This window comes from Papaver somniferum, chromosome 2 (assembly GCF_003573695.1).
Source record: "Papaver somniferum cultivar HN1 chromosome 2, ASM357369v1, whole genome shotgun sequence".
In the NCBI taxonomy this organism is placed as follows: Eukaryota; Viridiplantae; Streptophyta; class Magnoliopsida; order Ranunculales; family Papaveraceae; genus Papaver; species Papaver somniferum.
Genome location: NC_039359.1, coordinates 1,103,819 through 1,175,907, shown reverse-complemented (window position 1 = coordinate 1,175,907; position 72,089 = coordinate 1,103,819). Strand labels below are relative to the sequence as shown.

The 72,089-nt window shown below is 36.5% G+C and overlaps 4 protein-coding genes across 7 annotated transcripts; 1 reads left to right on the top strand and 3 right to left on the bottom strand.

The window, feature by feature from the left end:
• The first annotated feature begins 33,959 nt into the window (after positions 1–33,959).
• LOC113346641 (DEAD-box ATP-dependent RNA helicase 9, mitochondrial-like) lies at positions 33,960–38,424 on the top strand. 3 transcript variants are annotated; one of them, XM_026590118.1, is made up of 8 exons: positions 33,960–34,392; positions 34,718–34,845; positions 35,126–35,537; positions 35,675–35,773; positions 36,308–36,532; positions 36,649–36,810; positions 37,040–37,755; positions 37,917–38,424. In XM_026590118.1, exons 1-7 carry the CDS (start codon positions 34,006–34,008, stop codon positions 37,724–37,726), a joined length of 2,100 nt encoding a protein of 699 aa, XP_026445903.1. In that variant the 5' UTR covers positions 33,960–34,005; the 3' UTR covers positions 37,727–37,755; positions 37,917–38,424. The 3 variants fall into 3 exon arrangements, with proteins under 3 accessions (XP_026445903.1, XP_026445902.1, XP_026445901.1); XM_026590117.1 differs by having other exon boundaries at positions 33,961–34,392; positions 37,992–38,424; XM_026590116.1 differs by having other exon boundaries at positions 33,961–34,392; positions 37,989–38,424.
• Positions 38,425–39,471: 1,047 nt separating this feature from the next.
• Positions 39,472–41,092, bottom strand: LOC113346642 (BRI1 kinase inhibitor 1-like). Its single transcript, XM_026590119.1, has one exon. The coding sequence runs from the start codon at positions 40,672–40,674 to the stop codon at positions 39,667–39,669; it is 1,008 nt and encodes a 335-aa protein (XP_026445904.1). The 5' UTR covers positions 40,675–41,092; the 3' UTR covers positions 39,472–39,666.
• A 2,649-nt stretch (positions 41,093–43,741) lies between these two features.
• On the bottom strand, positions 43,742–53,594 carry LOC113346640 (autophagy-related protein 2-like). Of its 2 annotated transcripts, none has more exons than XM_026590115.1 (15): positions 53,180–53,594; positions 51,161–52,266; positions 50,616–50,764; positions 50,217–50,392; positions 46,912–50,088; positions 46,701–46,813; positions 46,426–46,627; positions 46,131–46,244; positions 45,773–45,880; positions 45,539–45,671; positions 44,922–45,124; positions 44,423–44,619; positions 44,239–44,313; positions 44,055–44,132; positions 43,742–43,959 (listed from the first exon to the last, which is right to left on the bottom strand). In XM_026590115.1, the coding sequence occupies exons 1-13, from the start codon at positions 53,381–53,383 to the stop codon at positions 44,241–44,243; spliced, it is 5,955 nt and encodes a 1,984-aa protein (XP_026445900.1). In that variant the 5' UTR covers positions 53,384–53,594; the 3' UTR covers positions 43,742–43,959; positions 44,055–44,132; positions 44,239–44,240. The 2 variants fall into 2 exon arrangements, with proteins under 2 accessions (XP_026445900.1, XP_026445899.1); XM_026590114.1 differs by having other exon boundaries at positions 44,055–44,123.
• A 9,489-nt stretch (positions 53,595–63,083) lies between these two features.
• LOC113346639 (probable protein phosphatase 2C 12) lies at positions 63,084–68,482 on the bottom strand. The gene is made up of 9 exons (XM_026590112.1): positions 67,872–68,482; positions 66,424–66,595; positions 66,147–66,300; positions 65,990–66,053; positions 65,134–65,241; positions 64,879–65,004; positions 64,562–64,791; positions 63,856–64,058; positions 63,084–63,614 (listed from the first exon to the last, which is right to left on the bottom strand). Exons 1-9 carry the CDS (start codon positions 68,076–68,078, stop codon positions 63,583–63,585), a joined length of 1,296 nt encoding a protein of 431 aa, XP_026445897.1. The 5' UTR covers positions 68,079–68,482; the 3' UTR covers positions 63,084–63,582.
• Positions 68,483–72,089: the final 3,607 nt, after the last annotated feature.

Here is a 72,089-nt window from a genome sequence, read left to right as displayed (position 1 = left end):
GATGATGGAATTAAGAGTTGAATTTGTAACTGAGAGATTAATCTCCCACTGTTGTCGCCAATTGTTTGTGGGTGAAAACTGTTTCTGCTGATTTTGGTAATTTTGGGTGTGTGGATGAGAAACGAATCTAAACCCTAAACAATGCACTTCACGGGAGTACTTTTGATTCGAGAGATCAATCTGTACAATCCTGTCCTAAACCAATAAATGGTCGTTCCTGTCTTGCTTCGGTCACAAAGTGAAGGATAAGGGTTGGTCTTAGGGAGGGAAGCGAAGAGAGTATTGAGACCAGAATAGTTGATTCTGAAGGTATGGTTGTTTATGACTTGTATCTGAAAGTAGAACTGGCTAGCAGAATGGAAAGCTACCAGGTGATTTCTAGATACTGTGTTTTTGCCGACCCAAACTTGTTGTTTGGTGAAAACAGGTGAAGCCTATTTATACAAGTCATATTGAAACGTACCCTGGTCTCAAAGGAAGTGAAACGATTGAGTGGTGGAAGAAAAGAGTAACGTGTAACTGTAAGACGTTATGCTTCCATGATGAAGGAAGTGAATTCGTGTAACCGTCAGACATTATTCTTCTATGATGAAGGAAATGAATTCATTTATACCGTTACATTTTACCACCACTAATTGTCCCACTTCATGACACTTTCTTGTAACGGGCGCATTGCACGCCGCGCGTTGTAAACCGCCATACCAATACCCTGATGAGCATCCCCTAGTTTGTGACGTGTTTGATATCTCGAGTGTTTTCGTGGAAAACATGTAACACTTCGCTACATGCGTCAAGTCAAAGTCAAGGGACTTACCGCAGGAAAATAGCATGTAATGCTATTAGGCTCGTTTTGGCTGGTCGCCTAAAACTTGACACATGTTTGTCAGTTCGGTGGCGAACTTCGATGGATGAGATCGCATCTCATGAAGGAGGGTAGCCGTTGATTATGGCTATCTTGTGTTGGTGCCTGATGATGGCGTGGTGGAGTTTTGGTATACGCCAGTGGTAATGTGGTATGGCTGGCATGACTCGTGCATGCCAGTGGCATGGTGCTGCAAGTGGCGCCTGACATAGCTATGGCCACTAGATTTAGGCAGCTGGTCTCCTGAAACTTGTCACAAGTCTGTCAGTTCGGTGGCGAACTTGGATGGACGAGATTGCATCTCCTGAGGAAGGTTGGCCATTGATTATGGTCGCATCTTGTTGTATAGCGGATTGGAACCATCAGCATAGTGGCATGTCAGAGGCGTAGCCGTGGCATGGCGGCATGCTCGTATCCGTGGCATAGCGGCATGCCGGTGGCGTAGGGCGCTATTTATGGCAGATTTCCACGAAGTGGCATGTTGGCATGCCGATCAATATGTTGTTGTGGCAGGGTGCGTTTGGCTTGCCAGTTAGTATGGTGGCGCGGCGAACTGCAGTAAAACAACGACACTCCGTTGCTGCTGTTGACGCTGCGAAAAATAAGACTGCTCTGTGCAGTCTGTTCTTCGTGTTCTTCAAGGTCCTCTAATGGCAGCAGCAGCAGCAGGTGGGAATTGCTGTTAATCCTTTTTCTTCGCTCCTCTGCGTCCCAAACCTTCCCCAAACTCTTGATTCACCTTCTCTAACTTCTCTCCACCTCTTATATACTTCACAACTCAAAGAAATCCCGATAGAATCTCTTTTTTTCTTTCTTCCAAAGTCTCGGAAAATATTTCTCCTTTTCTGTTCTTCACGCGGCTTCTGGGTTTATCAAAACTGCTCCAAACTTCTCCTCTGACTTGAACAAGACTAGGTACATCTTTATCCAGCGTAAAACTCTCCCAAAATTCTTCACAAAATCTTTGAAAATAAACAGAAAGAATACGTATCCCTGTTGAACTTTGATTCACTTCTCCCGGCCATTCTAGCCCAATATGTTCGACCCAAACGCACACACAAACCCTGTTTTGCTATAGTAAGTCCAGCCCAATTGAATTCCATAATTGAATCTCTTTAAAACAGCCCAAAGATTCTCACACAAAAATTGCTCCTCGCTGCTGCCAAGTTTCCCGCCAAAACGAATGTTTGAAAACTGAAGAAATGTGACCTTCCCCTATCCAGTCCCGGTCTCCCTTTAGCAGATGCCTGGAAATGGGTCACCCCTTAGTAATTAGGTTACCCCTTATCCAAAGTGAGAGTCCGTATAGTAATTTTCTCCCACGAGTGCAAAAACCAATTTTTTAGCCAATTTCGCCGCAAAAGCTTATTTCTCCAGAAATACCTACAGGGACATAAAAAGCCATAATAAATATAAAATCTAGCACTAACAATATATACAATTGAGATTATATAAGACTCACTGTCGCAGGTATCGTCTGCATTTAGCGTATGCAATAAGCCTTTAAACCCCTAGGTGTCCCTAGTGGCCGAGTTATAGTCTCGGGAGGGCTTACAAGAGATATACCCACAAAACCTTAATACTCCAGACCCTAGCTATCTACAATGAACCTTGTAAGGCACTAAAGAATCTCCTTGGTTGGCATACTTATTGACTACAAGAGGAAGTACCCTGATGCGAAATTCCAATTGATGTACACGAGTTTGCACTCAAGCATACTAAAATTCATATAAAGTGACAGAGCTCTACTCAAATAGTTGCACTATGGACATCATATTCGGAGTCAAACTAATCACATGGAAAGATTAAGATATGGATATAGAAAAACATAGATGATTTTGATGTTTACTAAGTGAACGGCGTTTCCCATATCTGTCTGAAGGCCTCCGCCAAAATGAACCTATCCTAATGGATTGAGATACTAGTCTGACTAATATCAACACACTGGCATATACAAGGGTACCAGTGGTCGATAACCTAACTCTAGGTCAACACAACTGGCATATACAAGGGTACCAGTGGTCGACTTTATTGAATTTTCCTTTTGGTCGAATGGTCTGGTCTCAAATTTTTTTATTTTTATTTTTTTTTCAATTGTTTTTTTTCAACTTTTTTTTTTTGGTAACTCAATCACTCTAATTCATCATAGCATTGGTAACAACTTGAATCGTGGGCCCCATCTATCACTTAGAGAAACATGGTTTAAAAGCAAAATAAAATAAAATAAAAATAGAAGTGAAAAGGACTCAACGAGATATGGTGAAACTATCATGTTATTTCTAACACCTGAGCTCTGTGCTTTTATGAATGGACTCTTTAGATGTTTCCATCTATTCAGATTGGTTCCTCAACTCCTACAACCAAAATGCTTCCATCCACTTAGATTGGTTAGTGCCATCTTAAATACGCATAAATTTCTAGGCTCTGGAGTTTATTTATTCATACTGCAACTAAAAAGTTTTTCCCATACCCCCAAACTTAAATCTAACATTGTCCTCAATGTTCTAAAGATGAAATTAAAAGCATGAACAAGGAGAAACTGTTACCATTTGAAGCAAAAGAGATAAGGAAAGATATTTTTACCGTGTTGCATGAGATTGGGTTACCTCCCAAGAAGTGATAAGTTTAATGTCTTCATCCAGACTTAGGAAAGATTAGTCACCTCGAATCATATAGTAACAGTCGAAATAACTGTGGGTCTTCAAAACCAAATAGAGATGACCAAAGGAAACTGCAATAAACCAAGAAAATGAACAAGACTAGCAACCCCTTACCTAGTTTCCTGATTAAGATATCTATATCTAATTGTGGTTCAGGTTCTATAAAAGGGTCTAAATATATTTCTTTAGGCTGCAACTCCTCAAAATTGAGATCCGAATTATTAGGTCCTAGAGTCTGTAAATACTCAAATAAGAACTTAGAAGAACATAATAATAACCTAAATAATTGAGGATCCTCTAAGTCAATCAGGTTTGACTTACATAATTGACCACAATGAGAGTAGTGGTCATTCTTAAGAAAATGTGTCAATTCTAATATCCTAAAGCATTTAGGTTTAGTCTAACTACTTAATATTCGACACATTTGGAATATAAACGTTCCCACAGTTGGAAGAAAACTATTTGGTTGGAAAACAAAGTCAATCTGGGGATTATAGCCTGGGCAAACCACATCAACCAGAGGATGGGTTTCTAACGACTGAACTTCTTCCTGGACATCATTAGGTTCGGGAAAACGAGTATGAAGGTAATCTTGTAAAATTGTCGAGGCAGAGATATCAAGTCTTAAGTGAAGGGACTTTCTGAGAGTTAAAGGTAAGGCACTAGGAAGGTGATAATCACCCCCAAACTTAGAGTTTTCAGTGTCTCTAGATAGACTAGTTACAATCTTCCTAATTTCTAGATCATTAGATTCTTGAAAATGGTCAATTGATTCTTCTAATTTATTATCAGGTAGTGCATCTTTACTCATCTCTACGGTTATATCTTCTTCATCTAATACTATTGTTTCTAAGTCGCTAGACTCTAAAACAGCATTTTCGGAATAAACCCGTTCCTCTAAACCACTATCGGCTTCGTAATCAAAAGGAAAAACTACATCGTCTAAAACGGTGGTATCCCTAATCAAATCCTCGTCCTTTTGAATAGGTGAATAATCATAAAAATTATTTGGATTTGAACTAGAAATAATATAATCATTATAAAGCTCAATTTCCTGATCACTATGCCTACATATTTCAGATTCTTCATTACTACTATCCTCATCATCATAATAGTACGAAGATGATTGAACCTTATATAAATAAGTAGTGTTACCAATTATAACCTCGTTATCTTGATTATGTGAAAAACTATCTTCATTCTCAAGGGTATTATTGGATACACTATATTGGCAATTCAAGTTATTTTGAGCAATACTTTCGTTCGTCTCTAACTCAAGTCTACGTGTCGACTCAGCTATCCTCTCAAGGGTCTCTTCCAAAGAAAGTTCCCTTAGTGTAGGATCTAAGTTTTGAGTTAATCTATTGAGGATATCTTCTACAGATTCAGTTGTTGTTACAGTTCTTTCGTCCATAACTACGTTATTCACCTCATCTAATTTATACGTTGATTCAGCTAACTGACGTGATGACTCAGCTAAATTCCTGAGAGTCTCTTCTAGAGAAGGAATAGGAACTGAAGGATCATAATAAGGACTACTTTTCAATAGTTTGATTGTATCCTCTGGAGACGAAGAACTAGTACTATAATCTTCTTGCTCGTATGACTGATGCACGTGTGGATAGTAATTTGGCTCACCATGGTATGACCCATAACCTTCAAAAGGTTGGCGTTCCCAACCACTATTCACACTATGGTCATAATAATGTCCATATTGTTCAGTTGGATAATTATATTCATTCTGATAGCTATTATAATACCAGTTTGACATTTTAACTGCAAGGGAATTCTAAACAAGCACAAAGAAGGCTGACTCGACCACGACAAGCCTATTTTATCTAGCAAACAAAAAGCATGATGGCTCCCTTAGATTGTTTCTAGACTAGCTTCTATCTCTCGAAGGGGAATTCGTTACAGTTTGAGAAACCCCTCTAGATCAATCCGAGCTAATGTGAGATGAAACTGAGGCGAGGGAAGCTCAATGGAACTTTGATACCCAAGGCCTCACCGGCGTTACAAGGCGGCTTGTTTCAACTCCCAGAAGTCATCATGAACTTTGAAATTGCTTAAAAGGTAACCAATATCCTTCGAAAAAGTTTCCTAACAAGCTCGATACCCTATAGGTCTCTTTCTAATCAGATTTTAAAGCTTGGGTTCGCGTTAGGTTTTGTTTTCCTAAAATGGGCAAGAAGGGAACGGTGATGAAATTCGAACCCTTATCTTGTTTAGGCCAGGCCTTGCCCTTTGCTAGGAAAATAAAGACAGTCCGGTTCGTCCTCAAACAATTAGCACCTTAAGGAGTACAATAACTCGCTTGCAGGGGATTCGCGAGTGTTTCGATTGGACTTACCTCCCGTACCAGACGGGGGATGAACCGTTGTCGTCGACTCGGGCCACGGCTCCTATTCTGTATGCGAACCCGAGGGGCCGAGGTGATATTGTAATCACCGTCCTTCTCTGCACACAATTTAATAATATATTTTTTTTTATTAATAATAAGACCCTTCCGTAGGGTTAAAAAAATAAAAATAAAAAAAATTGCCAAAAGTCCAGAATAAAGTCCAAATAAAAAGTCCAAAAATTACAAAAATTATGAAAAATAAAGCCTATTTACAAATTCTAAAAAAAATAAAGAAAATCTATATACAAAAAATAATAATAATAATAATAATAAATTAAATCCTAAAAAAAAAATTATGTCTTTTTTTTTCTTCTCTTTTAGCTTTTAACTTTAAGCTTTTTGTTCCCAAGTCCTTAGTATTCCACTTCGAACCTGTAAATCAAAGACACAAAAAGAAACGTAAAAAGGAACAAATAATAATAAATAAAAATAAAATAAAATTAAACCTAAAAACAAATCTATATACAAGTCCCCGGCAGCGGCGCCATTTTGTTGTAGTATTTCGATTGCGGTAAATAAGGATTCGTTGCTCGGACTTGTAAAGATTTAGAAAAATAAAATTATATACAAAATTTGTCGCAGGATCAAGAGATACTAGGACTCAGGATTGCACCAATTCTTATACTCATGCGAATCAACTATTAATTCTAGACAATTATAGCTTATAATGATAACAAATATCGACTCTTTTTGAAAAATAGATTTTGTAGAGTATTAGATGTAAATCATAAGCATGATGCATCAAGAATCTCATGGATTAAGCATACATCATCAGACAAAATCATAAATAATCAATAAAAATCATCATTCCATTCATAATAGTGCAAATAATCATAAAAGAATTAAATAAAAATTACTTATGCATAAAGAATGGTTTCTTCCATCATCCCAGTATTGGGGTTTAGCTATTCATATTAATCATACACTCAAAATATTAATTCAAAGATCAAAGTGTGATCAAAAGAGTCAAAAGTTATAAAACAGTGGTTCTGTGACCCACAAAATACGTCCAGAAAGAAACGATACCAGGGAACTGCAGTAAAACAACGACACTCCGCTGCTGCTGTTGACGCTGCGGAAAATAAGACTGCTCTGTGCAGTCTGTTCTTCGTTTTCTTCAAGGTCCTCTAATGGAAGCAGCAGCAGCATGTGGAAATTGTTGTTAATCCTTCTACTTCGCTCCTCTGCGTCCCAAACCTTCCCCAAACTCTTGATTCACCTTCTCTAACTTCTCTCCACCTCTTATATACTTCACAGCTCAAAGAAATCCCGATAGAAACTCTTTTTTTCTTTCTTCCAAAGTCTCGGAAAATATTTCTCCTTTTCTGTTCTTCACGCGGCTTCTGGGTTTATCAAAACTGCTCCAAACTTCTCCTCTGACTTGAACAAGACTAGGTACATCTTTATCCAGCGTAAAACTCTCCCAAAATTATTCACAAAATCTTTGAAAATAAACAGAAAGAATACGTATCCCTGTTGAACTTTGATTCACTTCTCTCGGCCATTCTAGCCCAATATGTTCGACCCAAACGCACACACAAACCCTGTTTTGCTCTAGTAAGTCCAGCCCAATTGAATTCCACAATTGAATCTCTTTAAAACTGCCCAAAGATTCTCACACAAAAATTGCTCCTCGCTGCTGCCAGTTTCCCGCCAAAACGAATGTTTGAAAACGTGAAGAAATGTGACCTTCCCCTATCCAGTCCCGGTCTCCCTTTAGCAGATGCCTGGAAATGGGTCACCCCTTAGTAATTAGGTTACCCCTTATCCAAAGTGAGAGTCCGTATAGTAATTTTCTCCCACGAGCGGAAAAACCACTTTTTTAGCCAATTTCGCCGCAAATGCTTAGTTCTCCAAAAAAACCTACAGGGACATAAAAAGCCATGATAAACATAAAATCGAGCACTAACAATATATACAATCGAGATTATATAAGACTCAAAAATATGCCTATCATAAGGCGCGGCTACACCTCTTGTGAGAGTGTGGCGGCTTTAGAGCGACCTCATTGGTCGATGGGAAGTGGGGCCGGCAAGTATGGGCCCAGCCATAATTTATTTGCGCGTAGCGAGTTTAAAGCGACCTGATTGGTCGAAAAAATATGGCCGGTTTAGGATGGGGCGTGGCTAATGGAAAGTGGCGCCAGCTGGCCTAAGGCATGGCCACGCCTCCCTTTGCTGCTGCGACTCCCTGTTTTTCTGATTCTGGGAATGGTTTTGCACCTACTAATCCATGGCGGATTAATTTTCTAGTTTGCCTAGGCTTACTTTCATCAAGCAAGGTCTGTTATACTGCGTGAGACGCGAAACCCTAACTTCTGCAAGTTAGTCAGGGCAATTGATTGAATTCTATGTGTTGACACATAGTTCTTTTACTTTCATTGCCAGAGAGCAGCATGCTTTTCTGATTGAATACCTTATGCAAAGACCTTATCCTTGATATTTGGAAATTCGTGCTACTCTGCTGCGAGTGAACACAAATCGTCATGCCATATCAACATTAAGGGTTCATCCGGGGAACATAGCATAGATGCATTCAAAGGAACTTATATTAAGTGAATATAAGCAAGGCGCCGAAATTTACAGAACATCTGGGATGGTTGCTACATTCGCCAGTCTGGATAAATTTCATGTAGATATATTGAACAACTGAATAAATATGCCAGCAGAGAGGTTAGCACTCACGGATTTGTTTCCTTACAGAGTGACGTCACATCAGATGCAAGGTTTTACGATTTTAACCCTAAGCTAAAAACCACCATCAACAAATGTGAACTATAATGATGAACTACTATTGTGACTTCATTCTTAATAATGAAGTACTTTTATGAGTTCATTCTACAAAAAAAATTGCTAGCATATACGAGTCCATTCTGTGAAATGAACTGCTAGAAGTAGAATGAACTACCATGTACTAAAATAGTGTTCATTCTTGGATATGAACTACTATTATACCAAAAAAAAAAAAAAATTTCGAAACATTGTATAATGGGTACTCGTTGTGTAGATCTCGACGAGACTTTTCCGAATATATTAAATTTAATTACTATTAATTTTCGACTTATATTTTGAGAGATATCTCATTTTAAAGTTTTTTTATTTATTAATGTTAAGAAGAGAGAGAAAATAGAAAGAGAGAAAACAAAACAAAAGAAGCACGTGAGGAAGAGAGAAAATAAGAGAGAGATAAAGGGGATTTTAGATACTCCAAAAAGTACGCTACAGAGATAAAGAGTCAGAATGAACGCCATTTCATTCCGGTCAATGCTCAGGAGTTCAAAGAACATTTTAATTGCGGTTCAGCAGTCCAGGCACCAAATAACGTAAAGTCAAGGACGGATCAACAACACAGCTACACTCTCCAAGATTATCCCTGACATGATCATTGCCGAACATATATTTCATCTATCCATCCCAGGAGTGCAATGGAGTTTGGTAAATTTTGAAATCCACTGGAGAGGTTAGATACTCATTCTTATGGAGTCATAACCTTATTACACATTCTGGAGGAGATCGATGGTATTGTTGTGTGGCTACGTGCGCAAAAGAGCACCTACCTTGAGTTCCCCTGGCTCGCCTTACTGCTGATTATAACTATTGGAGATTGCTTTGTTGCCATTAATGCTTTTCTCTACCTCTGCTAACAAAGAACGTCATTTACACTAAGCTAAATGTCAAAGTTTGATCAACTACTCATGGATATTACACTCACGGCTAAAATACGAAGACAAGATGAACTCACCTTGCCGCTGACGATTAGCACGCTTGTGATGGAGCTGATGACAGTGACGAAAAGGAGTCGGCTGATATAGACGGAAGCACGGCGCCGGACGAGTAACAAAAAACATAAGAGGGTCGATACCCCTTTTTATATGAGCGGAGTTTCTAGGGTTCGAACAGAAGAAGGATTCCTTCTTGCTCCATGAACGGGAATAGATGGCTGGGCGCACCACACTCATCCCCCTGAGCTAGCAACACGCTACTACGAAGGCCATTGACCGCGCGATCCTGCTGCTAAAGGCCGATTTGGATTTCCATGGTAATATCTGCCTGCTTCGTCTTTTCAATTTTATTTTTCGTCTATCACCATCCAGTGCTTACCCCGCAACAATGTCACTGTTATGTGTTAAGCAGGGGACTTAATGTTGATGGTGGTTTTTGTCTTAGAGCGAAAACTGTAAAAGAATCTCTACCTGACCCGGCATCAGAAGTAGTAGACCTTGATATGTCTATATTCCGTATGGAATTTGAAGGATATATCAAAATCTGATGAGTGCCTATGTCGCTCTTCATATTTGTTAAAGCATTTCTCGGTCGAACTCGCATGCGTTGCTATCTCAAGCATGTTTGTCAATGTTAGTGATCAAAATAATAAGTCTTGATTTCTAGTCTACTTATAGCTAAGTCTCGGACTAGGATAGAAAGTGTAGTTGAGCTCAAGAACTCCATGGCGAACATCATACAAGATGAAGAACTACTCAAGGAACTGGTGGAACTTCATAGACTAAAAGGTATGTGGAGACTTGAATTTATCTATCACTCAAAAGTCTATCTACTCTATATCCTATCTTGAGACAAAAGTCGTTTTTCCATATAGACTTTGATTATACACATTTGCAATTTCGAGCGGAGTTTATCTCGTTTATTTATTTCTCGAAATATGTGTTGGTAAGCTTTCTCTTTGGCCAAGTTCATCTTTACTAGTGACGAAAGACATGTTAAGTTTCAATCACTTGAAAATGGCTTCGACGAAAAATGGTTTGTGAATAAAAACTATATAATGTCCTCTAAGAATGTTTCAATGATTGAAATGAGAGTTTAGATTATATAACCATTGTTGGATATAAGCATTGTGTGATAACTCATACATGTATAAGTCCTTATTCCTTGAACCAAAGTATGCGTACTTTGTTGATCAGGAAAACTGGAACCCAGTCCGCGAACCCAGTCCGCGTACTGTCGGAGGTTCTCTTACCGAGAAAATCTGCTGGAGTTTGTGAACTGTTTACAAACTCATTCCGGGTACTTAAGTCCGTGTACCAGTACGCGTACTTTAGTTGGTTATTTTCTAAAAACGATCATTCGTGAACTTAAACTTATATAAACTAAGGAATGCAAGTTTGCAAACCGTGGCTATAAAATTCATGAATCGATTCGAGTGAATCAAATCGTTTTTGTTTCAATTATGTCTATTATAAAGATATAAGCAATTGAACAACTCTCTAACTAGTTCATTTGAGTCATTTGGACTAGTTGTGGTAAAAAAGAATATGGTTGATATGAAAGTGCTCATATGGCTAACCATTTGGTTAACTACTGTTGAACCAACTAGATGTACATGTTTGGGTACGGTTACACAAACCTAAAAACATGCATTTCATTTGTGTGTAACAAGTTAAGTTTCAGTCTTACGGTTGAAAGATATTAGCTTGAATTTAATCAGGTTTTCATCTAACGCTGAATATTGAATGCTTTGTTACTAAGCTAACATTGATTGCAAACCCTGATTTGAAAGACTATATAAGGGAGAACTCTACCAACTGGGAAACCTAATCCCCACACCTCTTGTGTGATAATAGTTTTATTAGCTAGAGTCGATTATCCTTTAACCTTAGGTTTCAACCGAGACCCTGTAGGTTAACGACTTGAAGACTTCATTGGGATTGTGAAGACAGACCTATACTACTTTCTCGCAGCTGTGTGATTTGATCTTGTTGTTTCTATTGTACTAAGTACAATCGTAAGGATTGACTTGAGATTGATTTCTCCGATAGGCAAGATATAAAAGTAATCACAAACATCTTCGTCTCATCGTTTGTGATTCCACAATATCTAGTTTCACCGTCATACAATTTATATTATTGCGAGGTGATTGATAATACTGAGCTGTTCTTTGAGAATATAAGTCTGGTTTATCAATTGGTTCCTGTTCACCTTGATTTATCAAAAGTCGGAACAAAAACTCGTAGGTATTTCTGTGGGAGACAGATTTATCTATTACTGTAGAGTTTTCTGTGTGATACAGATTTGTTTATTAAAGTCTTCGACTTTAGGTCGTAGCAACTCTTAGTTGTGGGTGAGATCAACTAAGGGAATCAAGTGCATAGTATCCTGCTGGGATCCGAGACGTAGGAGCGCAACTGTACCTTGGATCACTGTGAAATTGATTGGGGTTCAACTACAGTCCAGACCGAAGTTAGTTTGTAGTAGGCTAGTGTTTGTAGCGGCTTAATACAGTGTGTGTTCAATCTGGACTAGGTCCCGGGTTTTTTTTTGCATTTGCGGTTTCCTCGTTAACAAAACTTCTCGTGTCTATGTTATTTCTTTTCCGCATAATATTTTGTTATATAATTGAAATACCAAAGGTTGTGCGTTTGAATCAATCAATTGGGAAATCCAATCTTTGGTTGTTGATTGAAATTGATTGATACTTGAACATTGGTCTTTGGTACGTTCAACTGATTTATGTTGTATTCAATTAGACTCGCAGATTTCTATTTGCTTGAGTAAGTATTGAATCAAGAAAGAGAAATATAAATCTTTGATATACTTTCATTAAGATTGAGTCTGACTATCTAGTTGATTCTCTTAAAAGTATGTTGGAGTTTGTGCATACAGATTTCTAATTGAAATATTGGGTGTGGTTGTTAGACCCTCGCTTTTTCAATATTGTATTGAAACTCAAGCTCCTAGATGAATTGTTCACTAGTATAGAGCCTAATGAGTATTTAATCTCCCGCCTACTTTATTCATTAATGTATGGATTATTGAGTATTTTTCCTATGCTGTGTTCCCCGGTTGAACCCTTAATATCGGTATGACATGACAATTAGTGTTCACTCGCAGCTGAGTAACATGAATTTCCCGAAATATCAAGATTAAGGTCTGCATGAAAGTACTCAGATAGAAGATGCACTAACTGCTCTCTGAGAATAAAATTAAATAATTTTGTGTCAACACACAAGATTTATCAAATTTGATCAATTTTGTGATAACTCACAAGATTCAAATTTTGACCTAATTAATTTGCAAAAATTAGGCTTTTTGCACCTTGTGCAATATCTCGAACCCTATTGATCGATACCAAACCTAGGTAAGCTAGGAAATTAATCCGCCATAAACTTGTTGGAGAAAAATCCTACCATAGGTAGAAAACAAGAACTAAGAGAGGATATGCGGCAAATAGAAGCAGCAGCAAAAGGAGGCTCGGCCACGCCACTTGTCCGTTCGATCCGCTCCAACAGGCACCGCCTGTGGCCGACTGGCCACGCTACATGTTGCTGCTTGACGGCCCCATTTCCCATCAACCAATCAGATCGCTTTAAACCCGCCACACGCACTTTTAAATAAAGTTGGAAGTTGGTTGGTCGATGCGCCTAATTCCTTAAGGAATCTAATCTAGGCTGCCTATGTCAGTCTCAAAAACAATCACAGACGCACATTTTGGCCGTCTGGTTTACCAAGCTTGGATGCCTTCTGACCGGACAAGCACCACCGTGCACACCGGCGGGCCCACTAATGCCTTGTCTAATCAGAATCCTTCCAACTCGCAAGCGGAGCCACCAAACGTCTACCCAAAGTAGGTTGGACGCGCGAGCCGCAAAACGATCTTGGCCACCCAACTTCGCCAGCGAATTGACCTGTATAAATTCAATATCAATCAATGGGCAAGGTGCGGACACGCTCACCAGCAGCCCAACTATTGTGATGGCCAGACGAACGACTCCAAACATGGCGCCAATACCAAAAAACGTTGGCCCAAAATAGGTTGGCCACACGGCTTCTTAAAACCTAAATTAAATAAACGGAAGCCATTAACTGCCGCAAATCATCTCGGCCTCCCAACTTCGCTAGATGAATTGTCCAGCCTAACTCTCATTTTAGGTAGCCAACAAGATATGGCCATGACCAAGACCACTCCCCTTCCATAAGACGTGATCGGCCAAGCCACGGCTTCCCCATATGGCTCCCAAACGATCGTCCAAAAGGGGCTGGTCGAGCCGCTTACATGAATTTTAAGGAAGCCATTAACTGCCGCAAATCATCTCGGTCGTCCAACTTCGCCATCCGAATTGACCGACATAGATTAAATCTTAGACGACCAATAAGATGTCACCATAGTCGCTAGCCATCACTCTCATATAGAGACCGACCGACCTGCCTTTGGCGCGCGTGAATGGCTCCTGGCAACTTCCTGAAAATGGCGGGTCACGCTACTTTTAAGACATTAAGCTCCGCGACTGATTTAAGAGAGCTTTATACAACGATGCTTTACATGCATCGATTATTTTGAGCTACTTGCTTAAAAGCGATGCTTTACATGCATCGAATATATACGATATTTTAGGAGTATCGGCTTCACAAATAACTTAGTTATTTAACCTAATAGTGTCACATGCTATTCCTTGCGGCAAGTCTCATGACTTGGCTCGTCACACATGACTACCCGCCACCTAGCTTGCGCTTGATTGGTCAGAATAATTAGGCAAGACTCAGCAACTTGCTACATATTTTCTATAAAATACTCGAGACATCAAACATGTCACAAACTGGGGGATGCTCATCAGGGTATTGGTCTGGCGGTTTACAGCGTGCGGCGTGCAACACGCCCATTATGAAACTGTGTCAAAGGCGGACAGTTAGTGGCAGCAGAGAAGTAGTGGGTGTAAACTGAATCGTCTTCCCTCATAGTAAAACGTGGTTTTCTACATTTTTCACACGACCCCACTTCTCCATCACTCAACTACTTCCACTTCCTATGAGATCAGGGTGCGTGCAACTATGACTGATATAAATAGGTCTCGACCTATTTTGACCAAGAGAACACAGTTTTTGTTATCAACACGGTATCCAGAAAAAAAAAGAACTGATAACTTACATTCTCCAAGTCAGTTCCATATTCTGATACAAGTCATAAAATAACCACACCTTTAGAGTTAACCATTCTGATTTCTGATCCCAACACCTTCTTCACTTCCCTCCCTTAGATCAACCATTCTCCTTCACTTTGTGACTGAAACAAGACTGGAACGGCCATTTCTTGGTTTAGGACAGAATTGTACAGATTGATCTCTCGAATCTAAAGTACTCCTGTGCAGTGCATTTGTTTAGGGTTTAGATTCGTTTCTCGGCGGCACACCCAAATTTATCATTTTCAGGAGAATCAGTTTTATCCCAAAACAATAATTTTTGATTTTAATTTATTATCTTCCGAAACGTGCGATTAATTTCAAAACTGATCTCGAATTACACCAAAATACATTTTAGAAATTAATTGTGTTTATATAATTAGGCTGGTGGAAGCCGGATTCCCTATTTATCAACTACCATGTTTCATAATTTTAGCTTATCTAATTTTTATTATTTCATTCTCAAATCTGAAAATCCAAAATTATCTTCTTTGGTCAATGAGTTAGAAATGTTAGTTATGGTATTTTCCATCCATCCATGTGGTTTCGACATGTACTTTCTGTTGTCTAATAGTTAAACATTGTGCAATTTCAAAGCATTTATTGTAGGTTTCCAAGTATATGCGCCAAATTTTTGTTTAATATGAGAAAAGAAACCTGTGGTGTAACATATATCTATTAAAGAAATAAAGATGAGAAAGATACATATCACACACTTTTAACATATCTTCAATATGCTAATACAATTACAAAGATAAAATATTATTATGTGATAAGTAAAAGTAATGACAGCAAGAACACTGAAACCAACAGAAAAAACCCTGAGATATAATCCAAAACTGAGGTTAGTAAATAAATACTTAACTTGTTCCATTTCTATCTTTATTTTTTCAAGTCAATATACATTGAAAACATAATATACAGAGTGAAGTTTGTTAACAATGACTTTAGTATTGGTGACTTGGTCATTATACTATGATTAATATATCATTAAGGAATGATATACTTTTTGGTTCTACAACTTGAATATATGTAGTTACAAAGTATAGTTTATCTATGGACTTCATGTTATCGACATTGCGCTAATTGGTAATTTGAAATTATTTAGTGTATTAAACTTCTGAATGATAAAACCATACCTTAGAATTATGTAGTTTAAGGAAGTAGACTTGCGAATTTGTGTCGTAGTTGAAAAGGTGATTCAGGATCAAATCCAAGACTGATCCTAAATAAGGATTTATTCTAGAACCGATCCTAAGTAAGGATCTGAAGTGACGAGAGTAGAACACACCTTGTATAATCTTACAGTAACTGCCTAAAGATTATTTCAATAAGGTGTACTTGGTAGATAGTTAGAGTTTGAAACCGAAGTAACTATGGGATCTTTACCAAGTGGATTAACGAAAAAGTCTCTTTACTTAAATTATAAATATAAATAACATAATAGAAAAGTAAAGTAAATCAGAGAACACATAAAATTTTGTTAACTAGGAAAACTGTATGGCAGAAAAACCTCAGGACTTAGTCCAGTGTTAAATACTCTCAGAATTAAGTTGTTATACAAATTGACTACCGCAACTTCGTATAGTTGATACCAAGTAAACACTCTTTCGTTACTCAGTTCCTTCAGTATGCGCACATGAATCCCAAGAAAGAGTTCACTATCTTTCGTTGCTTCATCGGCGTGAAGGCTTCCGCTCTCAACTCCTTTTGATCGTTTCCCGAAACAACAAATGACTAAATATGTTTCAGTAACCAACTCCCTTATCATTCTACCAAATCAATCTTCAGATCAGAGATAAAGTAAAGTAAGAGATATTTCGTTTATTTAATATGAATTCCTTTGGCCAAAGATCAAACCAAGATAAAGATTATCGAAATAATAAATCTTAGTGAACAACCTCTATCCAAGAAACTTAACAAGAAGAATCGACTAGAAAGTTTGTTCGATCTTTGCACAAGCCTTATGTTTATCAAGATAAACTGTTTATTTGGATCCCAGAAAATCAAGTGTGCAAGATGAATCACAGAGATCAGAAACCAAATAGAAAAGTCTTCAATCTTAAATCTTAAGCTTAAAATATAAACTTAGCAACAACTAACCATACTCTCCTTTGGTAAGGCTGGTACTTTCAACTGAACGTTACTTACCATACTCTGTTGAGTTAGGGTTTCAAATAAACTAAATAAGATTAGCAAATAGACATAAAAAACTTATACAAGACTAACTAAATTGGAGAATTTCATGAATTTAAAGTAAACATAGCATGAAAAGAAACAATAACTCACCATGATGTTTTTATTTCTTTCTTTCTTTAGTCGCTCTTGTTGTGTACGGTTTAAGCTTCAAAAGATTTTCATTAAGATGACCTTTTCAATTTCAATACTCGCACTTTCCACTGCTAATAATTGTTCACATGTTAATTTCTTGATATCACTCCAATTATCATTATCCTTGGATACTACGTCCACATGTTATGCAACGCAATAACATAATTTCTTGTAACGTGTCTCTTTAGGAGTCGAATGCCAACTATCAAAATTTATTGGCACCTTTATTTGTAATAGACTTTCATATTTTCTCCATGTTGTTGATATGTAATTGTCTGGGATTAGATATATTTCATTATGGAGTAAAACACAGATCACATGCGTGCAAAGTATGCCTCGAAATTCAAATCTATGACAACTACAATCAATTTTGCATTCATCTTTTTGAAACCAGACCTTAAAGATGGATTTTTCATTACGGTATCAAAATCTGGTTCGAGTTCGATTCTGGTTCAGACTCAGATTTTTCAGTTGGTATAGTATTTTCACGATTCAGTAAAGTACCGTCTTCATCATAATCACAATCAACATCATCATTTTCTGCTGGTTTTGCATAGTAAACTTGTTTTTATATGTCATATATTTGAACCAAGGTTTAATTCCTTATTTCACCTTGCACACCGATTATCTCCCAATATATCTTCCTCGACAACTGATTACGAAACTCTTTAAACTTCACATGGGTGTAAAGTTTTTGAATTTGTTTATCCATTTTATATGAAGTTGATGTTGGAATGGTTTTAGAAAATTATCTAGCTTCTGCTTTAAGCTATTTTTTTGTTTTTATATATGAATGCAGTGTCATATTTTTCAACAATGTACTTCAGAGATATTCTTGAATGAGCATAATGCATTCATACTCCCATATCATTGTTTAGTATACATCCCAACCCAAAATGTGATCTTCACAAAACAAGGCACCAATCACTCTTTCTCCTTGTATAGTTTACTAAACCATTAATTTTTTGAATCAAATTTTCATACTTTTCCAACATGTCACTCCAATGTTCTTTAAATTCATGGGGCACTGTGTATCATAAACGATCTTAGTTTTGGACCTTACATAATTTTTAAACATCCTTGACTTTTCTAGTATTTTCTGTATTATATGCCACAAGCACCACCGGTGTTTGGTATCCTTGAAAAATATCTCAATTGCATTTCTCATTGTTCCGTCTTGGTCTGTAACTATACCACCTAGAGTAATTTCGTTCATGTAGTTGCGTCATAATCTGAATAACCAAACAAAAGTTTCAGCCTTCTCATTAGAAATCAATCCACAACTAAGTAAAATTGATTTTATGTGATGGTTAACCCCAACAAATGGATCAAAAGGCATGTCATAACTGTTTTCCAATATGTTGTGTCCAAGGTGAAACTTCACCAAATTATGTGTAGGATTCTCTACATTTATGATCAGCTCAAAACACATTCTTCAAATGGTCCTTTTCGTCCTTGTCCAACCTGTGGAGGAAATTTGTATCCTTGTTTTCATGTTTATAAAATGATCTTGAAGTGTTGTAGCATTTTCTTCGTTAAGTTCTAAAAAATAATTCTTTAGCAACCATGTTTCGCAAAGTTTTTCATCATAAGGGAGGTTTTCGTGCCAACCAGCTTCAACTGCTAATGCATTATCGGTCTTGTACATCCTGAATCCTATTTTGTCATATAGTAAGACTTCTTTCTTTGTAGACGTGGTGATTCTTTTGTGGCCTCTCAATTATCAGGCTTTCTAAGGACTATTCAAATGTTTACTTCGAAGAACAACAACACCAATCATCCATTTATCATCTGCACACAGTCTCGCAGAAATCTTGGCTTTGCAATCTGTTTTTTGCGTTGGAGGGAGATTTAACGGAATTTTTGAAGCTGTAATGTTAATCTCCTCTTTAAAACAAACATAACTTACATGTACTAGTATTCCATTTTCCTTTTTATACGTTCGTTGCTTAATATAAAATTATGTCTTGTGTGCATAACGATTATAGAACTCATATAATTCATCAGCATTGTCAAATTTCATACCAAGTTTCGGCTCTACTATATCATCACCAAGTTCCTCATTGTCCAATTGATTTTCATCCATGATTGCATATACAATATACACATATATAATTAAGTTAGATTCAAAAATTAAAGTTGTATACTTACTTAATAACAAGTTATTGATTGATTGGGTGAACCTTTTTAGGCTATGGTTATTCTGAAGCTAAAACGTTAACCCTAAATCATATATATATTTTTTTATTAAATTTATATATAAAGTCAATTTAAGATTAACAACCCCTATTTTTTTAATATATTTGATAAAAAAAAAGTAAATCATGTTTAATCTTTAATAAGAACATCACGGTTAGTTCTTCTTTTTCTTTGTTGGTTTTAAGTTCTTCTCTATGAGTTCTTCAAGCGCGACTTTTTTTATTTCTGTTTTTCCCGATTTTTAAAGACTAAAAAACACATTACGGAAGAAAGAGAAAAACGAAAATTGAAAAAAGTTAAGCCACGTCATCAATGGGATTGACCGTAGGATTTACGGTAAGCTAAACCTAATTAATTGTATCCTTTATTTGATGGCAAAAGTGGGAAAAAAGTCTGAACCTAAAAGGTGTTTGACATCAGGAGCGGGTATCCACCAAGGTCTTGATCGTGCATTACCATTGGAAGTCAAAGATAGGCTTCTTTCATCATCACATTGGGTAAGCAATCTTTTACTCTAGATTTTGGGAACTATCTACAACTAGAGAATACTGCTTTTAATGTTATCTTTTATAATACATGATTTCTAATTTCCTCATGTTTTGTGGAACATCGAACATATTCCAGCTGAGTTTATCAAGGTAAGAGTGACAATGAGAAACCTAACCTGTGCTTCCTCAATACTTTCTGGTTTCTGTTTCACTTGTAAAATAATGCTCTCAAATTTTGATAATACATATTGATGAGAATATTTTAGTTGTTTGGAAAACTCAACTAACTCGATTGCCTAAAAAGTGACACTAATAGTATTAATAAAAAAAAGAGATAACACAAACACGTAGCCAAGTTATGCTATGAGGGAAAAAATGCATTCACAAAGACAATATAAGTAATGGTAGTACTAGCATATACTAGTTTTTTTTTCAAAAAAAAAGGAAGCAATGTTATACTCCGAACCTAGGCTAAAAATAGTTAAACTAAGTTGCTTGTTTTACAAAAATAAGGGTGAACCGACTACAGAACCGCGTCATCGTCCCCTTGAAGTACCAGCATCAGCGAAAGAGGAGAATAAAAAACAGAACCATATAATGAAACTTCCATTCAACATCTCCAGCAGCGGCTTTCCTTGAAGAAGCAGTCGCTTCCCTCATCCTCCTCATTTTTGTTGCTTTGCGTTCAACAAACTGATAACTAGGACCAAATATAATGAAACTTCCGCTGAGTACAAATTAACGAGTCTCCCTAACTACCATGTTATCTTCCACAACTCTTGAAACAAAGTCAACAGGAGTATTGATTTCCCTAGGTACAACTTTAAAAGAACACCGGTGAACCCACCCAGATCTAAATGTATTCATGATATTAGTTGCTAATTCGTTGCATATTTTTTCATGTTCTTTAGTATTTTCTTCTTCAATAATCTGACTTTTCCTCAGCTTCCCCTGTGTTTCCCACGGGATGGGGCTATCATCAGCCTTATTTAGGTCTACCTTTACCAATGGCTTTGCTTCTGGGTCATCAGCATAATACCATTTGGAAAAGCATGAATTCAGACATCCAATATCTTTTACACTATCTAAAGTAATAAAATGTGCTTGCTTGATCCCAGCTTTTCTTCCAACAAAAGAGCTTCTTCTACACCTTCTAATTCATGTAACTTGATTAAACCCAGATCCTTGGACCTTTTTGCCGAGACAACAACAATAACACCATCGTTATCTATATCAACGACTCCTAATCCTGCTCTATTAAGATTGAAGGCACCATCACAAAATAAATGCACTTCGTTTTTGGAGGGGAGTAACAACCTAAATAGCTTTGTATCAGGAATATCAACCAATCGAAGACCAGGTTTTACTACCAATATGTGTTTCTCCAAAACATTACCATATAGAACATAACACTTGGGTAACGAATGATAATCACCTGGTAATTCGAAGTATTTGACAAGCTCTTCGTCTACGATGGGTTTATCGGCCTCTGCCTTGCCAATCTTTTCAGATTTCCTCGAAAAAACTTTAAGAAACGCCATAAACTCTAGTATTTGACAAGCATATACTAGTTAAAAATATCATTTTTATCATCACTATTAAAAGAAAAGATAAAAATAAAATTTGATAACACAACTAACTCTAACTTGTGATGTTTAAAGTCTAAAGCTCACTATAAACTATAAAACAAATATAGATAATATTTTTGACTTGTGATGGTTAAATTTTAAAGCTCACAATAAACAAACTGTAAATGAAATAAAGATGTACAATACGAGTAAGGATGTCGGTGGAGGTAAAGAAAGGTACATGTAACAAAAGATATAATCTTGACCATGAACAATATCCAACCCCGATATCCCATCACAAGGACAAGAAAAATAAATAAAAAAGATGATAAATATATATATATATATATATATATATTTATTTTACTTTAGAGTAGTTTCAATGTTCTAACGTGAGGAAGGTGTCTTCTGGTAATTCGCAAAGACGGGAGTCCATTGAACCTAGATGACCAGTTAAAACCTCGACTAAATCATCCCAATGTACTAATTCCAACATACTGCAATATCACGCCTTATGTTTCATTCTTTATTTCTCTTATTTTATTTGATTTCTCTACAACCTCAAGAGAGAACTCGGAGAAGAAAAGGAACAAAATTACAGAGAGACAATGTTTTCCTTGAGTGTTTTTCCTTTGAGAATGCCAATAATGGGAAGATTTCTACTAGTTCATAATAATTTTATGGTTTCATATCCTGCTTAATTTCCTTGCAACGTTGGTTTGAAACAAGGTCGACTCACATCCAACTAAGTTAGGGTTTGTTTGCTAAGTATAAATATTTTTGAAATTTTTTCATTTTCTATGTATGTTTTTTGTTAATCTATAATACAAAAAAGAAGGGATTTTTGAGCTTTGGACGTTCGGGTAAAATTTTGAGAGACAAACGTTGCATCCGACCATCCCAGTCTAATCCAAGCCAAAGACATCCGACGGATGTAAGAGTTGTAACCTCTTTTCATTATGACTTTGCATTGATTATGTTCCCTCATAATTATAGTTCATAAATAAAACTGAATATGGAAAAAATTCCAATAAAGATCATTAGCTTTAATTATCTCATTATTTGATTTTTCCATTATAATCTTCATCTATAAATATATAAATCTTTAAATAAATATATAACATATACAAGTCCCGAATTAATAGTTATCTTTTCTAAATGTGGGTCTAAAAAAAAACTATATATTTAGGGAAAACCCTTTAATGTAAAATAAAAAATATTTAAAATTTAAACTATAAGTGAAAAGAAGAGGTACCCAAATACACCACAATCTTTAAATTATCCACCTATAAGCTCTCTTACCGAAAGTGATTGTCTATGGAAAAAGTGGAGAGAATACTACAAATCGGTATTCACACTTTGTGTGATGGTATATGGATACGAGATCGAGACAATACAACAATCAAAGTGTGATTACTTGATAATAGGTTCGGACTTAACCAAACTCTATAGGATCTCTATCAAGTAACGCGGAGTTAACATTTGTGTAATTTACTTTAAATTATAATAATTGTTAGAGCACTGCTCGATCGAACTCGCAAGCGTTGCTATCTCAAGCTTGTTGTCAAGTTCAGTTGCCAAAATTATAAGTCTTGATTTCTAGTCTACTTATAGCTAAGTCTCGGATTAGGATAGAAAGTGTAGTTGAGCATTAGACTTCACGGAGTTTATCGATTGAAGACGAAGAACTACTAATGGGAGCTTGTGGAATTTCATCAACAAAAGGTATGTGGAGACTTGAACTCGTCTATCACTCAAAAGTCTATCTACTCTATTTCCTATTTAAGACAAAATTCGTATAGCTATATAGACTTCAGTTATATACATTTGATATTTCGATCTTAGTTTAACTCGCTTACATATTTCTCGAAATATGTGTTGGTAAGCTTTCGCTTTAACCAACTTCATCTTATATTCTTGACGAAAGTCAAAAGATGATCATGTGAAAATCGCCTGGTAATATCTTACATGATTTATAGGAGACAGTCATTTTATGTAGACTCGGAATATTTCCTATTGATCATTCGATCACTTGAAAATTGCTTTGAAGCTAATAGTTTGTGTGAGACAACTATGGTCGTCTTCCAAGAATGTTTCAATGGTTGGAATGAGAGTTTAGAATAATTGGATATAAGCATAGTATGCGTAATTGCATATATGTAATCCAAGTTCGGGAACCATGGTATGCATACCCATATGCGTACTAGTTGGTTTTGTGAAAGTCCGGGAACCTTGTACGCATATCGGTACGCGTACTGGCGTAAGGTTCAGGTCCGGGAATTTTTGCTGAGTTTGGAAGGTATGCGTACCAGTTCACGTACTGGCGAAACCCAAAATTAGTCCGTTCATTTAGGTATGCGTACCCGTTTGCATACCTAAGTGGATAATGTTCTAAAATCGGTTTGTTCATGAACTACTACATTTATAATGTTAAGTAATGCAATCTTTTGAAAACCGTGGCTATAATGTTCAAACTTGATTCATGTGAATCAAAATCGATTTTGCTTCAATTGTGTCTTGTATACTTCCATGAGAATATACACAATTGAACAACTCTATAACTAGTTTCATTTGAGTCATTTGACTAGTTATGGTTAAGATGAATAAGGTTGACATGAAAGTGTTCATATGGATAACTTTGGTTAACTATTGTTGAGCCAACAAAGGTTCACACGTTTAGATATGGTTACTCATATCTAAATTAAGTCACTTTTCATTTGTGTGTACCAATCTAAGTTCGATCTAACGGTTGAAAGATATTAGCTTGAGTCTAATCAGGTTTTCATCTAACGGTGAATATTGAATGCTTTGTTACCAAGGTAACATTGATTGCAAACCCTGATTTGAAAACTATATAAAGAAGAACTCTAGCAACTGGGAAACCTAATACCCACACCTTCTGTGTGATACTAGTTGCGACTAGAGTCGATTCTCTTTTAACCTTAGGTTTTTCACGAAATCGTGTAGGTTAACGACTTAAAGACTTCATTGGGATTGTGAAGCCAGACCCAACTATTTTCTCTGTAGTTGCGTGTTCTGATCTTGGTATATTCTATCGTATTGAATACTATTTTCTCTAAGATTTGCTCGAGATTGATTCTCCGATAGGCAAGATAAAAAGTATTCACAAACATCTTCGTCTCATCGTTTGTGATTCCACAATATCTTGTTTCGCTACCATATGATTAAGATTATTGTGAGGTGATTGATATTTCTAGGTTGTCCTTCAGGAATATAAGCCCAGTATATCAATTGGTTCATGTTCACCTTGATTTATCAAAAGATGGAACAAAACTCATAGGTTTATTACGGGAGACAGATTTATCTATACAATAAACATTTATGTGTGAGACAAATTGGTTTAGCAAGTCTTCGACTTTGGGTCATAGCAACTCTTAGTTTTGGGTGAGATCAACTAAGGGAATAAAGTGCGTAGAGTCCTGATGGGATTCAGAGACGTGAGGAGCGCAACTTTACCTTGATCAGTGTGATATTGGTTAGGGCTCAACTACATTCCACGCCGAAGTTAACTTGGAGTAGGCTAGAGTCTGTAGCGGCTTAATACAGTGTGGTGTTCAAATCTGGACTAGGTCCCGGAGTTTTTCTGCATTTGTGGTTTCCTCGTTAACAAAACTTCTGGTGTATGTGTTATTTATTTTTCGCATTATATTTGTTTATCTAATTGAAATATCACAGGTTGTGCGTAAGTTTAATTAATCATGAATCCAACCTTTGGTTGTTGATTAAATTGATTGACACTTGGATATTAGTTTTTGATACCGTCCAAGTTATTTCTTATATTTAATCGGGCTCGTAAATTTCTATTTGTTTGATTGCAGATTGAATTGAGAAATTGAGATATAACTCTTGGATATATTTCCATTGATTGAGTCTGGTTGTCTAGTTGATTCTCTTGGAATTATATTGGAGTTATCCATACAAATTACTAAGGGAAATATTGGTTGTGGTTGTTAGACCCGGCTTTTTCAATTGGTATAAGAGCAGGCAAATACGTTTAAGACCTCATAAGTCTGTGTTTGTAGCGATCTGACTCTATGGACAGTAGTTTTATCTCTGGCAACGCAACACCAGTTCTGAAGCTTTCTGATTTGTCTCAAGATCATGAGTCTCCTGAGAAATCTCTCATATCTTCTCGTTTGACCGAAACTGTGTTCGACTGGGAAAAATGCCTAGATAAACAGTTGGTTGATATTTCTGATGAAAGTGAATCAGAAGAGGGACAAGATCTTGATGAAGAGGTCTCATAATATATCAAGCTTTTTGACAATCTCTTAAAGAAAAAGAAGTCAACAGCTTGCTTGGCTAAATATCTAGCTCCTTTCTGTCAAGAAAACAGGAAATTGAGAAATTTTTTAAGGGATATAATTGTATTTACAAACTCTTACAATCTATTCTTAAAGATCGTGAAGAAGATGTGCGTTTAAAGAATTCTGAATGTGATAATCTTCGTCGAAATCTCTTTGTGTTGAAAGAAAAACTTGCAGAAGAAACTGAATCAAGAGATGAATCTCAACAAAAATGTTTCAACGTCAGAGAAATCAGCCTTCTCGCCAGAGAAAAAAAATTAGGGGTTGATCTTGTTGCTGCTCTTGATAAAGTCAATTCACTGGAAGAGAATATTAAAAGATTCAATGCTAGCTCTACAAAATTATCCACTATGCCGGGAGCATGTAAAGAACACCTTGATACACGTGGTCTGGGCTACAAAGTAATAGACACTCCGAGTACTAGTAAGATCAATTTTTTCTGTGATAATGACAAATTCCCAAGTGAAAATTTCACTGACATCAAAAGTGAAAAACTTCCTTCAGCAGCTGATGCTCCTATGAACAAAGATTGTCCACATTTTAAAACCGCTCATATGAGAACTGTCAAAAACATTCCTTTCAATTGTTATTATTGCGGGAACAAAGGTCACCTGAAAGGAGATGTCGTTTTCGACTGCGGAATGAAAAACTTTATAATATTCTTGTATGGATGTCTAAAGAAGTAATCAAACCTCCTTCTCATTTTGCTGGAGTAAAAGGCCTTGTCTGCAATTAAGAAAAGCGTTGTGATGAGCCAATCATTGATTGTAAATATGACACAAAGTTTGTTTACAATTTTAAAGGGAAGAATGTCATATGGACATCTGATTCTTCAATTTGCTCTGTGAAGAGAAATAGTCATCGAAGGAAGAAGAAAAGATCAAACTTCGTGCCTCTCACTGAGGAAAGTGCTGAATCTAAAATGTGTACTCCAGATTACATTCACATCAATAATCATGTCTCGGGGCTCAAAATAAGTATAAATAGACTCAAACACAGCATTAAGAAGGCAACAGTGTCAGGTATCTCTTCCCCTCCTCTTGTTAATTTTCATTTGACTAACCCTATTGGTGTTTCTGAAAATCCTCAAGAAAGTAAAAGGGAAAATGATAATATTCTTGATGAAAAATATTTTCATCAAATTACAACTTGACTGCTCAAAAAGTGAGAGCATCCTTCTTGAAACTGTGGGAGGATGCTCATAATTTTCAAGAAACTCTCTTGTCTTGAGAAAGTGGTCTTTGTTGTATTATTATTGTCAGTATTTGTTTTCGATAAAATGATCATCTGAATGTTGAGCTCTGCTCCAGTACATTATCACATTTTGTAATATAATTGATCAATAATTCTTCGAGAATACTTTATTTATTGCCTACCTTGAAAACCCTTATTTTTCTTCCTATTGATGAGTGTATTTTTGGTTATCACCAATTATCTTATACTCTTTTGAGCTCAGACTGTCTGTCAATATGCTTAGAATTTGTCTTTGATTTTTTTATCAAAACTACTTCTAAATTAGGCTCCATTGCGCTCCTGGTTTTGAACCTGGTTCGCAACCTTGAGCGTACGTGCACCTGACCTTTACCGAACGTGAACGAGTATCCTTAGGGTTTCCCTATGATGCACTCATATATATGTATCATGTTTTTCTTCTCCTGATACATACACGTTCTATAACGTCAAAAGGTCTCTTTTTCTTTGTGGCGTGCACAATGGAAGGAAGCAAAAAAGAAGACAAAGCTGAACAGGGAAAGGTTATTGAGTTTCACGACAACCCTGTTTTCATAACTTGCTATCATGATGTTGATCATTACTTCCAGTTCAAATGTCATCTCAACTGGCATGAAATCTTCTTCGAGATTTTGAGGTCGTTCGTGAACAACTTGGAATTGCAACAAAGAATCTTGAATTTCTGAAAAACGAACTGAAGAAATCAACTGATGAACTTTCCTGTGTTCGATCTCTGGTTGTTGATTCTGTCTGATGACTATGTTTTTAGAGTTATTTTATTTTGTCTAAGAAACTTCTTATGAGAATTTATTCTTGTGTTTTAAGAAGGATAACAAGGGTTTGGAATAGCCATTATTGTGAGTACATAAACCTATTTCCAACGATTTTCATCTTAAGTTTATTTGGAAGATGATTTTGCAGTATTAATCTTTATGGTTTCATATATTGCAACTTGTTATGAGATATGTGTGTTTGCGTCCGTGAACTATGATTGTCCCATATATGTCAAAATTTAATTCTTTCATATGTAATTATGCAAATATTGATTAAAGATTGAATGAACTTTTGACAAACAAAAGTTAATCCTATTATGTCATTATGCAAATATTGATGGAAGATAGGATGAAATTTTGTATACAAAGATTAAGTCTATTATATGTCTCTATGCAAATAGTGATGAAACATAGTACGAATCTTTGAATATTCCGCAGTATTGGTTTTTCCCTAATCCACATCTTTGTGTAAATACTGTGCGACTCCGTAAGTCCTCTTATGTGAGCATTTCTGATTAAATTAATCGGGCTCTCTTGTGGTTAATTTAATTGAGTATTTTTGGATACAAATTCATGTTTCATGTGATTTGTTAATGTCCAAAGAAATCCTTCTTTTCTTGTGAAAGTAAGGTCGCTCTTGTTGTTCTTTCGGGAATGACATTTTAATGGGGGAGAGTTCTTAATTGAACTTGTGCTTAATTGTCAAATCTTTGTGGGGAGTGCGGCTGTGGAATATTGTAGGAGTTATCTTGTATCTTTATAAACTCCTTGATGAATGCATTTAGTTGCGGCTATATGATTGCATCTAAACAAAGTTGATATGTTGTTCTCTTTTGTTCATGAAGTATCTCTATGGAAATTTCATTAGGATCCCACTAGTATGGGGGAGTGGTTTTCGTAGGAGTTATCTTGTACTAGTTTTCGTACCTTTGCCAATTTTATTGACAAAAAGGGGGAGAATTAATGTGTGGTTCACACTACAAATACATATGGTTTGCGGATCATTATGTAAGGGGGAGTGGTTTTCATTGGAGATGAAGTATTGACTAAGCGGCAGTGATACATATCACCATAGTATTGTTGTCAAAGTTGTGATACGATTGAACTTTGATGTGGTGTAATAATACTATGACACTGTATAACAAAGATTGAGAGCTACTATTTTCTCATTGTTATGGTTGTGGATCTTCAACAACTATGATGTTGAGTTGAACACAGTCAGAATCACTGAAGTACTTGGAACTGACGAAGATTTTGAGTAATGTTGAAGAACCAAGGAAATCAAGCATTTGGAATGAGAGCTATGATGAGCACGAAAGTACGAAGCACTTTCACCCATAAATACATTAGCGGGGACTTATTTTATCACTAATAAACTTGTTTGTAGGTGTTTTTGTGAAATAAGCTCTTATGGAGAAAGTTGCTCGAAAAGTGGTTTTTGTACCCTGGATGACACATGTTAAACGAAACCCTAATTTGGATAAGGGGCACTCAACTACTAAGGGGCACCTCAATTACTATTTGCACCCCAAGCGCCAATTGCTAACCGCACCCTATCACTGGATAAGGGGCAATCATCACCATCTTCATCACTATTTAAAGAATACATTTTGGCGGGAAAATAATTTCAGATTCCGTAACTTCCTGTATTGATTTCTGGGCTGATTTGTTGGGATTTTTCGCTGGAATTGATTTGGGAATATCCTGTTGCATTAAAACAGGAATGGTATGCAAGTTAAAATCGATAAAATAAGAAGATTTCACGTGATAAATACTTGATATTCTGGTTTGATCATGGGAGATACGAGAACTGTGAGAGAAGATTTTACTCTCTGGATTATATTTTATTGATTGAAATAGATTTCTTTGCCAACTCAGAGAAGTGTGGAAGTGTAGAACATAAAAGAAGATATATCGGGAATTCTTGTTGGCTTTGGAAGTTTAAAGGGAAGAAGATAAACCGCAGATATTCTGTTTCAACGGGAAGGTGTTGTTTTGGGAAGTTAGCGTATATTTGTTGCGTGTTAGCGTCATCTGAGACGAGTAATCAACGTGCTTGGAAGAATTCAACGCAAACAGATGCGTGAGAAGAAATAAAAAGAAAGTAAATCCCGTGACTTGAAGAAAAAAAATAAAGAAAATATTCTCGAATAATATTGAGTTATTGTGGAGATTGGATGGGTCTGTTGAGTATAAAAGAGATTGTGAAAGCAGGAGGAAGGTTATGGAGTGATTGGGGGCGAGAACAGAGTGAAAAACAAGAAGTTGCAGAGCTTTCTACACCTGCAGGAAGAGAAGAAGATGAAGAACAATAAGCTGTCAAAGCCGGTCGTTAATAAACTGTGGTTTATTCACGGTTTTGCAACAGTCTTTGCAGCGACATATAAACAGTGACAACAACACTATTCTTTTATCGTATATTGTAACTGTTTCCTTGCAACAATTGTTCAGAAGTGTAATTGTAACAGTAGTTTCTGTAACGCCAACAAAGCGTTGCGACCTTCTGTTTTCATTATTTTTTCATCTATAAAAGCATCATTTGAGCTATGAGTTATATTTTTGAGTGTGTTTTCACCATGCGGAGCTAGAACCCATCACTGGGACAACGGAGGAAGTTGTTTTTCACCCATGTGGTAATTAAATTAATTCTTTTATAACTATTTGCATAGATTTAATTGTTTTATGATTTATATTAATTATTTGTTATTTTGTCTGATGTCGCATGCTTAGTTTTAATTAATTTTGATGCGTCATGCTCACAACTTACAACTAATGTTTTATGAAATCTACTTTGGCAAAGAATAAAGTTAATATTACTTTTATTTTGAGCTATAATTGCCTAGGATTATTTTCTGAACCACTTGAATATGAAAAACAATCAAATCCTGAGTCCCAGTAAATTCTTCATCTGTGACAATATTTTGTATATAATTTCTTATTTTTAGTATTTTTACATTTAAGCCTAGAATCAATTCAACAAAGTCCGAGTGAACGACAACCTTATTTACCACTATCTAAAATTCGATCAAGCTACAAAGTTTATTTCTTTTGTATTTTATATGTATTGATAGTTTTTTCACTAAATTTGACAAAGGGGGAGATCGTTAGAGCACTGCTCGATCGAACTCGCAAGTGTTGCTATCTCAAGCTTGTTGTCAAGTTTAGTTGTCAAAACTATAAGTCTTGATTTATAGTCTACTTATAACTAAGTCTCGGATTAAGATAGAAAGCTAATAGTTTGTGTGAGACAGCTATTGTCGTCTTCCAAGAATGTTTCAATGGTTGAAATGAGAGCTTAGAACAATTGGATATAAGCATAGTATGGGTACTTGCATATATGTAATCCAAGTCCGGGAACCATGGTATGCATACCCGTATGCGTACTAGTTGGTTTTGTGAAAGTCCGGGAACCTTGTATGCATACTGGTACGCGTACTGGCATAAGGTTCAGGTCCGGGAATCTCTGCTGAGTTTGGAAGGTATGCGTACCAGTTGGCGTACTGGAAAAACTCAAAATTAGTCCGGCCATTTAGGTACACGTATCCGTATGCATAACTAAGTGGATAATGTTCTAAAATCGGTTTGTTCATGAAATATTACATTTATATATTAAGGAATGCAATATTTTGCAAACCGTGGCTATAATGTTCATGACTTGATTCATGTGAATCAAAATCGATTTTGCTTCAATTGTGTCTTGTATACTTCCGTGAGAATATAAACAATTGAACAACTCTAGAACTAGTTTCATTTGAGTCATTTGAACTAGTTATGGTTAAGATGAATAAGGTTGACATGAAAGTGTTCATATAGCTAACTTCGGTTAACTATTGTTGAGCCAAAAAAGGTGCACACGTTTAGGTACAGTTACTCATATCTAAATAAAGTCACTTTTCATTGATGTGTAACAAGCTAAGTTCGATCTAACGGTTGAAAGATATTAGCTTGAGTCTAATCAGGTTTTCATCTAACGGTGAATATTGAATGCTTTGTTACCAAGGTAACATTGATTGCAAACCCTGATTTGAAGACTATATAAAGGAGAACTGTAGCAACTGGAAAACCTAATCCCCACACCTTCTGTGTGATATTAGTTGCGACTAGAGTCGATTCTCCTTTAACCTTAGGTTTTTCACGAAATCCTGTAGGTTAACGACTTAAAGACTTCATTGGGAATTTAAAGCCATACCCAACTATTTTCTCTGTAGTTGCGTGTTCTGGTCTTGCCATGTTCTATCGTATTGAGTACTATCTTCTCTAAGATTTGCTTGAGATTGATTCTCCGGTAGGCAAGATAAAAAGTAGTCACAAACATCTTCGTCTCATCGTTTGTGATTCCACAATATCTTGTTTCGCTACCATACGATTAAGATTATTGTGAGGTGATTGATATTTCTAGGTTGTTCTTCAAGAATATAAGTCCGGTATATCAATTGGTTCCTGTTCACTTTGATTTATCAAAAGATGGAACAAAACTCATAGGTTTATCTGTGGGAGATAGATTTATCTATACAATAGATTTTTCTGTGTGAGACAGATTGGTTTATCAAGTCTTCGACTTTGGGTCGTAGCAACTCTTACTTGTGGGTGAGATCAGCTTAGGGAATCAAGTACGTAGGGTCCTGTTGGGATTCAGAGACGTAAGGAGCGCAACTGTTGATCAGTGTGAGATTGGTTAGGGCTCAACTACATTCCAATCCGAATTTAACTTGGAGTAGGCTAGTGTATGTAGCGTCTTAATACAGTGTGGTGTTCAAATCTGGACTAGGTCCTGGGGTTTTTCTGCATTTGCGGTTTCCTCGTTAATAAAATTTCTGGTGTCTGTGTTATTTCTTTTCCGCATTATATTTGTTTATATAATTGAAATATCACATGTTGTGAGTAAGTTCAATCAATCGTGAATCCAAACTTTGGTTGTTGATTAAATTGATTGACACTTGGATATTGGTTTTTGATATCGTCCAAGTTATTTCTTATATTCAATCGGGCTCGCAAATTCCTATTTGTTTGATTGCGGATTGAATTGAGAAATTGAGATACAACTCTTGGATATATATTCATTGATTGAGTCTGACTGTCTAGTTGATTCTCTTGGAATTATATTGGAGTTGTCCATACAGATTGCTAAGCGAAATATTGGGTGTGGTTGTTAGACCCCCGCTTTTTCAATAACAACAATTATAATTGTGGAAAGGAAAGTAAAAGACACAACAAGATTTTGTTAACGAGGAAACCGCAAATGCAGAAAAACCCGGGACCTAGTCCAGAGTTGAATACTCTCAGAATTAAGCCGCTGGATATACTTCGACATAAGACTTTTAAACCAATTTACTCCTTCAGCGAGGGCTTGAGCAGTAAGTACATATAAATGTAGTACAAGTGTAGGAGGTATTCTGTTGATGGTCACAAGGGGTCTGTTTGGATATGGAAAAACTATTTTCTTGAGGATTTTTTGGTTTCTTATATAGGTTATTTGTTTGTTGATTTGTGAAACTTTGTAGTACTTTCTTCAATTTCTCTCGGGGCCGATTCTACTGCTACTTTTGTGGATTTTCATTAATATTATTTCCATTATTCTTCATTTAAGAAGCGTGACAATCTTTCCTTAAGCCACTTTACTCATTGAAGGGCTTGGGTCCGATGTGCTGTGAGTCGATGTTCCTGTAGGTTGCAATTCATTGCTTCCTCCAAGTCGTCCGGGCATTCAACTACCTTGATAGATTTATCGTATGGTGTTGGTTTGCTCTCATGCAGTTTATCTGTAGTGTTGGCAATCATTCTGATCGTTGATGAAGCCTCCTTAGTCTTTGATAATTTACTCTCTTATTCCGTTGCAATCTTAAGAAATAGCCTCTATTTTGTTGTGTTTTTAAGTAGTTTTTCTAGCTTTGTTCTTAGATTTACATTTCAATAATTGTAATTGTTATATCAGCATGAATAGTAAAAAATGACCTGATATAAATATCCCAATAATGGCGACCGGCCGATAGCCTTTTCCAAGAGTATTACAGCTGAGTGAAAGGACAGGCGCATCGTTGGTGTGCATAGGCTTGTACAAATAAAAATATAAGAATAGCAAATACTTTTCCAGTGGCGGGAGATGAGACACGCGACTCGGGAGAGATACGTCAAAAGACGATATTTACTCTTATTTGGATTATTCGGGTCCGTTTTGGTTTCTCGACCATTAAAACCAAATCCTAAACCCACAATTTCATTTCAGGTCATTCTTCACTATTTGGCCTCCAAAGTAAACAATGGCTTCTTCTTCCCTCTTATTCTCTCCACTTCCATCAACAGCTTTCCTCCATAAAAACCCTAATCTATCTGCTACATCTTCTTCTTCTCTTCTCTGCAACTTTTCTCCACTTTCAATTTCCATTTCCGTCAATAGTAACAACAACAAACGTAGGACTTGTTTCTATGTTTCTTCTTCGTCAGTTGTTGGATACCCAATTTCTGCTGAAATCAGTGCTTCTTTTGATGCTGGTAATGGTACTTCAAGAAGTAGTGGTAGTAGAAGTAGTAGTAGCAGCGGTGGTGGTGATGGTGGTGGGAATCTGGATATTGCCCAGCTTGGAATTTCGGATGAGATTGTTTCCGCGCTCTCTAGACGTGGAATTACACAGCTTTTTCCCATTCAGGTTTGTCTTTCCGTGTGAAAGCTTTGGCATTTCCAATGTATAATTGAGTAGACATGTTTGTAACTAAACCTAATTCATTGAAATTTTAGATATTGTTGTTTGGTGCATATGGAAAAACTGAAAGATGTTTCCTTTAGCATGAAATGCATAATTTTGTAGTAAAAAAGTTATCTTGATGTCTGCTGCAAAGAAATGGTTTCTTAGAAAGAGGTTTAGGAGAACTGGGTCTTTGAATTACTTATGTAAGTTTTTGCAGGCCATGAATATGAAAGAACCTTTGAGTTTTTGTTTGGTGTGCTTACTCTTTTCTGTCAAATTCTATCAGAGGGCAGTGTTGGAACCAGCCATGGCAGGGCGTGATATGATTGGAAGAGCTATTACTGGATCTGGAAAGACTCTTGCCTTTGGTATTCCCATTTTGGATAAGATTATTCGAAATCGTTCTCCTCGCAGGTTTGTTTTTGGTCTTAACCATACTATTTCTTTTGCAGCATAATGGTTAGATTTTCCATTGTTTTTCATTGTTCCTACTATTACGTCCTAATTGCCTATAACAGTCTGGAGTTTAGAGAGCCTCTCCATAAATTTAAAAGTTGGTTGAAGCCTTAATATTATTTTTTCCCGTTAATGCTCTATGTTTCGTCCTGTGAATGTTTTATGAAATAAGCATAATGTATCACGAGGCGTGGGTAAACATTGTTTCACATCAGCTGCTGTCTTTTTTATGCTGCAGGCAAAGGCGTTCTCCTAGTGCACTCGTCTTGGCCCCTACTCGGGAGCTTGCTCGGCAAGTGCAGAAAGAGTTCAAAGAATCTGCACCCAACCTGAGTAGTGCTTGCCTTTACGGTGGGGTACCAATCACTAACCAAATTCGGTCACTTGGGATGGGCATAGACATTGCTGTTGGCACACCTGGCAGAATTATTGACCTCGTTGAAAGGGGTGCCCTCAATCTGTCTGAAGTGAAGTTTGTTGTGCTGGACGAAGCTGATCAGATGTTGGCTGTTGGTTTCCAGGAGGATGTTGAACGCATTTTGAATTATTTACCTGAAGAAAGACAATGCATGTTATTTTCAGCAACAATGCCTTCATGGGTGAATGAGCTTTCAAGGAAATATCTCAACAAACCTGTAGTAGTTGACCTTGTAAGTTATTTATTACACCCTGTATAATATGTTCCTTCTACATAGGTCATATTCATTACTTTGTATAACATCGAATTGAAGTTCACTTGAATTTTAGACTTTAATCACATAATTTGGCTGACGGTATCTCCATGCAGGTGGGTGATTCACATCAAAAATTGGCTGACGGTATCTCCCTCTTCTCTATCGTGTCATCCAACTCTGGGAAGGAAAATACTCTTTCGTCACTGATATCTGTAAGTTCATAGCTTTCATCACTGAGAGCTGTAAGTTCATAGCTTCTACTAAAAGTCATGAATAAATGATACGTCTCCACGTTCCATTCTCTGGTCTGTGTATTTTACTATTTTTGCATGTTTATAAATGCATTATCAGCGTCATATATTGATTTCTCCCTATTATGCCATCTGTAATATGGGACCTCTACATTGTCCCTGTCTGCTCAAAGATTTCAATCTTAATTGCTAGCTTCATGGAAGATGAGGACTTTAGGTTTCATTAATATCAAATAAGTTAGACATAGTTTTCGTTCAGACGATAGGATGCAGCTAATCAGTTGAACAATACCACAACTTGAATATCTTGTAGAAAATGCATTGGTTTAGCCTTTCTTTTTTGATTTTTTTTTTTGTGAGTTTATTTACTGGATAGCTATTTTTTTTCCTCTTGATTATCACCCACCTTATATGTAGTTGACCAGCTCCACCAGCACGAATGTTTCTGCTTAACTTTCTGGGTTTATTCATTTCAAACAAATTTTGTACTGGCAGACGTACGGGCAAGGAGGTAAAAGCATAATCTTCACGAGGACTAAAAAAGATGCTGAAGAACTTTCGAGATCTATGGGGGGTGCTCTTTCAAGCAAAGCATTGCACGGAAACATGCAGCAGTTCCAGAGGGACAAAACTCTTGCTGCTTTTCGTGATGGACGGTTTAATGTATTGGTTGCTACAGATGTTGCTGCTCGTGGACTTGACATCCCTAATGTTGACCTGGTAAGGCAGTACCTACCAGTCTTTGCCTTCTCTAAAACAGAATGTGTTTTTTTTTGTTTGAGCTGCAGTCGTATTTGTTGTGTTTCAGCTTATTCATACTAAACAAATATGTGCAGGTCATTCACTTTGAAATCCCCAATACCTCCGAAATTTTTGTTCACAGATCTGGTCGGACTGGTCGTGCAGGAAAAAAGGGTACTGCAATTCTTATGTATACAAAGGCCCAGCGCCGTTCCGTCACCACTATAGAACGTGACCTTGGCTGTAAATTTAAGGAGGTATGCTTCTTTTTCTTGTTGAGTCAACTTGGCGAGTTCCATACATCACAACATCTGATTGTCTCAAGGGGTTGTCGTGGATTTACAAAATGGAATTGAATTAGCTACTGTAGTGGCTGATAAATACCACTGTATCTTAAGAAGTGCATTAAAACTGAACTTGTAATTTGCATGGATTCTGCAAAATGAGAGCGATAATTCTCTAACTAGTTTATACTTCTGTTACCAGCTTCCAAGCATCGCAGGTAGTATAGGTAGCATGGATGGGAATGAGAGAAGTTATGGAAGGTATAGTGACTCAGGATCAGGAATGAACCGCCAATTTGGAAATTACTCCGAGTCTCGAGGAAACTCAGGTGAACGTCAGTATGGAGGTTACTCAGGGTCTCGAGGGAACTCCAGCGAACGTCAATATGGAGGTTACTCAGGGTCTCGAGGAAACTCTAGTGAACGCCAACCTGGAGGTTACTCAGGGTCAAGAGGGAACTCTAGTGAACGTCAATTCGGTGGTTATGGAGGTTCAAGAGGCAGCTCCAGTGAACGTCAATTCGGTGGTCATGGGGGCTCAAGAGGCAGCTCCAGTGAACGTCAATTCGGTGGTTACGGTGGGTCTCGAGGGAGCTCCAGTGAACGTCAATATGGAGGGAGTCGAGGAGATGCCTATGAAACTAGAAGCCAGGAATCCAGAGGGTCCAGACCGTCAGAAGATCGCTTTGGAGGTATTGAGAACTCCAGATCAAATGATTACTCACGGATTTCGGACTCGATGAGTATTCCTTTTGCAAAATCTAGAGGGTCACAGTCTAATAGGTATAATGACAACGAGAGTAAGCAAAGCTCAGAAGATGGTTCAGTTGAGAAAAAGAGGGATGCTGGTTTCAAGCAGATACTGGATATGCTTAGGGAGCAAACTTGATTACAGCCAATGCTTTGGTGATTCGACTGGTAAGTTGAATTACATTTTGCTCACTAATTTGAGCAGATACATCAATGAATCCTGTTTTACTATAAGACTGGACAATAGAACCTTTTCATAAATAAGGCCCTGGTTCTCCAAAAACCTCATTCTTCTCTTTTTATTTGTTTTGGTGGGAAGATTCTTTTAGGTGCATTGGCAAGTCTGTGGTTATGATGATAATTGCTGCAATTGATTGAGAATTTTAATTTGTTCAACACAGCAGCTTCAAAAGCGATGGAACTACAGAAGTCGCTCAGTGACAGATGGACCTCCTGCAACTGTGATACCAATCTGTTTATCATCAGTCTTAAAGCGAGCAGCGCTGCAGCACAGAGATATTAAAGCCTTGGAAGGAGATCAAGAATCCGTAAGTATTTTTCGCAGGGCGTGGATGCAAATATATTTGGATGCTTAGAAACGATCAGCAACTTTAAGACTGATCGACTATTTTGACATATTGTTAGAAACACTACATAGTTATGTAATTCTTAGGAAATAAGCGTTCCGTTTTCTATTTCCATTTCTACACTGATTAACCTTAATGCCAAGATGGTACCTTAAACGATTTGAAACACAACATTCAACAATCAGTAGAGAACAACAGTACTATGTACAATTAAACTTTCTTTGTGGAAACGTCTATTCCTTAGAAATGATCTTTGGTGTCTGCTTCGCTTCCCCCTCTTTCTGTAATTACTTCCTTCTTTTTCCATATGTGCTTCAAGCAACATTGCTCTTTTTCTTTCTTGTTTTGCCAAAATAATCTAACTTTAACTCCATGTTTAAATCATTTATAAATGACCATGGTTTCGACATCTTCCTTGAGCCCACCATTTAGTCCTTTGTGTGGTGGCTTTTAGAAACAGATTACAGTGAGACCTTCTTTTACAAATTATAGTCTCTACCATCTACACCAGAAAAATTCATTTAACTGGACCCCATGAGTTTGGTTTACCTGTTGGAAGACTAAAATCTTGAGAGTTTTGCATGGTTCTCAGTAAATTGATATTATCCAAGCTGTAGACGACCCATAGACAGTCTCACCGACGATTTCATTTCCTCGATGTCGGGTCGGCTTGTCCTGCTCATAATCATCCATTCTAATCTGTGACTCAACATCTCTTGTATTATTGTTCTTATAATTGTGATTATGGTCAGTACCTACCTTTATGAATACCATTACCATCTAATTCAATAGACCCACAGACATGCAGATCGCAAGGATATAACTCTTTCAAATGCCCCAATCAGTCACCATTACCTTCTGCATCATCTACAGTTACCTGAAAATCATTGATATCCATAATAACTCTACTTCCTTATATTCTTAAATTCCTTTTTCCTTTGAGAAACACCACATTGAACTGTAGATAAAAAAAAAAGGCAGTTGAAATTTGAAAATCACAAAAAGAAGACAGGAACATTTATGCATCAGGGTTCAGGTTCAATATCCTCTTTGTATTGTCCATATGATATGCCCATGCATTATTCCCGACATTCGCAGCATCCTCAAACTTGTTGTTTTTGTGTGCGTGTGATGGTGGTAATTGCTTTTGCTTATAAAATGCATTATCAAACACAGCGCTGCAAGGCTTTTTTTCCTTTGCTTAAATTCAGCAATGCCCATGCTTAAAAAAAAACATGAAACATCGTTTCTTCGCGTAATGAATCGGAAAATATGTACTGAATTGTTCCTAGAGACATTCAGAAGGAGGTGTACATTTCAAGTGAAATCTGCGCTCAACGGATATGATGCCGCTTGATGCATTTGTACAACTATGGTGCTATTCTCAGGAAGTGATTTCCTGGTAAAGTCAGCAATGAATATGAACTTCTAAATAAACCAAACTCATTTTTCTATATTTATATACCATACAATGTACTCCAAGATAAAGAGATTAGGATTGAAGTTTATTCTCCCCCTCCTTGACCGGAGTGGATGAGTTCTTACAATGTGCAATGGCAGCTTGAATCGCACTTTGCAGTTCTTCCATACTACTTTCACTTGAAGAAGAATGAACACCTAACGGAGTTGTAAGTAGAAGACCACTATTAGTCGGAGACGTCCACATGGATGCCGGCGCAGAAAATTCTCCTCTTCTTCCTCTTGATTCTCTCTTCTTCTTATTACTATCACTTCCTCTTAAACTTAAATTACCTGAAAACGATGAATAAGGTTCTCTCTCAAAATCAAAGTGCCCCGCACCTGCAGCAGTAGTAGTAGGCGTCTTCCCACTGCCATTTTTGTAAAACAGAAGTGGTCCGACCATTTTAGCGTACCTCCTTATAATCTGAATCATATTGAAACCACCCGTCTTCTTCTTCTTCTTCTTCTTTTTCTCCATTTCTTTCTCTCTTTCTTCAAATTCACTGCCTTTTGCCCGTCTTGGAAACTTCAAAAAAGAGAAGGATTTTGCTTTGATTCTTCCATTGATCTCTCTTGTATTGTTATAAATGTTGTTGTAAGTATTGCTGTTGTTGGTAGTGATGGTGGTGTTGGTGGTGGTGGTGGGTTTTTTATTGCTATCATCTTGTAATTCTTTGATAGGAAGAGTGAAACTATCCAATGAATTGGTGGAAGAGCGAGGAGAGATAGGTAAATGAGACAGGAGATGAAGAGGTAATAGATGTCCATGAAAGAATATATCATCAGCTGGAGATAAGTCTATTGCAAATGAATTATGTGGTGGTGACAGTGTAGCCGTAGGGGTTTTGGATTTGGTAATAGATTTTTCATTTGATGATGAATGAAGAGATATTGTGAATGAAAATTCATGAGAAGGAGATGTAGTTGATGAAGGTGGTGATTGCTGCCCTTTCTTTGTTGATTGTAGTTCATGTAACATCTCTTTTTCTCCACCACCACCACCTTCATAATTTTTCTTCTTTTGTTGATTGTTGTTCATGGTATCAAAGATCTTTTCTGTTAACAAGAATATCTATGACTAGGTTGTTGTTTCTGTACACAACACTATAAGAGTTATATCTTGCTAAGAATATTTCCCTCTCTTTTTCAGTTTTTAGTCTTAGAGAGAGAGAGAGAGAGAGAGAGAGAGAGAGACAGAGATAAGGAAGCACCAAATGCAGGGTGTGGATATGAAATCAGGAGACAGACAGAAAGAAAAATAACATGTAGGACTATTCTATTTAAAGGTTGCAGCTTAGAAGAGAGTGTTGTAGCTGCACATTCTTTGAGTAAAACATTTCCTTATTGATAGTTATGTACGGCCCATACGTATACGTGGACAGATAAGAAATGAAATCTTAAATACGTGTAAGATTTAGATTAAACACAGTGTTTTTTATTTTAAATTTGACGTGTAATAATCCTAAGTTTTTTCATGATTTTTTATTTATTGTTCTTCCTACTAAGTTCATATTATAGAGATATAATACAATGCTTCAAGGTGCAGGGTTCCAAATTCCAATTGCCTACTTCTAAATAATACTTTAAGTATCAAAACATGGCACATTCAATGTCCATTATTATGAAAGATATATTTCTTGGAAAAGATAGATGATATTAGGTGTTGCTTAAGACATGGACTTACAAAACCTCTCATGAATAAACTAACTAAAAAGTTTACCAAATTAAACTAGATTTTTCTTTCTAAATGGTTGGTAGTTACAAGTTAGAAAAAGATAACATACCCAACAAAATCACAGTTTACAAAAAGAATCTAAAAAATGATAAGTATACTTTACAAGTTTCAAAAAATATTGAAATTTGGTTGGGGAAATGAATGTTGTTGCTAGTAGTTTACACTGTATTTGATGAGATATTGAATAGAGTATATACCAAGCATGGGACATGGGAGCTAGAAGAATGGAACCAAACAAAAGAGTTGATGTCACTAGATTATCAGAAACCGATAAGGTTTCAAAATTTGAAAGCTGAGGCCTGAGGAGGTAAAGACTTTCAGGGTTCATAACGTTACACATATACAACAACCCAATCACCTTCCAAGAAAGGAACACATCTCTCTTTATGTCTTTGTTATTGAAAGCTGTCCAAAGACCCAACTCTTAACCCTTTGATTTTTAGGTTTGTTTTCTCATTTCTCCCATATCCAGCACATTCTGTTGTTAGATTAGAAGATTTGATTATAACAACCAACAGAAGTATTTAATGCTTGATTCAGTGAGATTATGGGTACAGAGTACAAACTTAAATGATTATCGAAATATTGACTTCTGGTCGTTTAATCACCGGAGTGTACCCATACATTCTGGTGAGGTGATCCCACCAGGCTCATTCATTCAAAAAGAGAGATCATAATGGGTTGGCTGGATAATAAGAGCATATGAATATCATGGGAAAATCTTTACCAGACCTCTTGATGCAACCACCAAGTGTGCGACCAACTCAACTGCGAGACACTTACTGCATGTGGCGAGGTAATTAAAAAGTATGGAACGAGAGAAGAAGATTCGGTTGGTGATGATATGATCAAATGGTACGTAAATGAAGTCCCACAAACACGTGCATGCTGGTCCAATTCCTTACAAATGGTCTTCATAAGTTTGGTGTTTAATTCGTTTGTTCGTATTCTTATGGTCAATATCTCCGTCAATCATAGATGCATTATTACCATACTAGTTTAAGTGATACACGCGTTTCTAATGATATGTTCATTTCCTGACTGAAACTGTTAGTAGATTATTTGAATGTTGATGATAGTTCGAAAGCAGTGTAGGGAAACATATGAAGAAGACTTAATTAATAGTTTAATGTACGGATAAGAACTGATCATTGGTTTATTGAGATTTCAGAGCACCCCCGCCAAGGGTGGAGTGGAGATACCAAAATAGTTATCCTCTTCTTTTTTTTTAATTACGCTTTTCCTCGTCTTCCCCACACTTCTTGTATCAGTCCGACACAAAATTTTGTGTTTACAAAAGCTAGTCAGCGAAAATGAAGACAATTACTGCTGATGATAATTTAGACCGAACTCAGACGTATATTCACTCTCAAACCCTTCCATCTATTACTATCATTTTAAAGTTGAAGAATTCTCCAAATTTAGTGTGTGCGTGTGTTTTTTTAGATTTTTTTTTAGCTCCACAGTCTACATTGTACTTATTTTATTTACCTTGGTAACCTTCCTGGATAAGTCCCTGACCAGAATTCAAATCATAAAAGGTATAGTAATATATAATGTGTAGTATGGCAGCCGACTTCAAGTAGTCTCGAGACTCCTGACTCCAGGAAAAAGAAAAGAAAAGCTTTTGTCCCGTTTCTTCCAAGAGCCGAAGGGCGTGTTCCGAGAGATTGGTTAGGCTAATTTCTTTTGCATATACATCGCATTTAACCTCATTTTTCCTAGGGGAGAAAGATCACGATCACAATCACTCGTAGAACCCAACCCACAGGATCTCCAAACATCACATGCTTGTATGCACGTGGAAAAAGGGATTCCAAAATATTGAAAGATTGAAGAAAGAACAAACATGGGATGCAACAAAACTTCGCCTTCACGACAACCACACGAACGCTTTCCTTGTGGGGGCAAAATTTTTCTATTCCCATCTCTTTTTTTAATCGCCACCCCTGAAAAGAGAGAACCATTCAAATAATCTCATGTCTACTTCGTCGCACAAAGAGCATCGTGGGGAAGTTCTTCACTTACAAACATACAACAATGTAAGACAAAGCTCTCTTTCTCAAATGAACATCCACTGACACTACATACTGTCAAACCAAAGCTTCGTCAGAGTCTGGTAAAAGTTCAGGACGGGTCATATCTTACACAGACGTGTCAGTATCCTTCATGTGTCTTCACCATTAAGCATCAGAGAATTTCCCTAAGGACTATAAACTAAGATTTCTGCAATGACCAAACTTGTCACCAAATTACGACAGTTCCTTGGGATTTCCAGAGATGCAGAATGGTGATTGGATCTGATCTCTCTGAATCCTAATACTCTACTTGGAAGAAAGATGGAAGTAGTTGAATTTGTGAACACTCTAAATTTGAAAAGAACGCAATCAATCAGCGGCACTTCTAAGATATATACATTGATTCTGATTTATACAAACCTCTCTCAAAACCCACCAAACTACAAAAGACTCACACTCTGCAACATAGGAGACGAAAATCTAACCGCGATTTACCTATTAACATATTTACACCTTCTGTAATATATATTTCACTATATAAGAAAGAATCTTCTCAAATTCGACTGTACACCTGCAACCAACGCAAACAAAACTTGAACAATTAACCAATGGTCAATATAAGAGAGTAAGAGGTGACAATCGAATGAATAGTCGATGTAAGCTTACAATATACAATGTTACTGGAATAATCAAGAGTTTTTCGAAGATCCAGATGCTTCCAAAACCATAGAATTCCTATAAATGCTATCAACACACGTTAGAAGTAGCCTAAAGTCAGAAAAGCAAAAAATGAAGCATGCATTTGTTTAAACTAGGGCGCATTATTAATAGACATGCAGAGATAACTTACCGTCAACTGTTTCCTTGAGGATGATTAGGACCTAAGTATTTCTCCAGGGATTCCTTCTTCCGTTCAGGATCCAGGCTACAGATGAAAACACAACCTTTTTAGTAAGTTCCTCTAATTAATCCAAGAAATTGACTGTGACCTACAAGGCTGCCAAGATGTCTGAGGAGAAGAGAAGTGGACATACCTATTTCTGAAACCAAGAAGAGCACAATGTACAGCACGCATAGCAGCAGAGGCAGGAGCTATGGCAGCAGCAGGAGCTGCACAAACAGCACTTGCCAATGCGGATCCTGCCCCACCACCGCGCTGGTAAGTCTTCAATGGAGTTCCAACCAGAGCAGATGCTGTTTTCCCTAGGCCATCACTGAGACTCTCATAAGCCTGTTGATCATATTGAGAAAAAAGAAAGCAGATGATGAATATGATCTAACAATGTTAAATGTGCGGTACCGGGATAAAGTAGCCAAGTATATCGCATTAAAAAAATAAAAATGAAGTGCCTGATCCATGTCATAACCACATGATCCCATGACGACAAAAAAGAATACCAACACATTTGATACTAACAAAAGGAAGCAGAAAACTAAAGATTGGTATTACTAGAAAGTAGGAAGCATTAGACACCAAATTATCTAAAATAAGAAAGCAATATAACCAGCTAAAGCACATTGGATATGTCTTACCTGTTGGATCCCTTGTTGTGCATCTTTAGGTTGATTAGATCTCACACTTGTCTTTGTTTTACTTCTGCCCGAAGAGGGAACAGATGGCGGTGTTCTTGTAAGAATATATTCGGTTTGGAGAAGGATGTCATGAGCTCCACCAGCCAAATGTACTCCTAGTCCAACAGCTTCAAGTGAAATACTTCTCAAAAACGCTAGAGCCCCTGGTGGTATTATATGGATACGAGTATGTTAAGTGTAGTTCATGAAGATCCATGAAAAATGTTACATTAACTAAAAATTGTGCTTCTGCGTGTAAAGATACCATTTAATCCAGAAACAAAAAACAAAAAAGGAAATGAAAACAGTTGGTCAAGAACTGAAAATGTAGTAAGTATAAGGAGCTATCAGAAAGGCCAACCCAAAGAATTGGATAATGGGGATACGTGCTATGCCTACTGCAACTTCCCTAATATTTTGTCATTCACTAAGGGCATGTTATATAGCCAATATTTTAAAGCTTCAAACTCAGAAGGGTGATAGAACATAGAAGACGTACAATCATGCAGTGCACAGACAAATAAAAATATCGCACATGAAGTCATTAATGAATAAGTAGTTAGAGTAGTGCGATTTACCTCTTTGGATTCCACTGAGTAACCTATGATCTTTCTTATAATTCTTAACTGGTAAGGAAACCAGCTTAGCAGCACCAGAACCAACAGTGAGTAATGATCGAATAGGAGGAAGGCCTTTCAAAAGCTTATGGATCTACAGATATGACACAGGATTCATTAATATCAGTGGAGAGTACAACTACAGTATATGACCTATAAACTCTTTAGCGTACGACAAACAAACTCAGTTGAAACCTGATTATGTGAAATATCTTCTAACCATTCGCCGGCAATCGTCTCACATACACTACCCCAGCCATATATCCCAACAGCATGTACGTGTTTGAGCTCTAGCTCAATCCCCTGCATCAAGAATTTGACAAGAGAAAAGATGAAAAGATTTTTGGAAATTCGTATCAAGTGAACTATGCACAACAATATTCTAAAAAGAAGATATGAAAAGAAAAAAAATCGCCGAACACTCATTGCCAGAAAAAAGCACCACACAAATGAACTTAAGTCTGAAAACTACCACAATTCTGAGCCAAGTATGGCGAATCACCACTAGCTTTCACGAATTCCGAAGTCAAGTTTCACAAGAATAGGAAAATACCTTCCAGGGAACTAGATTAACCAGGTGCACAAAATTCCCTCCTCCTAAAGCTGCTAGATCAACACGGCGAGGATTATAGTCGACTCGAAAAACAACAGGCCATATGTCAAATTTCTGAAATATAAAAGCCACAGTTAGTCCTGCATTTCTCACATAAAATTCTATGATGGTAAACAGGGAAACGTTAAAATGGGGGAAACAGATGCACATGTTCAGCTTCAAGGAGTATTAGCCAAGAGATGCAGAACAAATGACATGAACTTAAAAAGAATATTAAATGCATTAGAGTACTTGCCTGGAAGTAAGGAAGCAGCGCTTCCTCTGCAACTGTATTCACCTCAAAATCATTCTCATAATTGGGCAGAGTACTTGACCTTTGCAAATCATGAGGGAGATTTGGAAGCTGCTCAGCTGATGAGTTTCCAAAGAAGCTGATGAGGAAATCCAGTTGGTCTTGATCAAGATGCAATAGCATAGGTAGAAAAGCAAGGCGTAACCTGAAGTTAATAGCAAAACAGATGAGCATCTAACTGCCGACCGTCAAGTAAATCTGAAGTACAACACCCTTACCGATACTCCTCGAGAGGGGTCAAAGGATCTGGTCTGACACATTCTAGGTCCAACTTGAACGCTTTTGCTGAGGATTCTCTAGGATGATCTTTTGAATGATAGTATCCCAACACCTAACGAAATAAACCAAATACCATTGAGTACATTCACGCATCCATATAAACGTGATAAAATGAATGTAAGGAAAGGTACTAAAACTTAAGCGTACTACCGTGATCCAAGGTGCATCTTTGCTTCTATCGTAAAGACTAAAGTCGCGAACTGATATAGAAAGCTTTGATACGCATATGTCCCCATCAGGAAACATGTCATATTGAACGTTCAATCCAGATAACGAAAGCTCTAGACAGGTGGTTGCATCTCTTCCACCCGTTTTCGTAGTATGCATATTATCTTTCCTTGTGATGTGCCAGTCAGATCCTGCGAACATTCTCCATCTGACGTCGATTTTCATAAGATGCACTCGTCCCTTTGAAATGCCAAACTCATCAGAAATTTTACAACTTGTAGTAGAAATCTTGTCTACTCCTTTAGATTGTTCCCGTGTTGGATTTTCAACGATATCAGGAATATGATCCTCGACGATTCTCAGAGAGGTGTTCTGATACCATCCATTATTCCCAGACCGATTTTTTTCAAGATTTTTATTGCTTGAGAGAGACTTAATACCTGTAACTGGTGAACTGTTTCTGTCAGATATCTCTGGAAGAGGACATAACCCAGCAAAGTAATAACCCTCTATTAGGTCAGGAAAACAATCTTTCTGCAGAGATGATGCTTGAGTACTTTCTAGCCCTCTGGGATTTGCCTCACTGACGGGAAAGTTTTGAGAGAAAAACTCAGGTTCGCTGACATTTAAGTTGCACATCCCCACAAGAAGAGCTCCATCAAATGAATCTTGACACTGCAGGTCGCGTTGAACAGATGAACTGGCACCATTTCCATGCAGATTAAAAGCATCTTCGCATATCTCATCCATTAGTCCAACCACACCATTTTTTCCGTTACACATTGCATCTTTGTTCACTGAAAGCGTATCAGAAGATGAAGAGAGAGAGACATCACAGTCCTTCGAATCAGTAGTGCTATCATGCCGATTTAATGCCTGCTGAACAGTATTCCACCTGGTCTGCAAATGCACTACTGACTCCTCCATATCAGGTGCAAAAAGCTGCTGGAGTTGAGCAACCAAACGGATCAAACCAGATGTGGTATCATGGCAGGTATCCAAGTTAATGTGAGAATCGGAGACATCTAGTTCCCACTGACGACCAGTCTTGCAGTTTGTTCGCAGAACTGCTTCCACAAGGGCCTCGCCCGCTACCTTAACATAGCCTGCCCGGCGAAGATATTTAACATCATAGATCCGTTTAGGATTCTTCTGACCAGACAATTTACAAATAAGAAGCCCTAGATCTTGCACTCTAATTTTGTGGTCATTCTCTACAGCACTTGCTAGCGTTTGACTTGAAATATCTACAGATGATGCAGCTAGGAGACATCCTACATACTGTTCCACTGATTCTTCAATAGAACTAGTAGAACCACTGCCCACCAAATTGTTGACGTGAGGTTCATAAACTAGCCCAACATCCACCAGGTTTAGAACAAAAGATTCTCCATAAGCAGCAGTATTTTCAGAATAACCCTCTTGGGCACTATCAGTTTTCCCTTGTTCCCTCTCAGGTGAAGGCAAACTGAAAAAGGAGCATACTGCATCCAACCAATCCACTCGACCGCCAGGAGCAATTAATGTGCCGCATCTAACAGTAATTGATGTGAAACTGTGAAAGATATTTGGTTCCTTCAGAAGAAAAACTGTAGTGCCAGCAGAACCTAAAGACAATGCATTAGCACCTTCTCCATCACCTCGTCGCCTAGTAGAGTTGCTACAAGAGATCAGGAGAAACTCGTGACCAGGGGAACTATCAGCGGACCCCCACAACTCACCTTCACCATGGCCTAGCCAAGTGAAACTGGAATCCTTGATTCCTCCAAGATCTGACACAGACAGCAACTCAAACTTTTGAATTCTCAGTTTAGCAGAATGCCAGGAACCTGAAAGTTCCTTCTGTGTTGAGCATTTTATATCCTCTACCTTGTTCAACTTAACCAAAATCTCCAAAGCATCACATTCCACAAGAATTGATGTTTGAGATGCAGAATCCGCTTTCGTTGAAATGTTGTTATCTCTTGGTGCCATATTTGAACTTACTTTACATGATAACACATCCACGGCTTGATTTAGAAGCCGGTTTAAAATCTGATACTGCAAACTACCAAGATCAATTGAAGCAGAAGAGAGACGAATGTGCACAAAAACTGAAGAGCTTAAAATTATCTCTTGTCGGGTGCGAGAATTTATATCATCCAAATCTCCTACTGCTGTCACAGATGCAAACTCGTAACCTTTACCTCTCACTTTATTTCTGCTTCCGGAATCCTGTGAAGTAGCTAGGTTTCGAGCTCGCTTTACTATCCAAGGTCCAGTTACAGGTCCATCCTGCCAAATTATACTAAGGCCAGATAAAGAACTCACTTTGCTGATGACATTAAGAACCTTGTGAACAGAATAAGTGGGCTTCAACGGCAGAGAGTTGCCCCTATCATCATAATGAAATTTACTGATCAAGTAAATACCAAGGTTTCCTACATTCAAATGGATGGAGCTGGAGGATTTAGAAGAATGACCACGTTGAGCTTTTGCATCAGCAACTTTTTCTTGGCTCAATGGTAGGGATATATCCATACCAACGAATTGATCCCAGGATGTATAGTGACTACCATCTCCCTCATGACAGGGAAAACACAAAATGAACCTCGCATTAGAGAGAACTATATTTCCCTGCAAAGATCCTTTTGAAGCCAAAGTTTTAACACCAGGGTCACTTCTTTTGAGATTCCCCGAACATGTTGAGTTGTGCATATCACTGAATTTATTGATATTCTTTGTATCGAAAGACTCGCTGACTTCCTTTGACAGATCCAAAAGCATGCTTAGCAGATTGAGGTTCACCCAGAAAACAAATGGTGGCAGCTTCACAGAAAAAGATGATGAAGGCATCGACCTGTCATCCCCATAACTTGAAGTCATACTGAATTGGCAGTGACTGACACTTGAAGTCCTCAGCAATTTGATTTTGACTAAATCATCCTCCTGGAAGGTTTGATGCCTAAACCCTTTTCTTTCGGATTTTTCTGACTCAGGATCTTGGGGCAAAGTGAACGCAGGGAGAGCACCTTCAAGCTCAGCCTGCAAATGCTGGATTAAAAGAGCCTGACTTCGAGCACTATTCTGACTACTATCAGCATTATTTCCAAAATAGAAGTAATCATCAAGTTCGATATGCTTTACAATCGCTTCAAACTTCATTTCGTGAGAACAAATCTGTTGACCTTGTCAAAATTTTAAAATTAGTCTAATAAAAAACACATGTAAGCAATATAGAGGAGGTGAAGAGAGTAGTACAACAGAATAAAGAATATGAATTGCATCTCTTAAAACACAATAATCACCTGCAAATCAAGAAGTATGTCTTGACAGTTCATACCAAGAAAATGTACATTTCGACCAACATTTCCAGGGTTGCCAATCTTATCACATGAATACTTCTGGCCTTCATCATTCAACGAAAGCACAACGGCAACCCCAGCAATGGTTGCCTTAAGATTTGTTCTGACAGGTTGCTGTTCTGAAAAGCAAGGGAGAAATGAACTTGAGAGAAAGCTCTTAAACAAGAACAACAAAAACCATTGTTTACTGAACCAGGAGGAAGACGAGCAAAGAGCTGTGCAAAACAATGATGCGATTCTGATAGGAAACTTCTAACCAACTCGATAACAAAATTTATGATATGAGATGTATCCGATTGGTACACTTACAACTAAGAGATACCGATGCTAAGGATTACATACCACAAGGAATATTCAATGATCCAGAAGCAAGGGAGGATGCAGCAGTAATTGCACTAAATACAGAACAAGTCCAGTTCCATACACCACTGCTGCCTAAAGCTGATTGGGAATGTCGCAGTTCATCAAAACACTCGAAAAACTGATCTACACTGCAGATAACCCAAAGCATGAGAGCATAAAAAACAATTAGCATATGTTTGATACAATGATAATCATCGAAGAACCATCTGTAAATACAATGATAACCTAAATAGTCAAATGTTATTTTGCGGTGATAAGCAAAAACATTGGAATTATGGTATACACTAAAAGGTAAATTTGGGAAAATGAGTAGAACACATGTGGAAACGACATAAAGCGAATATGATTATAAATACTGCACTAAAAATGAGATGTGTTTTAGCGGCCTCGGCAACTCTTGGCCCTAAGCAACTAGGAGAGGTAAGAGGTAAGATTCCAAAAAGTTCAAAGGCCAATATGAATCAGTCTTCTTGAATGTACAGATGAAGCGAACTTTTCAAAGCACAAAACTAAGAGAAACAAACCTTGCTCCAAAATCTGGTGCTGCTTCTGTTCTGTCATTTAGGTTTTTGTGGGCGTAAAGTGGTACCCAATCCGGTATAACATGTGACCCTTGTAATAATGGATCAATTGTCGTTTCAAAACCTGTTTGTGGGAAAAAGTCCAGTGGGAAACCACCTTCACTCCATTGTGTCACCTTATCTGTAGCTACTACAGCAGAACTGATGGTAGAAGGATGGAACTGAGATGCCGAATTGTGATAAACAGAATTTGTACCCTTACTGTATGCAAGACCTTCATCTTTGTCCAAATTCTTGAGAGATTCCCACAAACATATCATCCACATTATGGTGCTTGGATGAAGTCTTATTTCCACAGGATCAATACAGATGTCTGCATCCAGTTTCTGAATATCCAGGGTACCATTTTTCCAAGGTATACTTAATTTCATATTCCCTGAGAAACCACCACCTTCCCCAGTCAAAATAGGAGCATTTACATCTGAAGTGGACCTTCCCGTATAACATTCACTGAACGCTGCTCCTGAAGCACTTGGACTTTGTGTCTGGTTGTCAATATCATCCATATGAAGAAGTTCAATTACTGCTCCTTCGAACTTCAGAGAGTTTGTCAATCTTGAAATTCCAAGAAAACTGTCAAATTTTGCAGCTGAACTTGCATTGGCTTCTTCAGAGACACATGTTCCATATTCTGTCTCAGTAATACGAAGAACCAAAGCTCTATGTGATCCTGATCTTTTCTCATCCTCCTCTGAACAAGGTTCATATGCAACAATTAGGTTTCTTATCTTTACATGGAAACTTGCAAGCAACCATCTGACCAACTTGGCAATCGTTTTAACTCCTTCGTGAACATCCAGGGAAATAGATGCTGCAGCATTATTTGCCGTTTGGTTCTCGACATTGTCTGAGGAATTGTGAACAGACTGTTTACAGTCTTGACTAGAACTACAAGTTTCAGCTGCAGCTGGGATATCATGCCCCACACGTGGAGCAAGGATAAGCTCAAGTTCTTCTATTTCAATCTCACAATTTCTAAGCTTCCAGGGAAATTTCACTAGTAAAGAACCAATTGATCCTTCCTTTACAATGACTGGTGTGGCACCCAACTAGAAAAGACAACAGACATTTTATTTCAGAATGAGTCATAAAATAAAAGAAAAATATAAATAACAGAGGTATTTTGCAATTGCATAGACACTGGTAAGTATAAAACATGATTCCTGGTGCACTCTAAGACCACCTGCTGCTTGATAAGCAAATCAGCTAAAATGCTCTAATATGTCCAATTAGACCTTTCAATAGATCAGAAGGTTCATTCGATGGGTCCTTCAAGTGTCAAAAACTTAATCTAGTGACCTATGTTGTTTATTATTAGTAAAAGATAAATGGCTTATTATCTCAAATTTTAATTTTAATGCAGCTGGATGAATTACTTAAAGTATGTAGTGTAACTGACCTATGTTGTTTATTGCCATATTACATCTTGCAACTACACTACTAAAGTTTCTTTGCAAAATGTTTGAGAGGTTTTTAAAATGATGTACAGAGGCTTTGCAGAGTTCAAGCAAACTGCAAAACGACGCGCCACCTCTAGTTGACTTCGATGTTATCCTATATTGAACTGCCTAAATGATATGATACTATTGCACCCCTGCCTAATTTAGAGTGAGACTCTAATTATCATCAAGGTGCGTAAAAAAGAAAGACTCAGTGGCTCCTCCAATAAAGTGCTAAACCCTAAACATCACTAAATAATGCGAACAGCATAATTTTATCATGCCACATGGATTTTACTAACTTGGCAGAAATTCCTAACAACTGTAGTTCATCAATCTAGTTGAAATTATAACTGCATATCCACACAGCTTATCTATTATTCTCCTCAACTATCTCCATACAACTTTAGACCATACTGAAAGAAGCTAATAATTCATGCACATCTAGTAAATTCAAATTGAAGTAGCTGAAAATTCATATAAAAAGGTATAACAAACAGCTTAAAAAATTCATAGAAATTACCTTTTGATTAAGATAATCAACGTTAAGAGCAAGATCAGTAAGCTGAACAGTACCAGCACCAATTTGTACCTCAAGTTGATCTAAATCAATATCACCAATTATAAACTTGCCTAGTTTCTTCTTAAACACGAATTTTAAAACATGTTTAATTGCCCATCGAGGAATCATCGCCTCAGCGGATTTGGTGATGTACCACGGAAACATTGTATTTATTTTTTGTATTGATTGTTTTTTCTAGGGCTAGGGTTTTCGAAATTTGGGCGTAATGATTTGTTTCTTGTTGTTAAAATTTCAATTTCCATGAAAGAAGACAAGAGTTGGTTTCAGTTGGAGAATTATAGAGAGGAGAGGAGAGAAGAGAAGAAGAAGAAAACCAAAACGTGCCCCTTCCCAAAGAGTCTTCCTCAGATGATTAATATTTATCATCATCGTCAATTTTCAGGGTTCCTGCTTACGTGGTGGGAATATATTTACTTCGACCTTTTATTTTTTAACCCTTTTAAATTGACACGAGTTTTACCATTGTTGGAGATGAATTTAATGTAAATGAGGGTCTAAAATCCTATGTGTCAAAAATAAAATAAAACCTTCACCCTCTATCGGAGATGTTCTTAGCAGCCGGTAAACTGTTTTGTCACCACCCGCGACAATTGCGTCTCCAACGCTGACACGGCAATAGTACTATGTCTTTGCCCGCACTAGTACTAGCAAATCATATGTCTTGAACCCTGTTTCGAATTTGGAATAATAAAAAGTATCCTATATCAAACAATTCTGGCTAAATTGGGGCCTATGTCACTTAATTGGGGTCTATGGTTTTTTTCATCCACCCCATAAAGAATGATAAGGGATGTCTAAGTTTGATGAAACTACCATTTTACCCTCTATTAAATATTAATACTACTAATTTGTCCCCATCAAATCCTAATCATAGAATTAAAAACTAAAATCAAAATCATAAAACTAAAATCATAAAATTTAAAAACTAAAGTCAAAATCAAAAATATAAAACTAAAATCATAAAATTAAAAACTAAAATCAAAATCAAATTCATTTCCATATCGACTTCAACTGATTCTTCTTCTTTTCTTCTCAACCCAATCCTATAAACTAGGTTTTAGTAACATAAAATTGCTCAAAAATTAAAAATTTTGAAATCAAATTTTTCCTGGTTTATCAGAATCGGTTAACGTCAATGTATATGTGATCCAATTGCAAATAGAAACGGTTTATGTTCATGCCCACAAAGACCGATTGTCCTTGATATGTTTTCTGGTTCGAGAAATTTGAACCAGAATCGGATTACATTAGCACTTATAAAAACCGATTGTTGATGTATAATGTTAGAATCAGATTTTATATGTATGTCAAGTAAACCGATTGTTGTTCTCAGTTTTTCTGTATCTTTTTTTTGTTAGAATCGGATTACATGAGCATTCTTATAAACCAATTCCTGTTGTGCAATGTCAGGAATCGGTTTTTACATATGTATCGTGTAAACCGATTCTGGTTAACCCATTTTTTTCTTCAGTTAATACTCGATCATAAAATGAGTATGAAATAATACTCGATTTCATTTCATTAACTCGGGTATAGAATGAATTTTAATTTTATTTGATGTTTAACAACACATAAATCACATATAAAAAAGATAAAATTTACCCACAATCGGTTTACGTTCATGCCAATATAAACCGATTATGGATAATCGGTTGATTTTCATGTCCATATAAACCGATTCTGGGTAGAAGCTAGTTTCAAAAAATCTCTGTATGTTTTTGAGGTTACAATCGGTATATGTTTTTGAAAACATATACCGATTCTGAGTTGGTGTTCTTCAAAAAATTTCAAATTTTCAATTTTTTTCATGTTCAGATGATTAATTAACACAAGTTAATTTCACATCTAACACTATACTTTACCACTAATCATCCGAATTAACACTAATTAATCAGGGATAAATTAGCCTTTACCAAAATAGTTGGTTAAGGGGTTTCTATGAATTACTTCTTAATAACCCTATTTTGTCATGTAGCTATAGGCCCCAATTTAGCCAGGCAAACAATAGTCTAAGATGCTTCAGAAAAGAAAAAAATAGTCTAAGAAAAGGTGGAGTCTAAGGAAAGGTGATGTGGATGTATGTGGGTCAAAGAGCGGTCGAGACTATTAAACCTGACACTCTTCTGTTCAACCATATAAACCCATCTCTACTCGACTCTTTTTAAACAGTTCCCTAATCTAGCTAAACCCCTAGCCTAACGGGATAGTTTTACCACTGTCAATTAAACAAGAGAAAAAATGAATTTGAATGTTAAGCTATTCTAGGGTGATTCCGTGCTCTACTCTGGTTTGATTCTTTATGTTGTATTCTCTTGTTTTTTTTCTTCTCATGGATACACCACTAACTTTCTTCTTTCTCATGGATACACCACCGGCTTTCTTATTTCTCATGGATACACCATCGAAATTAGGGATATTCTCCTACCTACATGATCCCATTCTTATTTGTTCCCGTTGAACCCTTGTTGCATTGTTGTTAGTGAATTTAGGTCATGCATATAGGAACATCGTATAAAGAGAAAATTATACATGTATATTTGACTGTGCCGATCAAAACAAATGTTTGAAACTTTAACTCATGCAGAAGGAAATCAAATTAATGTTTTATGGATTTCCCATGGTACCCTAATGATCTCAAAGAAGTTGATTTTATTTTCATGTGTGATTCATATAATAATGTAATTTATGAACCAGCCAACTCTGTGACATATATATATATATATATATATATAACCTAATGTTTGAAAATATCAACTAATCAGGTGAATGTAGCCATCCTAGATAGGCAAAGTTACGAATAATCCATTGTATTGTATATGTGCATAGATCAAGATTCAAGAGGGTTTTATTGAGGATAATCGTTTAACAATCTTGTTTCCATGAAATTTCAGCCGTAACGATGAAAAAGGTTTGTATATATTTTTGCTTCTAAAATCTATCTAGCAATCCATATATACGTATGATTGCAGACAATCTTCTCTATAGTCTTGCACCTATTTTAGGACGGTCACAATATTCCACACACCATCAAGGACGTGTTCATCCAAGATGTAACTTTTAATTTTTATATTTTTTGCATAGCTTCTTATTTACTGTTATTTCAGGATTTAATCAATATAATTCATGGATAACGTCCAAGAAGTTAATGTATGAATGGATATTCTTCTCTTCAGTACTTTTCATTGAAATTTACAAGAGAAAAAAAATACTCATATCAGTAATGCACAGATTGAAAATAAAATGGTTGAAATTCTCGTATCATGGAATTCTTAATAAAATGTGTTTTTACGTAACCCAAAATGTCACCAGTTGTTGTTGTTGTTTTGATCGGTAAATAAAATATTGTATTAATCAAAATGAAAGATACATAAAGATTATACCACTCGAAAAACATGGGAAAGGGGAAGAAAAAAAAAAGGAAAAAGAAATCAGGTAACACGCTACCTGAATCCCTAAGCAAATACTAGTTGCAAATAACTATGGAGGATTGAAATAAACTTGGACCCAGTTCTGAACTACAACACTATGAGAAACATCTTCAAACTCCTTGAAGTTAAGACGCTATCGAAACAACTCATATTTGACCATGTTTATAATATCTTCATCAGCTGTTATATACTATTTTTTTTGCCTAATATCTTCTCATGATAATCAATTGAAAATTTTATGTAACAAGTTAACGCACATAAATAATTTAAGAATTCAACTGCATCCAGTGTGCAACAACAAAAACTACGAGCAAGTATAAAAAAATAACATCCAAAGATGATACATGAGTTTACTAACCTAAACATAACTTACATATGTCTGCAAGTTACTGACGAGGTAGGAAAAATAATGGAAACATAAATGCCTTTATTGAGATTGTTAAAGGAGGTGATGTAGAAAAAAATAGTGGAAACATATCGAAGATGAATATGAGGATGAAACTAATGAGAGTAATGACGAAATGCTCTTATTGAGGTTTCTGAAGGAGGTGAATCCTAGGACAAAGATTTCAGATTGAGGACACAGGGAATTGCCTATTGATGAGCATAATTAATTAATGTAAAATGAACAATGATTTGAAATCGGTGCCCCTAAACCTACTTACATAATTGATATGAGCATACAAATGTGATCGTAGTAAGAAATTACACACTAAATAAGATAATATCTAATGCAATAATATATTCTCCATATATATGAGCACCAAAAGAAATTTAAACATCATGAGGTGAAATATAAGGTTGAGCCCCAGCCGTAGGCCGGGGTAATACCTAGTCTCATGTTATTAATTTGTTTATTCATTTTTCTATGATAGGTTTTTTAACACCACTCGGCTCCACATTAAGAGGGCTCACTATGTGACATTTCTTTAGTTATATTACTTCAAGTTTGAGATCAGTGTTTGAGCTTCTTCGTTTATTCAAAAGTTTCATTTGAAACATGTAGAGTGACACACCTAACGAGCTCAACCCTTGGATGTTCGGTGAAAGGTATTGATGAATTTCCCTCTCCAACAACTTACGAGTTTTTACAACAGCTACCCAAATATTTTATGTTTACTTCTACTGTATACGAGTTCATCGATAGAGCAAGGTTGTATCGACCTGTAATACTGCTTTATTTTGTTGGATACCAAAATGAAATTTTACTGTAATTTGTCGACAAAAAAAAAAATGTTTCATCGCCTGAATAATTCCTGGAAAAAAAACTATAAACTGAGTCTTAAGAAAAAACTTTCAATACAATTATTATCTTAGATCGATGTGTGTCTGAACTCATACTTTTATCAATCTTCGCGGTCGTATATTGTGTTCTATTAAAGCTATAATTGATGAATGAATTAGCTTGTTTTTCAATTATTTTAAAAAAAAAAAAAATCTCTATGATTGTTGCTCATTTTGCTATCCTTTATAAGTAACTTTGTTAAAATTTCCTTTTCTGAGAAATTTTTTAGCAGAAAATAGTATGTCCACTTGAACTCTGCAAGCTTTTTCTTTGCATAATGAAATACCTTGAGATATCAGATACAAGTTGCTAGAAATTTAAAAGTAGTACCCTTCGCTTTGTAGGGTCATTGCATTGTTAAAATATAAGCTCGACTAAATTTTTGTACCTACTACTACTGCTTTTCCACTTTCGCATCTACTCATGAAATGGAATTCCACCATTTTCTTTACTTTGCTTTTTCTTTTTTTTATTGTAACCACTTGCCAAATTCTGATGGATACCCAAATGCACAATTGCACCCTATCATCTACCCAAAGCTTGAGAGTTACTTGAAAGTTACTCTCCCCTAAGTTTGACATGTTTCTTCCTCCACTACGTTAAAGGGAAATATCAAATTGACTCATAAAATACTTTATTTCATTCCCTAGGTAGCAATTTAGGCCCTCATTCATAAATTCAACTGTATGCCTTTGCTTAGGTAGAAGATTTTGCCAGATTGGTACTACGCCAATACCAAAGTTTCCTATTTTCTATTTGAATCGGTCAGTGTCTTAAGGCAACTCAAATTCTTGAAAAGCACTCAAAAACTTAAAAGAGAAGTGGTAACAGAGAAATATAAAAAACTTATGAAAAATAGTATCTGAAAAATCATTTACTTACATGAAGAATTTTACTTTTTTCCAAGCATTTGCGCCCATCTTTGAGTAACACCAGAATATAAAGTTAACTTTAGCGAATATGATTTTTCTGCAAGAGATAGACTCAGAGGCGATGCAATTAAGATATACATTTCTAATGAAATAAGTAATGATTATAAAAGAAAGAGAAAACCAGATGAGTTAACTCAGTTTTCATAAAACCTTCGATTTTCTTGAAGTTTCAAGAGAAAACCAGTATTATACCAATGCTTAATTAACTTTTTCTTTATGATTTAATTTATAAAGTTGTACTTATTCTCTTACATTTGCTGTATTTTTCAAAATGAGCAACAATCATAGAGATTCTTCTTTTTAAAAAAATAAATAATTGAAAACAAGTTGATTCATTCATCAATTATAGATTTAATAGAACACATTATACAACTGGGAAGATTGATGAAAGTACGAGGTCAGACACACATCGATTAATTTTTTTTCTCAAGACTCAGTTTATAGCTTTTTTATCCGAAATTATTCAGGCGATGAAATATTTTTTTGTTTCTTCGAAAAATCACAGTAAAATTTCATTTTGGTATCCAACAAAATAAAGCAATATTACAGGTCGATACAGCCATTCTCTGTCAATGAACTCGTATATAGTAAAAGTAAACATAAAATATTTGGGTAGCTGATGTAGAAATTTGTAAGTTGTTGGAGCGGAAAATTCATCAATACCTTTCAATGAACATCCAAAGGTAGAGCTCGCTAGGTGTGTCACTCCTCATGTTTCAAATGCGGATTTTGAATAAATGAAGAAGCTCAAACACTGATCTCAAACTTGAAGCAATACAACTAAATAAATGTCACATAGTGAGCCCTCTTAATGTGGAGCCGAGTGGTGTTCAAAAACCCATCATGGAAGAATGAATCAACAAATTAATAACATGAGACTAGGTATCACCCCGGCCTATGGCAGGGACTCAACCTTATATTTCACCTCATGATGTTTAAATTTCTTTTGGTGGTGATATATATGGAGAATATATTTTTGCACTAGATATTATCTTATTCAGTGTGTAACTTCTTACTATAATCCCATTTATATATTCATATTAATTACATAAGTAGGTTTAAGGGCACCAAATTTCAAATCGTTGTTCATTTTACATTAATTAATTATTCTCATTAATAAGCAATATAAGAAGTAATGGACATCTCAAAGTTTTCCTCGATGGTCTTGAAGGATTCTTGTTTTGAATGACCAAGAAGTAATGGACATCTCAAATACTTTTCCTTAGAATTCATAACCCTAACTCCCAGAATCTGTGTTAATGAAACTGCAACTGCAGGATTGGTGTATTTGCTGAAATTGACAACAGACTTTTCAAAATTAACTACTTGGCCTGATTGAGAACTGAAGTCTTTAAGTAACTCAAGAAGATTATTCACTGAAGTAAGCTTATCTTGTGTGAAAATCAAGCAGTCATCAACAAAAAGTAAGTGATTGATTGCTGGTGAAGTGTGAGATACTTTGATACCCTTGATACTTTTAGTCTGTTGAGCATGAGTAAGGTGTCTAGACAAGTATTCTAGCAAGAACGAATAGATAAGGTGAAAGAGGATCACCTTGTCTAATTCCTTGTGTAGGTTGAAAATTTTCACATGGAAAACTATTCAGGAACACAGAAAGAGATGTTGTACTTGTGCACTGATAAATAAGATCACAAAAATTATCACTGAAACCAAAGTATTGAAGTACTTTTACAAAAAATTCTATTCAAGCATGTCAAAAGCTTTTGACGTATTTAGTTTGAGAGCCATCCAACCTGTTTTCCCTTTTCTTCTTCTTCATGGAGTGAATAATTTCTTGTGCAATGATAGTATTGCCACAGATAAGTCTTCCTGAAACATAAGCTGCCTGAAAAGGAGAAACAATCTTAGCGATTAAAGGTTTCATTCTACCTATAAGAATTTTGGAAATAATCTTGTATGAAGTATTACATAAGCCAATTGGCCTATAGTCAGCTGCACAGATACATTTCTTCTTTTTGGGGATGAGAGAGATATAAATATTATTTATCTGCTTTAAAATGTGCTTTGTTTCAAAAAACCTTGAAACCATCTGACAAACATCTCCACCTACAGTGTCCCATTGACTTTTGTAAAAACCAGTCTGAAACCCTTCTGGACCAGGTGCACTCCAATTCCGCGTACTTTTGAGTGTATAGTAAATTTCTTCTTGAATAGGAATTTTGGATAAAAGTATATTATCTTCTGTGGTGACAATAGAAGGAAGAACATTATATAACCTTTCCTCAAGAACTGGAGAACTGGAAGTACTGATTTCCTTGAAGTGGAAAGTGATATGACTTGAAATTTGCTCTCTTGAATGCAACCAAACATTATTATGATCCTATATTGAATCAATATTATTCCTTGTTCTCTTCCTATTGGTTTTAGTATGGAAATACTTGTTATTATTATTCATGTCTTTAATGAAATGGTTTCTGGATTTTTGTTGATAAAACTCAGACTTGACCTTGTGCCATCTGTTCAGTTTCTCATTAATTTCCTTAATATGATTGTGAGAATCAATACCAGGAGGTTGTGCTTAAAGAGAATCCAGTTCTAGCTGCAAATTGTCCAGCTTTCTGTTGATGTCTCCAAAATGTTCTCTATTCCATTTAGATAAATCAATTCTGGTCTGCTTTAACTTATTAACAAGCTAAAAACCAGGTGAACCAACAACACTATTTTTCCAAGCATTAGCAATAACTGTAGTGCAAGTATCATCATTTAACAAAGTGATGCAGCGGATATTAGAGAAACTAGAGAAAAGAGAAGTGTTGTTCAGACTTCAAATATTCCTAGGAATATCGACTATGAACGTTGATTAATATCTAGACTTCGGTTTCCCAACTTTAGATAAAAATCGATTAAACTTGAACAAAGTTTGATAAAGAAGATATATATTCCAAAAAAAAGTTGTCCTAAACAATTTATGATGGACTCTTTTATAGACTTGGGGAAAAACCCTAACTTGCTAGTCAAGAAAGGATGAAAAAAACCCCTAAACCGACTCAGACCCTAATTTGCTATTTTTGGCAAATTTTGGTCGACCTAAAATAATGAAAGTACTCATAAAATAAAACAATTCGCCTCAAACGGCGGCCCAAACAGACTCCTAACGAAAGAGTTATTAACAAAATAAAAACTTTCCTAAAATAGCAAAAACGTATGTTTGATGCCCTAAACGATGGAATTTGGCTAAATTCTGAAGACCAAGGCAATCAAAGATTCCTTGTCCTGTTCTTTGGCTTGTTTCCCATCGAAATGGACCCCTAAGGATCTAAATTACGACACTTGGATTTTTAACCTCCAAATAGGCTATAGCCTGCTCATCTGCATCACCAAGTAAGGAAAAATTTAAAAGGTTTCCAGCATTCTGGGCTAGTAGAATCAGTGACCAACATGATTAGAATATGATCATTACCTACCTGATTTCTTTTTCCTTTTTTTTTTCTTCCCTTTTCCCATGTTTTCTGGGTGGTATAATCTTTTTATGCCCCTGATTTTGATTAATACAATCTTTTTTTTACCGATGAAAGAAAAAAACAACAACAACTGGTGACATTTTGAGTTACATAAAAACATATTTTATTAAGAATTCCATGATATGAGAATTTCAACAATTTTATTTTTAATCTGTGCATTCCTGATATCAGAATTTTTTCTTTTTTCTTGTAAATTTCAACGAAAGTTACTGAAGAGAAGAATATCCGTTCATACATTAACTTCTTGGACGTTCTCCATAAATCATATTGATTAAATCCCGAAATAGCAGTAAATAAGAAGCTACGCGAAAAATATAAAAGTTAAAAGTTACATCTTGGCTGAACACGTCCTTGATGGCGTGTGGAATATTGTGACCGTCCTAAAAGAGGTGCAAGACTATAGAGAAGATTGTCCGCAATCATACGTATATATGGATTGCTAGGCAGATTTTAGAAGCACAAATATATAAAAAACTTTTTCATCGTTACGGCTGAAATTTCAAATTTCATGGAAACTAAATTGTTAAATGATTATCCTCAATAAAACCCTCTTGAATCTTGATCTATGCACATATACAATACAATGGATTATTAGTAACTTTGCCTATCTAGGATGGCTACATTCACCTGATCAGTTGTTATTTTCAAACATTAGGTTATATATATGTCTTAGAGTTGGCTGGTTCATAAATTACATTATTATATGAATCACACATGAAAAGAAAATCAACTTCTTTGAGATCATTAGAGTACCATGGGAAATCCATAAAACATTAATTTGATTTCCTTCCGCATGAGTTAAAGTTTCAAACATTTGTTTTGATCAGCACGGTCAAATATACATGTATAATTTTCTCTTTATACGATGTTCCTATATGCATGACCTAAATTCACTAACAACAATGCAGCAAGGGTTCAATGGGATAAGAATGGGATCATGGAGGCAAGAGAATATCCCCAATTTCGGTGATGTATCCATGAGAAGAAAGAAAGCAAGAGAATACCGCAAGAAGAATAAAATCAGATGGAGAGCACGGAATCACCCTAGAATAGCTTGACATTCAAATTCATTTTTTCTCTTGTGGAGCCGAGTGGTGTTCAAAAACCCATCATGAGATCTTGAACGAATAATCACATCTGGTCAGCTCTGGAACCTTCGTTAGTGCCAAATTTATCACTTTCAATCATGAAACTGTTTCTGTCAAGTAATGAGTTGTTAGTCACTTCCTCTACTGTTGGATCGATCATCTGCGAAAGAGCAAAATAAGAGTGGCAGTATCAGTAGGATCCTAATGCATGAGCTCTGACATAAGGGTCAAGATCCTAAGGCACCAGCAACCAAGCTTCGGCACAAACTCCCGAATTTTGTGATTCAGTCGTAAAGTGACATTTATTTACAACTACCTTGTGATTGAATTAAGCATCAGGATTAAGGAATTTAGCTTTCCAGACCCTCAAATAATATGCAAAGGGCAGGAAGTTGATGTACCTCTGGATTGGCTTTTCCCTTCCATTGCTTCTTTCTTTGCCTGACAGCTAGAACACAGGAAAGGACCATCCCAAGAATGCAACTTACGAAGATTTGTAGAACCAGAATGTACAGATATTCCTTCTCTCGGTTTCATATCTACTTGGCACACTGCACAGACGAACAACTTGAACATGTTGCACAAGGGATATTCCGTATCCAACCTGCAAGGCACGCCAAATTCATTAGCATAAAGAATACATTTTTGTTTTCTTAACCATAAGCATTTGTACAACCTTTATAAAAACTGATCTTACAGCAGGAGTTTTAATATATGGGATTTACTGGGGGGGTTGGGGGAAAAGGAAGTTCGAGTCGCTGGTGCTTGGTGCAAAAGCTGTTTATTGGGTATCATTTATAGGCCTTGTTTTCAGACTGAAAATTTGGATCTGTACAATCCCATGGACATCACTTATAGACTAGGACCCTTTAGCTAAGCGTTGAAAAGTCATCCTCAGTTGCCCACTCCACCAGGCCAGTCTAGTTTAGCTGTCACTTGTATCATTTCTAATACTTCTGGTTCTTGATCCGTTGCTTCCATCAAAAATAAGAAAAAAGGGGAAAAGATCCATTACCTCTGGGCCCATCAGGTTCCAAGTATTTTGCCAACAAGATTATGTAAAAATATAAAAGGAGTGGGTGAAGAAAGACTCTGAGAAGGACAAACCTTTCAGCGAGCATAGCGGATCCTTCCTCAAACATCTCCTCCACTAAATCAGGAGGTGTGTACTCTGGATGAGAAGATGATGAAGATGACTTCTTTTTGAACATGGCCTTGAACACTCCCTTTCCATGTTTTCTTGGTGGTGGTATAGATGGGGTCAACTTCTCCATCGGTAAAATATCTACAACAATGCATGTTGTATCATCTCGAAGCCCCTTTGAATGTAAAGCCTCCTGCCAATTTAATAACAAGGCACAATTGATGATGCAATCAAGAGAAGCATCAGCAAAAGGCAAAAATTATTTATATTATTTCAGTACCTTGACAATTTGCTCAGCTGCAGCATCTGGAGGCATTCCCCTACAGCAGTTCAGCGCAGTTTCGGAGGATAAAGCATCCCAAACACCATCACTTGATATGATAAGCCTCCCTCCAGCAGAAGAAAGCTAAAAAAAAAAAATATCAGTTATTGTAATGATAACAAAAGAAGGTTTAACTGCCAAGCTGTAGTGATTAAACACATTTTTAAGAATTAAGACATATATATATAACAGCGATAACAGAGGCGTGGCAACCTTCACTTGCTTTACATACGGAACAGGAACGATGAATTCCCCAACGTCCATATCTCCAATAGATCTTGAAAGACACAAGCCACCCGGCCAACATCTGAGAGGTCCAATCTGAAAATTGGAGTTGGGTCAAAGGGTCAAATTGTTTATTTTCTCCATAATTCTCACATTAATGAAGCTCTCCTGTTTCAGACACAACCTTGAAAACCAGTGTTATGCAAAGCTGAGACCTTCCGAAATGAGATTGTAACAAAGTATCTTTAACAAATGGTTCGCCAATAATCTCAAATTGTATTTATCAACAAACAGCAAGGCGGTGCATGTATAAGAAGTATGGATAACTTTGTTTTCATAACACTTTTACTTGAGCCATGTAATTTCAGTAGCCAAGAAAGTCTACAGATTGAGCAGTTAATTAAAGTTCACTACGACAATCAAGTTTTGAGTCTCAACCACACTGAAAAATCACAGATGAACCATAACTCTCTATGTTATACTTAGTACAAGATAATCCTCATGTTCATTACTCCATTGATCCTCCATGACAATAAAAATTGCATATCTCACATTTTAGCCTCTATCTGAGACAAAAACAATGTACTATTTTATCAATCGAAAAGGAAAAAAAATGTTTCAAATTCAAAGACTTTGGAAGTCACACTAAATTTGATCCCGTCAATATTAGTATCATTTCCAAAATTGTGACATTAAACAAGAGCATCTTCAGGTTTACACAAAGTATAAATTTAAGATATAATATAAGAAAAAATTGTATGAAACTGGAGCAGGTGAGTCCCACAAAGTCAGTAAATAAACTTCGAAGCAAAATCCATTTGAACTTCTCAGAAAATACAAGTACCTGTGCACCACCAACAATATTAAGCCGTCCAACCTCGCCACCGCTTGCTGTTATGCGATCTCTCCTGTTGAAAGTGTTAAGATTCAGGCACTGTTACTGGAGATAAATGTTAACGAAAAAGTGAAGCAACAACCAATGTATTAACTCCGAAACTTACTCCTCTTCATTGCATTCCAACCTATGATCTTCCGACAAAGAATATATAGTTCCTTCAGAAGATTCTAGTATGCAACGAGAATCACCAACGGAGGCCACGGTTACCACATACCCGTCTATTATCACAAAGGTGACAGTTGTACCCGATGTTCTTGCTGAAAATTTAAGCACTTTGTTAAATTGCACGAGGTCGACTTAACCACAAGAAAACAAAAGCAGATGCTAGGCAAAAACCAGTGTACCGCAGATAACAAACGCAAGAAGGACTACTACGGTACCTTTATCTTGTAAATCTTTGTCTGTTTTCACGAAACCTGCCACTAAAGCTCTTGGCAATGCTGCCAACCACTCATCTCTACTAAGATCTGCCGGAATAGCCCCCACAACATTATTAAGAAGATTCTCCTTAGTATATATAGCAGCCGTAGATCCATTGTGTCCATCAAATAGCTGCAAACACGTGATGCATATTATTGTTAATCCATCTATAGCTACTGATAACACAGTCAAGGAAAAAGAAGTTATATACAATATGAAACATTATATAACCCTAAATGCCTTCTCGAATCTGACAGGCCATATGAGTGCTGCTTGATGCATTAATCCCAAACCAAGTTGGCATTAACGACCCAGATTGATGAATGGACCGCGATTGGGTGTTTGCAAAAAGGCTACAAATTGCAAGGAACCCAATTGCTGCTGAAAACGAACAACTAATGAATAATTCATGCAGAGACTCCACATACTGCTAGTGTAGAAGACAAAATGACTCAATCCTGGTATGCGTCCGGCTAGCTTTTCACTATTAGAATGAGCCAACTCAAGAATTCTCCAAGTAAGCATGACCTTCCGAAGGCAAGTGTAGACGCAAAAAATGGTGTTGATCTTATATGCTTACTGTGTGAGTTGGCTTATGAGGTCAATCTTTTAGTGTAATCTACAGGCGACTCCATTGAAAAGTGTTTATTCTTTGAATACGTATCCTTAATCTCCATATTTGTTATAAGTTAGTACTTACAAAAGGTTGTCGCAAAGTAGTCTCATTCCAGCGGTGTTAGAGAATTTAAGAATTGACTAAACAGTTATGGCCGGTGGACATCCTATAAATTCCACATGATCATTATTTGAAGAATATCCTACATTGCTTATATTCCATACTGAAAAATGAATATAATATGATGGCCAGAGATACTTTAACATGGTATAGAGCTAGGCGAGCACAATGTGTAAATGGCCTAACGGCCACCCTATAGAGGTACAGGCGTTTAGAGGCTAAAGAGTGCCTACAGGTGAGGGGGGATGTGAAGGATAATAGTCCCACATTTGCTTATATCCCCGCTCTGGAATCCATATCTAGACTAAGCCTAAGATACAATTTTCTTCCTGTAAATAGCTAGCTTCACAAGCTACATGAACTCCCTATTTTGTCCAGCTCCTACGGAATTTAGGTTATCATCACGCAAAACCCACACTAGCGGACAACAAAGAAACTTCGCTGGAGTTCTTCAGCTAATTCCAGTACTTCAACTCTTACATAATCACTAATTAAAACATAACTTGAACCTAGGTTTCACTGAATCGGCTAAAAGAGGCATTTATAAGAAATGGGAGCAAACCAAGACAAATTTATCAAATATGTATATGAGTATATATCTAGATAATAAAATGCAGTGTTAAAATTGGATGCAAAATTTGGATACAAAGTATATAGATGATAATCACATACCCCGAAAACAGAAAAAGTACTGTTCCCATCTCCAGGTATTCTCTGACATTCTGTCTTGAACAAAGTAAAATCTTCACCCTTCTTGCTTTGACTTGCTTGTCCATGAAGAATATCAGGTTTCTCAATAATTCTCTCAGTCGATACTTCTCTCTTCAACAACACTGAAAGTGGAACCATATGATGCTGATGCTCATGCTTTGTTGCCATCTTTTCCCAACAAAACCTCCCTAATTAACCCTAGAATTCAATCAAATTAAAGAAGAAAAACCTAACTCAGTTATTTAGCCGAATTCTCCTCAAATTTACTCATATTCTCACATTTCAAGGTAAATTCTTCCAGAAAACAAGAGATCTTTCAAGAAACCAGGAGTGTATACGTCTTTTAAGGATTTGATTCAAAAGAAGAAGGTAAGAGAGCAAAAGTAAAGATTAATTAATGATTTGTGGATTGGTTAATAATCCTGACAAAACAAGATTCAAGATCAAAGAAATTTGTTTACTACTGAAACCGAGAAGATCAGAAGAAGAAGAAAAACTAAAATTTAAATCTCAAGATTGAAAGAAAAGATTAAAAAAATAGTAACAACAACATAGAGATTTTTTGGATTCTCTTCCAACCAGTCTAGTTTTTCATTTCATAGTTTTCAACTGTGACATGTCACTGGGTCCCATATCTTTGATTCGGCTTGGTCAATAGACTGCCTCTGTAGTCTACTCTATAAGTCCTGTCCCCAGCTCACAAAGCTCTTCATTATTTCTGCAATCGAATGAACCAAATTCCAAGTGCATATGAATCTAAAGATAAAAAAAGAGCAATAATCTAGCTGCGGCGTGACTTCTCTGCAGAGTTGAAAGTCGAAAACGCACAAGCTGAAGCTCCTTTTCGTAGATAAGAAGAAGCCCCAGCACCTTTACTCAACTTGCGTCTGGTTCACTGTTCACAAAAAGATCACCTAATTTGGGTCCTCCACAAGAATTAATCACTGTAGTGATTTATGATTAGGTCAAACTAATCATACTGGTTTTTCTTATCCAATGTTGATACTCTTGGATCGTGATATATATATATATATATATATATATATATATATACTAGAATAAAATGCTTAATCAATCATCTACTTGCAATTACTAAATTATTACTAATTACTGTGGTTTAGTAGTAAGATTTACCAAGTAATACGTACACTTATTTTAACAACATTTTTTAAGGATCAGGTCCAAGTAACGAAACCGCGTTAAGCCGTCAATGCTACTACTATTGTCAGCTCGATCAGCAAAATAAAAAGGGCAGATTCAACCGAATTTAACTGTTAGATAATGAAGCGTACCGAATCTCATGGCTGTGCTGAAGTGGGCCATTTTGTCATTAGAAAATCTTCTACCTAATACTTTGACTTCTATTTAAACCCCGCGGACAAGTAGCCGAAATTCTCGGCGCCGATTCCATCGTCAAATGGACCAGATGAAGATAGCTGTCTTTGTTCGATCTCAGCCACTAGATTTCAGGATGAGTTACGAATACACAAAATGTATAATTATTTTCTTATTATAGAGGTCCAGTACATTGAGTACAACATCTCTCTGTTAATCAAGCTATAATTACTGTATTATAACATGATGAGTTCCAGATCAAAGAAACGTGATGAGATGGATTCTTGGCAAGTTGCATGAACCAGTGACAAATGTTAGGTAATCCTAACACTATGCTAGTTTAGTCGATTGTTCTTCATTTACATCCTCTGGATTACTATGTACTTTGTGTTGGAGATGCACAGTCCTGCATAGACTACTTCCTAAACATGACCCTTCAATATAAGCACGACGGTCACTTTAATCATTGTCAATTGGTTTTGAGTTGGAAGTTCAAGTATTAATATTTTGGGCACTAAAAAGCCGGTAACTAGGTAGATAGAATAGACGGAAAATCTTGGTAGTTTATCGTTAAACACCAAGTAGGGATGAGTTCATCAGTTTCGGTTCTGGTTCGGCAGTTAAAAACCGAAAATATTACATAATACAGGATCTACCTCATGGCCCAAAATTGTTCGGTGACCTGAAATAAATATCATGACTCGATACATGCATACACCCCAAGATATTACCAATATAACCTGTATTTTTCTAAGGAAGGCACAAATTAAGAAAAATGGTAATAGATATGTGTTTAGAAGATTTTTTTACAAAGGTTACCATATTGCTCAAGGCTTGATCAAAAGAAAACTAAAATTGGAGTAAAATTAGGATCATAAGAGTGAAGATTGGGGTTAATCTTCAACTTCGTGTTCACCAACCTCTATATCAAAAAAACGTTTAACTAAAATCTCTCAGTTAATTTAACAGAAAATGTGATTCTGGACTACCAGCCAAACTTGTTTGGTTTTCTAAGTCTTTGCAAGTTCTTCTTAAGCTTAGGGTTACATCTTCTTGTATTATTTTGGACCATGATGAGCTAGTTTTATCATGGGTGATAAGTTCTTAGATTACATACTATATGATGTCAGATTCATATTTGGTTTAGTTAAATTTTTTTTGCATTTTACCTCGTTTTTTCTTTTCTGTTTTATTGGTTTTCTTCAGCGTAATTCATCTAAAATCAATAAAAATGTGACAAAAATAGGAGCAAAAGATTTGATAGATCATGGGCAATCAAAAAATCTGCAAACCCATGAATTTTTATCTCCATCTATTAGAGAATGAAAAAACATTTTGGATCTTTAAGAATCGACAGAATGCGTGGGATCAAACCTGCCGATTTTTGGTACTTTTGGGTACAGAAAATCAACATTTTGGGCTCTAAAAATCAACGGGAAAGTAGGAAAAATGGTATCATTAGGACTTTAGCTAACACCTAGATTCCATAAGTACTACGTAAAAAGACTCCCAAAATATCAAAAAGGTACATTTGAACACAGTTCAACACAATGAGAATATACCAAAGAGCTATGTGGATTAGAAATATTCTACAACTACTTAGGATTTGTTTTCTCTATTATTTTCCATAAACATATTATTTAATTAATGTATTGGTTTTCTCATTCATTCTCTGATTTATCGTTCAAGTTTTACCATTATTAGATGAATTATGACTATTATACATAATGATTGATGAGCGTTTACGTGTTTGTTTGGGAGACAACATATCTAATGCTAGTTAGGATTTCTAGTCAATTCTGTCACTAACTGTAACAACAAATAACACCTTGTGTTAGAGCATTGCTCGGTCGAACTCGCGTGCGTTGCTATCTCAAGCATGTTTGTCAATTTTAGTGATCAAAACTATAAGTCTTGATTTCTAGTCTATTATAGCTAAGTCTCGGACTAGGATAGAAAGTGTTGTTAAGCTCAAGGACTTCACGGCGATTCATCATACCAGTAGAAGAATTACTCAAGGAACCGGTGGAACTTCTCGACAAAAAGGTATGTGAATACTTGAACTTATCTATCACTCAAAAGTCTATCTACTCTATCTCCTACTCTTTGAGGCAAGAAGTCGTATGCTATATATATATAGACTTTGATTATACACATTTGGTATTTCGAGCCGAGTATACCTCGCCTATTTATATCTCGAAATATGAGTTGGTAAGATTTTCTCTTTAACCAATTTTATCTTTACCATGTGACGAAATTCATGATATGTTTCAATCATCTTGAAAATTGCTTTGACGAGAAATGGTGTAACAACTATATAACGTCCTCTAAGAATGTTTCAATGATTGAAATGAGAGTTTAGATTACATAACCAATGATGGACATAAGCATTGTTGTGGAAACACATTTATGTATAAGTCCTATTCCTTGAACCAAAGTTTGCGAACTTTGTTGATCAAGAGAACCGGAAGAATGGCGTGAGCCAAGTCCGCGAACTCAGTCCACGAACTGCCGAAGTTCTCAAACCCGAGAATTTCTGCTGGAGTTGACAAACTACTTGCGTGAAACTAAGTCCGCGAACCGACGAAGTTCTTATACCCGAGAATTTATGCTGTATTTTGTAAACTCTGCCCGGTAACTTAAGTCCGCGAAACCTAGTTTGCGAACTTGAGAAGGTTATATATCTGAAGATGATTTCTGAACTTAAACTTAAAAATACTAAGGAATGCAGTTTGCAAACCGTGGCAATAAAAGTTCATGAACCGATTCGAGTGAATCAAATCATCTTTGCTTCAATTGTGTCTTGTGTAGTACATGAGATTTCCTTGCAATTGAACAACTCTC

Coding starts and splice junctions, on each gene's coding strand:
- LOC113346642 (XM_026590119.1), bottom strand. CDS start 40,674: ATGAACAACAATCAACAAAAGAAGAAAAATTATGAAGGTGGTGGTGGT.
- LOC113346641 (XM_026590118.1), top strand. CDS start 34,006: ATGGCTTCTTCTTCCCTCTTATTCTCTCCACTTCCATCAACAGCTTTC. Junction 36,533..36,648: donor ACATCCCTAATGTTGACCTG/GTAAGGCAGTAC, acceptor AAATATGTGCAG/GTCATTCACTTTGAAATCCC. Junction 36,811..37,039: donor TTGGCTGTAAATTTAAGGAG/GTATGCTTCTTT, acceptor TTCTGTTACCAG/CTTCCAAGCATCGCAGGTAG.
- LOC113346640 (XM_026590115.1), bottom strand. CDS start 53,383: ATGTTTCCGTGGTACATCACCAAATCCGCTGAGGCGATGATTCCTCGA. Junction 52,267..53,179: donor TTGATTATCTTAATCAAAAG/GTAATTTCTATG, acceptor TGTCTTTTCTAG/TTGGGTGCCACACCAGTCAT. Junction 50,765..51,160: donor GCACCAGATTTTGGAGCAAG/GTTTGTTTCTCT, acceptor GGTTATCTGCAG/TGTAGATCAGTTTTTCGAGT.
- LOC113346639 (XM_026590112.1), bottom strand. CDS start 68,078: ATGGCAACAAAGCATGAGCATCAGCATCATATGGTTCCACTTTCAGTG. Junction 65,005..65,133: donor CGTATGTAAAGCAAGTGAAG/GTTGCCACGCCT, acceptor TTTTTTTTTTAG/CTTTCTTCTGCTGGAGGGAG. Junction 64,059..64,561: donor TCCGCTATGCTCGCTGAAAG/GTTTGTCCTTCT, acceptor CGTGCCTTGCAG/GTTGGATACGGAATATCCCT.